General features: G+C 34.3%; 1 protein-coding gene across 1 annotated transcript; it reads right to left on the bottom strand.

The window, feature by feature from the left end:
• Nucleotides 1-54,147: 54,147 nt before the first annotated feature.
• On the bottom strand, nt 54,148-71,000 carry LOC149425328 (choline/ethanolamine transporter flvcr2a-like). Its single transcript, XM_089650767.1, has 7 exons — nt 70,704-71,000; nt 61,332-61,556; nt 60,720-60,861; nt 58,126-58,328; nt 57,346-57,560; nt 54,914-55,019; nt 54,148-54,342 (listed from the first exon to the last, which is right to left on the bottom strand). The coding sequence occupies exons 1-7, from the start codon at nt 70,998-71,000 to the stop codon at nt 54,166-54,168; spliced, it is 1,365 nt and encodes a 454-aa protein (XP_089506893.1). The 3' UTR covers nt 54,148-54,165.
• Nucleotides 71,001-72,089: the final 1,089 nt, after the last annotated feature.

The following is a 72,089-nucleotide window of genomic DNA, read 5'->3' as shown; positions in this document are numbered from 1 at the left end:
GAGGGCCCTTATTACCGGGCATACCTGTTGTAATTTGATCAATTTACGTATCTAGTTAGTCTAGGATTAATGTTTGTGTGTCAATTTACTCAGACATTAAACATGTACCAATTTCATGTCCCATGTTCTAACGTACTAAGCCTTGTTTATTTTCATCGTATAATTATTTTCTAACATAGGTCACCTGCCCCGCGCACGTACATGGCTTACCCAGGATATATTAAGAAACCGGTCGATGTATATTTATTACTAGCTATCCAAATTAACCCATGGTCAAACACCCCCAAGATTCACACAGAGGAAATACTACAGCCTTACTAAGAAATGTGGTGTAAATATTACGCGGCGCGTCTGACAGTAATTAATATATGACAGTGAAAAACTTGACTTACCACCATGGTGTTTATTTGGTTAAAACGGTCTCAAACCAGGCTCGAGGCCTGCTTTACCCCAACAAAGTTGAACGAGCGTGTAAGAATCTATTTAGTAACAGCGGAATTACATTCACCAAGCATATTATGCATTATATTTCTAAACAGTTTATTGTGTATTAAATGGGTGATGCTAGACGAGAAAAATACAACAAACAATCGGTTACGAGTCGAATGACATTTTGCTAAATCAGAAAGATCGATCGTCGATCAAATATGAAGCAAGATAAAATGGTTGTGGCTAAGCGACCCATCGAAAAAATGAACAAACCGCCATTTAGTTTCGTGTGATGCCGTGGAATATGCCACAGAGTGTAAACCATAGAATAACACAAGAAGTGCCTTTTGGGCCAATATTCCATACAAAACTGAGTTTATGAAATTCAAATGGGATGGAGATCTACAATTTCAGGCGAGTGTAAGTGAGACGAATTGCTGGGCTAAATTAACACTTATCTGTTTTCATTCTTATTTGTATGGAAGGCACTTCTAGTGTAATATTCTTTATTCTTGGATATAAACGAATCTGTTTAAAAATCCACCGTCTGCAAACGGATGGACTGAACTGATATTTTCTGATGACGACTCAGAATATTTTTCAGATTATTTTATATCTGTCTTCTATGTTTTTCACTTTTCTATCTTTTTGGTTTTATAATATTACTTACCGCACACGGCGTGAAAGAAAATATTTATTTAGAACAGCATTGGGCATGCGGGATAGTAAACTTTTTTAAACATACAATTTTTTTCAATATATGGGCGCATCCCTCTATAAAAATATCTACCCAAAAAAAGCGTATCCCGAAACGATAAAAAGAGGCTTGAACGGAAGTATTTCCAGAATTTCAATAATCTCAAATATACGCACTGGAAATATCGTAAAAATTGAAGGTTCCGCGCGAAGAGGGAACACAGAATTTACACCCGGACACTTCATAAAAAAGTTTACTTTCCCCTACAATATGCTCTTATTAGACGAAATATAACATACCTACCACGATCAAATGCCAAAAGTAATTTCTGTCAAAAACGACAAAACCGGTTGTGATATATGCTTCAGTTCCTAGTTCAGATGTTTGTAATATATTCACCATAAAAGATGTCACTTTCAAAGATTAAAGAACAAAAACATGATATATGAATTAGAAATCAAATCGAAATGCGCCAGCACATAAGATTTTATCCAATCCGAGATCTTTTGAATTGGTTTTTTTTACATTTGCTCCACACAGGAAGACCCTCAGGAAAATAATTTACATATTTGATGCCTATTCCATATTTGAGGATGCTGTGTGGAGGGTCTTTTTAAGGAAATAAAGAAGAGGCAGATCTGGGAAGGAAACAGGTATGATGTGTGGGTTCGAATCTGGACGTCAGTGTGTCCAGGAGTGACGGACGTATAAATCCATTTCTCCCACTGCTGTGCAGGGCGATGGGTTGATAGAGTCCTGTTGGAGAGCTCAAAGGGTCTCCCCGATCCGACCTGCCACGCAATAGGTAGGCAGACGCACCCGCCGTCCAGACTTAGACAAACCTCACACCACGAATCTGGGCACCCTCCGCTAAGTCTTCAAACGTAACGAACCACAAGCGGTGACATATGGCAGAGGTGTAGGTTATCCAATAAACGGTTCTCGGGCGGTTGTACCCAAATTTTTAATCTGTACTTACTAATTCATTATAATTTATTTTAAATGTATTACGTTCGAATAAAAATGTCTATTCAATAAGCAAAGCTTAGTCTTTGTGTTTGGGCTTTTAAACGGCTCCCACTCCCTTTATAAAGTACCCGCACAAGGACAGGACAGAAACACTCAGAACCAATCAGCTACAAATGTTTCAAAGCAAGTTTACCATGGGAGATTGACAGCATCTCTCGGTTTTAAAGGTTCCTTGCGAAATTGAATTTTTGATAATGCCAATTCCACTTTGGGAGCTTGTGAGTCTGTCGGAGTGCTGAGACATCGATTCTTAAGTATGCAGGAATATTTCAATGGGTATGTTCACCGAGTGAGAAAACGTTTGCGTCTGGTTTTAATTACAAAACCCATTTTTTCCACATGAAGAAACAATGAATCAGAGTGTGATTGTACCATGATCGAATGAAATCTCCAGATGCTTACGAATAAACACTGAATCAGAGTGTAATTGTACCACGATCTGAATGAAATTTTACAAGCTTAGGAATAAACAATGAACCAGAGTGTGATTGTACCATTATCGAATGAAATCTCCAGATGCTTAGGAATAAACACTGAATCAGAGTGTGATTGTACCATGATCGAATGAAATCTCCAGATGCTTACGAATAAACACTGAATCAGAGTGTAATTGTACCATGATCTGAATGAAATTTCACAAACTTAGGAATAAACAATGAACCAGAGTGTGATTGTACCATTATCGAATGAAATCTCCAGATGCTTAGGAATAAACACTGAATCAGAGTGTGATTGTACCATGATCTGAATGAAATCTCCAGATGTTTAGGAATAAACACTGAATCAGAGTGTGATTGTACCATGATCTGAATGAAATCTCCAGATGCTTAGGAATAAACACTGAATCAGAGTGTGATTGTACCGTGATCTGAATGAATTTTTCACATGCTTAGGAATAAACAATGAACCAGAGTGTGATGTACCACGATCTGAATGAAAAGACAATTGAAATCAAAATATAACTCCTTTACACCATTTCTCCACAAGACTTGGCAGAGAGAAAAAAGGCACAACAAAACTTTTATCTGTTATACCGGCTCTTGTAATTGATTTACTTGATCTTATTGTTTCTGTAGGGGATTTCGACTTTTTTGTAATATGCAGGCATACATTCTTATTATTTATAAATTTGTCAGTTTAATGCCTTATTTAAAAGTGAAAAATCTAATAAGCAACAATTATTGAATGAAAAATACCAGGCGGGTTTTGAATGAGCCGAGGTAGAGCAATTGGTATTGCACCTGACCGCCAATCAAAAGGCTGCATGTTCAATTCTCGTTGGCGGCATGTATTTTTTCTTGGAAGATTGTTTCAATTTATATAAATGTTTAAAGCTAATAATTATTTCTTAAAAATAATACGTTTTCCTGTGATATGCATAAAAAAACCCTGCCTCTTAAAACATTAATTTATCATTAAAAATAAAAAATACCTTAATTTTAACGCCAGGACAGAATTAGAAATAAAACTTTTTTTCTAATATCTCACACTTAATTATTGAAGACCATATTAGCGATTCTTAATGGAAAATCTGAAACAGAAAATTCATAAAAAGATACGGTCACATCTAGGACTCGAACCCAGGACCCTCGCCTTGCCGGGGCACCGCTCTAACAACTGAACTAATGAGAACTCCTGAACTCCTTCGGTCACATAGACATATGAATATTAGTAGACCTGCCCTAAGTGATTAAAAGCGTATTATCCCCACTCCCCATACCGGTTCCATTGAGCCGGCTGGGCTCGCGTACGGCCTCAAGTGAAATTTGAAAACGTGACGTCATCATTCTTGTGCGAACTATGGTCGAGGCATCATCGGTTCATTTTACGAAATAACACGGCAAAATGTTTACTTGTACTATGAAAACTGGTAAAAATAGATGCGAAAAAGGAGAATAAACCCAATTGTCGTACTTTATTCCATATATAAGCATTATTTTATTTTATTTTAAGCATATAATATATCGTATAATATGAATCAGTTGTTACTATCACATCGAGAAACGTCTGGACGCGAAACACAAAGCTGGTTGGTTGCTGGGAAGTAAATTATGAACATTTATAAAAGTGTCTTAACTAAATACTCTGATACTAACTACGACTATGAATATAGAAGCTGCCTTACTTTGCCGAATTTGGACTTCGCAAATTTGTTCATAACGTGGCGAGTAATTTGCGCTCCCATGTAAAAATGTCTATTCATTCAAAGCAGATTTTACTTTTAAGAAGTAAATGGTGATATTATAATGCGAGATGCCTATTTACTGTCAGATTGATTTATTGACGAATCACAGTCAGCTTCACTCCCTTCGGTCTTCAACAGTTGATTTTACCCCTCGCCTTTATCTTCTCGTCTATTAATTCCTATGTCTGTGTTCGGTCATATTTAACTGTATTATACTTGGAATAAGAACTATCGACATTGCCTTCATTTTTCTCACCGCACATTTTTATTGGCAACTATCTTAATGTATGATGCTAATATTGTCTTCAATAATTAAATATTACAATTTTAGGTTTTACTTACTAAGTTATTCCAAAAAATAAATCTCACATTATTTCGAAAAAACATGTACGCTGTTTAATGCTTAGTACATTAAAATTGTGACTTCAAATGTGTATTTTAAGCACAAATTGGCAGTTCTGTGGTTGAAGCTATCTGAAAATTCAACATACTGTGAAGTCGCTTTCAGAAAATCCTCTTTATTAATGGGAAAACTTTCCTAATAGCTAGTTTAATCAATATTGAATTGTGTAGGTAGTGAAACGTGTATAGCGTATCGCATTAACGTGTGTTCGAATTGATATATATTCATAAATAGTTGAAGGCTTTGTCATCATATATTAATGTTTTTCTCAAATTTCTGTTTCAAAGACATTAAAAAAAACGTTACTTCTCTGATTGCATTGTGTTGTGTTCCCACAAACAGTTCTCCAACTCGTCGTGGAAGGAGAATATAAATAAATGGTTCTTTGTGATAAATCGGGTATTTATTAATACTTCTCGTATTATAATGGTGACTCGATAGTCGACCTAACTAGGAGCTGTCTAATTGAGATCTGAAAACAGTAAGTTTGTCTGGGAGCATTCCCACTGGCCCTGGCGACTACTGTCCACTGGCTTCCATCTTGCGGACTTCCACGCAAGTTCTATGCACTGCATTTTGCAGAATACAAAGCAAGGAGAATAGGTATGAGATATAGGAGGGAAATCAGCGCTACGTTTTCTCAGGGATGACGTAATGTGAAATAAACTTAACACTACCTACAGAATTCAAACTAGTGTTGAGTACCTCATACAAGATGCACTACAAATGTCCCGTACAAAAACGTTGAATGTCCCGCCACCTCACAAAATTCAAACACCTGATACAAAATATATTACTGTTGTAGTACTGTATTAGTCCTAAAACTATACAAATCCACAGTGTCGTAGCTACACCAATCATTTAACCCTTTCATCCCCAATGTTGATTCAAATTAACATGAACTTTGTGAATTTTTTTACCGTAACGGTAGCAATTTAGAAAAACCATGTTCTTGTTTTCTTATACCTAGCTTGTAATCTTTTTGGTGGCGTCTATTTTTTCCGCTCTGTTGAAATCCTTATTCCCGCCACAACAACGATAAATATTTTGACATCTGCTGATTGTGAGTTTCATCGAATTTTTGCCGTCATTGATTACTTCATTTAAGGTAAGATATCAATATTTTCTACTTGAATTACAAATATTTTAACGCATTAAGATGTGTTCTATAATCATAACATTAGTTCAATTCACTGTTCACAGTAATTTTCCAGGATATTGTAAATGAATTTCATTGTTCATTCAAATTAACACTGGTAGTGACGGACATGTTTTCGACTTAATTCTGAATTTTCAAATAATTATCGAGCATTACATATTTCATATATGTGGAAACAATAATTCGGGTGTGAAAGGGTTAAGGGAGAAGTTGACGGGGTGAGGGGGTTGGTGGCAAAGGGGGACGGGGTAGGGGCTGTGTATAAACACATTTGTATGAGGTGTTCAACGCTTAGCTTTTAGGTAAGTTTACGAAAATATTCGGACACCTCAATTCCTCATTTAAGTATTTGAGTACCTCATACAAACTCATTCTGAAATCGTGTCCTCCCCAGCACTACTACAGTATATGTAGTACTGACCAGGGAAGTAATGCCTAGTTTTTTCCTCTGTCACCGTCTCACGTTTCATTTGCAAAAAACCACGGCGTTTATTACCGTCTAAAGAAGTTTGGTGGTATTATTGTAATTTCGAGACTCAAATATTAAAACTATTTTTTTCCGTCAACTCTAATATTCTGAAATTTTTTCAGCTTAACTATTAATGAAAGTCAACAAAGCTATATCATGTATAACTTAAAATTTAAACTTGTACTTTTTAAAACACATTTATTCCAGCCGTTTTGTTAAACTTCAACCCTCTTTTAAATTATACACGGTGTCCGGAAACTCGTAGTACAAGCGGGAAACTGGAGAATCTACACCACATGGGGAACCCAAAAAAACATAAAGTTTTTTGATTTGAGCATTTTCAAAAAAAAAAAAAAAAAACCAAAAAAATATATTTTTCGGCTATTTTAGGGTTAAAGTTTTTTTCTGGTGTTTAGGGTTGAATAACAGATGTTTTAACCCTGCAGAGCAGAAATATTTTATGATTACATCGGGTTAAATGAAGGGTGATTTCAAAATAATGCTTCAAATCCGAGTTTCTTCATTTGTTTTACTTTCAAATAATTTTAATTAGTTGGGTACTTTGATCTTCAGTAATAATTTATAAGAATTTGATTAAAAAATAAAAAAAATAAAATTAAAAAATCAACTCCAAACTCGATTTACTCGATAACGAAAGCTCAAATAAAAAAAAAAATATACTACAAAATCGACTCCAAATGTGATGTAGATTCACCAGTTTCCCGCTTGTACTACGAGTTTCCGGACACCCTGTATAAATACTAGCTGACGTTACCTGCCGTCGCTCTACTTTTCTCTACTTTCTATAATTATAATATGCAGGTATATGCATTTTATATGCGCATCTTATTGCAAAGCGGAACAAAAACCAAATTGTTTTCAAAGTGACAAATTCCTACGGCACACAAAACTACGGAAACAGCAAAAGGTTAAGGTGGTTAAGTTGTTTGTTAGTTACAATGTCATAGCCATGTGATGTGTTAATTTGTTAAAGATTTGTATTTAAATTTAGTTATCTAAATTTTAAAACCCCTGTGTCTCTGTATTATGCAGAATATTATGTTAACACATTTATAATATACCAACAAGACGTTTATAATAAATTAATAAAATTAAATATAAACCTTCCGGAATAAATTCTCTAAATGATACTAGAATATCCCTATCAAAATGACCGGTCGGTGGCCGAGTTGACATCGCATTTGGGTCCCACTCAGGCGTAGTGTGTTCAATTCCTCGGCTGGCTAAGTCCTCCATCACAACACAAGCAACATTTTCAGCATACTGTGATAGTAGTAGGAGATTTTCAAATATTGTCAGGTTAATCGTAACCCGGGAATGTTTGTCTTTCTTTAAAAAAAAAATAATAATTAAAAAAAAATCGTAGTTATATGTACGTATAGTTAATGCGTAGTTTAGAAGAACTAAGAATGACGTGGATAGCGATTTTATTTTATACTATTTAGAGATGGTTGAACTGTGGGAAAGAAATATATTTTCAATGATAGGTTTTATAAAATTCTAAATGATGCTTTTGATAGTCCAGAATTGCTTACATTGATAAACTTTCGGATTCCAATTCGTAATACCTACTAGAAGTCGGAATTTATTTCACTACAGAAATTCTGGGAATAACTACCATAGTATTGTGTATTCCTTACTCATTGCCCAGAATACTGATGAAGAAAAGTAATTATGCCGAGTTAGTTTATAATTTTTACTATTTCTATATCTAAAAGCCCCTAAAAGGGCGTTAGTAAATTGTTAAATAAATACGGCAATTTAATTTGAATTGTCCACTTAATTTTATAGATTACTTACAAAACGTTTTATGGTTTGTGATTTAATATCTATAGTATTAATACGATAACGTCTGTTGTACATTCAGCTTCAAGTGACAGCTACAGGTAGAAGTGCTGCCATCTATGCTAGTAATATATTAATTAAATCTAAATTTTAACAAACAAATAATTACAAGCAATAATTAGTCGCCCAAAATATTAATACAAATTGAAAAAATCTCCCGAGTAAAAATAAATGCCGCCAACGGGAATTGAACCTGTGCCTTCTGATGTCCGGTAAGGTGCTCTGTAACCACTGAGCTATGTTGACATATTTCCAACCCGCCAAATGATTCAATATGTACTAGTACCTCAATCAACAATTACTGCTTATTATATTTTTTCCATCTGTAAACAACCAACTTTATTTTTGCAAGAAAAGCTTTGTAAGTGCTAAATTTCTCACTAGATGGCGTCGAGACATGTGATATCTTCATTTATTGGTGAAATATTTTTGACTTGTGAAATATTATATGGCGACTAATTATTGCTCTTAATTATTTGTTTTCCTTTATGCTATGCATAAAACCTTGTCTTATAAACATTATTTTATAGTTAAAAAATAATACATTTTAACTGCTGTGCAATTGTGAAATATCTCATTCAAAATTAAAAAATGGTCGACTGCAACATCGGCTAAAGCAAAAGTGTCATTGTACATGGACACTGTACAGAAATTAATATATTTTTGAAAACATTTCTAGGGTCATGGGTTACCTTAAAATGCCCGTTCAGTGGGTGGGTTAAATAAATCATTTATTTAATCAAATAAAGAATGGTTTTTTTTGAAGATTAAGAAAATATTTTAAATTGAAGAATAAAAAAATATTTTTAATTATAACTTGTCTCAGAAGAGTTACATTTTTTTAATAAACTTATGTTGGTATGTCACGTGCAAATCGCTCCATAGTATAACATACCATCGGTGTTACAATGACCAAGTATCACCATTTATAATCGCTTGAAAAAAGTAATAGTATAGTACTTTTTTATAGACCGGTCGGTGGCCGAGTTGACATCGCGCTTGGGTCCTACTAGGGCGTAGTGTGTTCAATTCCTCGGCTGGCTAAGTTCTCCATCACAACACAAGCAACATTTTCAGCTGACTGTGGTGGTAGTAGGGCACAGATCTCCAGCGATAACCTCCAAATGCCAACATGCACGCTATGCAATAGAGCACTGGAAATGATGGGGAAAGCAATGATAAATAGGGTTTAACCATAATCAGTAGTCCTGTAAATTGGCTTTTTAATGTTAAAAAACTCAAGGAGTACTTGAAGGTGGCGCGCTGTCGGGTGGATTTGGGCGACGTCGACAGCCGCCACATCCCCTTCCAAGTTCCCGCACGGGAAAAAAAAATTACACTAATTTTTCAATGAATACATCTCAATGCTAAAGCGCCCTTGAGGTGATTATTCATTAAAACTGCTATATACGAGTACATAATTAAATAATTATCATTATCGAATAGAAGAAAATAGGGATCCACTGTCCCACTGGCCCTGGGCACTTTTTTTTTATTTTAGCTCCACACAAAAGGTCCTGAGGAAAAAAATGCCTTAGGACCCTAAGTCATCTTCGGGGATGCTGTGTGGAGAGTCTTTTTAGAGAAAGGAAGGGAGAAACTCTCCAGTGCGGTGCAAGGGTGGGAGAGAGTCCGGCTGGAGAGATCAAAAGGTCTCCCTCAACCAGTCTCTCCCGATTCGGCCCTCTACGCAGTGGGTGGGCAAAAGACAAACCACACCCCTCAAGAACCCGGGCACCCCTGCTACGACACCAAACTTAGCGAACCACTTGAGGTGACCTATAGCAGGGGTGTTGGTTATCCAATAAATCGTACCCGGGCGACGGTAGCTATACCCGCCTCCCAAATTGAATTGCCACTTAAACAGATCACTCGTTGCAAACCATCACTGTTAAAATGTCATTTGCGAATACACACAACGCTCACATTATCTGCTAGAATTAAAAAATAAAAATTCAACAATAAATATTGGGCATGTTAAACGGTTGCAATAAACACAAGTAAGGCCCGGTATGAAGATAGCAATGTAGCAATGGTACGCCAAATTAATAAAAAGGAAAACTTATAAATTTATATTTGATTTGTGAATCATGTTATAATTTGGGATATGCAAAAGATCACGTCCTACGAGTCCAATACTTCAGACATCTTTGTGTTGGCTTAATTGAACTCTCAGACCGTAATTATTGCTTTTCCAATTTACAATGAAACGTCACTAGACCCTCGACGGCCTTTGTAAAAGCCTGTTCCAACGGAGCAGTTTTATGTCGCGCAGGAAATTAAATAATAATAATCTAACCATAATCCCCAGCGGTGGGAAAAAAACAGGCTGCCATTCCTTGTGCAGCATAAATAAACCACTCACGTGTGAAGAGTCACATAAGAATATCTGTGACAATATTTATATTGTTTCCACAACAGCGAAGTAATGTCTAGAGAAATTTCGTTAGATCTGAGGAAAATTTTAGGGAAAAGCACAAAAATATAGGGGAAATGAGGGCGAATTCTGCAAAAATTTGAAATATTATCTTATGGAATTTTGATATATTCCGTGAAAATATTAAACTTTTGATGCGATGCTAATCTCTAACCGTATAGAAGATCTACAGTCTCTCGTATATAGGATGAACAAAGTATGTAAGAAGAATGAGTTAATGATGAATGTAGGTAAGTCAAAGTGTTGGTATTTGATAGAGAGAGTACGAAAACAGTGTGCAATATCGTTGTGAATGAGGAATGCTTGGAGCAGGTGGATGAGTTCGTATATTTAAGAAATATGTTTACAAGAGATGGAAAGGCAGACAGAGATATTGAAAGAAGGGTAAATGCAGTTAATTCCAATAATGGAGGACTGAACGCAGTTGGCGCTAACAATAAATTGTCCAAAGAAGCGAAGCTAACAGTTCACAATGGAGTGCTGGTACCTACCCTGGTGTTTGGCAGTGAGGCATGGAACTGGCAGAGATAGAATGAAAGAAGACTGAATGCAGTAGAAATGAGATCCCTGAGGCATATGTGTGGTAAAGCATGCATGTAATTGCGTTTCGAGAATGCGTTTTCCAAGCGATTTCTGTACCTGTTACATTTATTTGTGGTGTGGTGATGTAAGACACACTAATAATGTACATTTTTATTTATTTATTTATTTGTTAAGACATACACAGTGCAATTAGATACAATTAGATATTTTTAGTTATTACATAGTTGTAGTACCTATTACGTATGTCCATTAAATATCATTACGTAATTTCGCCTGAGATTGTTATAAAAGGAAGGAAGTGTGTGGATAATAATAAAAATAATAAATAATAAATGAATTGAAAACAAGAATTATAATAAGCTCACGAATTGTAATTGACTGTTAATAAATAGTAGTTTTGAAAAATGATGTGAAAATATTTTTGAAATATGTCATGCTAAGAAATTTAATAAGTTAGTTTTGTATGTTAGAAAGGAATCATGAAAGATGTCTAAATGTAGTAATTTTTCGTAATGGGTGTATGTTGTGATTGCGCGAGTAATAACTGAATTGTTTGCTGCATTGGTATTGTTGGCTTCAATATGAAATAGTGTAGTGTGCCTGGTACGCCTCGTTGGAACATTTAAACCAATGACAGATAGCAATTCGGGACTATCTATTTTATTATTTAGCAGATTATGTAGAAACAACAGGTCTGACAATGTGCGTCTTTTTTGTAATGTTAACATATTATTTGTAGTATTGTTGTATTTCTTGAGTAAATGTTTCGAAAATTTATTCTGTATACTTTCTACTAAATCTATGTATACCTTATATTGAGGATTCCATATTGTGGAAGCATATGTTGGGCTTATGTTGGTATTCCTCTCAACAAATTTAGTAACGCCATAAGCTGCTGATATTATTTTCTCTCGTGCACATCTACACTCTGCACAAGTTACTAGTGATATACGTAGCGAAGTTTCTGCAAGGATTCGCCATGGAAAGGAAATCAATAAAAATATGATTATATCTACCTCAAAGAAATGTTGTCGGCACCGGTCAGCCCGTACAAAGTACAAAGTGCTCGTGAAAATTAAATAATACATTACTTGTGAAGAAAACATTACAAATGAAAAAATGTATCTTTGTATTTATCACTTATTTTTTAGCAAACGTTTTAGTCGACGGTTGAAAATAAAATGGAAAACTCCATACTCGGTAGAAAAAAAATATATATAGCAAACCAAATTATTTATATATTTATATGTATATGTAAAGCAGTACTACATTTTCCGTTTAGAATTTGTTTATCGGCGCACATTTCTTTTTTACGCAACGCATCACTATTTTTTAACATTTTGTATTCTTTAGCTTGGAGATTTAAAAACATTCTTAGAAAAGGGGTTATCGTAACTCGAGTGAAACCGGGAACTTACCAATGGAAACATACATTTTTTATGATGTATTCTCTGGGGCGTTTTCGATGGGGAAGTTTTTATTAGAATGTAAAAATACTCGATCTTCCAAAATGACCTGTTGCGTGAGAATCATCAATCTAACTTATTCCCGGGTGTGGCGGCTCGGATAGGGAATTTATCGATGGTTTCTTTATTTTTTGTAATCCAGGTCGTTTCAAGACCATCAATTAATTATACAATACATTCATACTACCAGTTCTGTGAACATTAGACTTGACAGCTCGCTCAGGCGCTCTGGCGGTACAAAAAGGTACTATCAAACTCTGCTACCATTTTGACAGGATTGATCGGACGCGGACCACGGGCGGACGAAATTCAAAACTGGAGTTCGCTGCACACAGTCAACAATTAATTCCCGAAGGTCGTCGATCCTGAATCTTGACAGACCCTTAATAAAGACCCCTAAAATCGCAGTTTTATTTAAAATTTACTTAATTAAAAAATTGTTACATAAAACGTCTTCAGACTGCACTTTTCGTTTCTTAGAACTAACTTTTATAGGGGTTCCGTAAATACACCACCACGGAACAAAGTCCGCAGCATTGTGGTCATTTTTTTTTGTTTCCAGTTCGATTTCAACACAGCAAAAAATTACATTGACGTCGAGTTCTTTTTAAAATATGGGCGTTTCCAAGTCTGCGTGTTGTCGTGTTACTACACGTTTGATGGCCTTGTTGTTAGCTATATGTAATGGTGAAAAATAACTCTTTATCTGATTATTTAACTGTAATGTTCTTTTAATCAACTTCAATCAAAATTATTGGACATATAAAACTATACTATTAAGAATAAATAATTGATAGTGCGTGACACCAGCATTAACATACATTGAAATTTGCGTAGGTACCTGCCTAATCCAAATTATTATTTTTTTTTTTTTTTATAGTGTATACCTCACAAGAGTCCCAACTGCTCCCGTCTGGAGCCAGTGAGACTATGGCATCCCCGATTGGGGGATGTTGTGAGGCTGAAGGTAAGTGGGGAAGGGAAAGAGGAAGGTGGGGAAGTACCTGGCTATTCAGATCTAGTCACTAAACACGGCTAAAGCCATTTGGAGCAACGTTTCAATTCTGAATGGTGGTCTTACACCAGGGCGATACTGGTAGTATCTTCCACTCTGGAACGTGCCGCAAATATACTATATATTATTTTAATTAATTAATTGTGAAATAACACAACTTAATCAAATAAAATTTATTTGCGCACGCCGGGTTCGAACCCGCGACCTTCGGAATGGCAGTCCAATGCTTTACCACTGGACTATGCCGGCCGTCATCTATTAATCAATGTTATCTCTTGCACCACGCAATATAATATATTTTAAACGTGTGTTGCGAAGAGAAGAGCTGATGATGAACAATACTTTAAAACAGTTCTGGAAATGCGTCGAAAGTTCTCGAATGGTCGCTGCAAGTCAATTCAATTCAGTTTCTTACCGAGATTAAATAACTTAATTAAACACAGAATAAATTAATTTAAAATAAGAATTAAACATTGATAAATTCCTATTAGTATTGACATAAACAGGCTCCCCAGTCTCAATCCCATCCCTTCTAGCCGCCCACGTCCGAGGCTCGATTCTCCACGAGCGATCAAGAGTTAGGTATTCGTTAACGAAAATTACCCGTCTCGGTGAACTTTGTCGATTATTTCGTTTATACGTATTCTAGAAAATCACTAGATGATTATATTGGCATCCCTTTGAATATTGTGTTTCTGATATTTTGACATTTGTATGGTGATAGTTATCTTAGTTTCGACATTTAGAGCTGAAGAAAAAGACAGGGATGTCGTAATGGAGACACTTTGACAACCAGCGGATGTATTAAGGCTTTTTTAAGGTTAAAATTCGATATCTTCATGTGTCAAATTAGTGAAAGAATCGAGCCTCTGGTGGAATACTTTTGTCGGCCTCAAAGCATCCGTTACATTTTACATGTATTGCAACTAACTTTACCGGTGAACCAGCCATTAAATGGGACCTTAAAACAACTTTGTAAAAATCCAAAGAGTGCGCTACAAACGATCTTAGAATACGATACAATAGACTAGATTTTGACAGACGTCGAAGACGAAGTCGGTGTCGACTGATTCGACCCACTTGTTGTTTGAGTAGAATAACTTTTGACGTTTGGCGTCTAAGTACGTACCTATGACAAGACTCAAGAATAAGAACTTCGACCAATATACGTACATTCGACGGTGATTACAAGCGGTCTGGATCGGAGAATCGACCTTCAAGACGTTTCTCGTTCTCCGCCGAGCGAATATGACCTGTTACAAAGTATCACTTCGCTGACCGCCAGCCACCTTCACCTGCCGAACGCTGTTTTGGCTGTTATTTTTGAGTGATAAAATCCACTTGTGGGATCTTTAAATGAAATACTGATTCTTTTAACATTATCTCCACACAGGAGTACCTTTAAAAAAAATACCCTAAGGGCCTATTTCATCTTTGGTGATAGTGTATTGAGGGTATTTTTGAGGAGAGGAAGAGACACATGTTCATGAGTGAGGAAACACAGATAAAATTAGAATTTCGTCCGACTTAGTGCCGATTAGTAAGTGCTGTACGCTGATATAGAACAGATGTCATTAAAAGCGAAGCCAATAATGTCCATTTTCTGATCCTTAAACGGTAGAGGTCTAAAGGACTGATACATTTTGTTGAAGGCACCCTATACCAACGCTTTACGCAGTACATTATATAATATACCATCAACACCGACACCCACTCTCACAGACCTTACGCCTCCTTCCTCCACATCCTTCAACAGCCTACATCCTAGTAGAAGTAGACACTAGTTTTTAGTTGCAAGGGCCAATAGATTAGCCCCTAAATAGATTATTTACTCGTTACGTCCTCACACGCATTAGGAGGTGACATTACTCGAATAGTGTAAAGGTTTAATCTTATAAACTTGTTAATGTGGGTAACTACCCCAAAATACAATTCCAACTGCCGAGAATTCAAGTTTAAGACTTTAAGTTCTGGCAAAACACATTGAAAAAGAATATAGGGTCCGGGGGTAAAGTGCGCTAACTTCGGGGTGTGATTCTACGTAACAGTAAAAAAGATTAATATTTTTAAAAATATTATTGAATGTGAAAATAAACATTGTATTTTCCAAAAAAAATCAAAAAAAATTTTTACTGCTGTCATTATCGTACTCGTAATACATAACAATATTATTCATAATATACTATTTTATTCGTCAGTTCTTTAAGCGATTTCATAAAATTGAACACTGTCTATTATAGTTTGAGCTCAAATTTTATTTGTATATAACCGGAAAAAATGCAAGTTACGTGTTCCAACATTTGTAACATTTTTATTAGTGCAACTTTTGCATTTTCCGCTAAAAATGGCAGTTTCTCATTTTAAATTACCCTTTTAACTATATAAAAATGTATTTCTTAAAGCAGACAATTAAAAAAAAAAAAAATCTTAATCTTCAGTTAGCTCCATAACTTTTTGGGGCACATGGCTTGCCGCAGATATTTTTAATTATTTTTTTCTACATTAACTACACACGCTGGGGATGCGTGTAGCAGTCTTTTCGAGGAGAAAAAGAAGAAGACGTGGGTTTTCAAAAGGTCCATGTTTTAAGAGGGAGGAAACACAGAGGCAAACACAACAAGCTGTTGAACTCAAGAACGAGTCGTAGAAGTGACCCGTTTTCATGTGACAAATGTCAAATGTGTATATATGTGCACGCTTTTGGCGTGTTTCCCCACTGTGCACCGTTGCCGAAGGTATCAATGATGATAGTTCATGGGCGCATCATCCATTGTAATACCGGTAGAACAAGGACATCATGCCTACCTGACGCCTGTGTTCTGAAGATTGCAATCCGTTTGTTAAGACAGGGGAATCTATCAAACAGACCGCCAGTTTTTTTCAAGAATTTCGGGGTTCCAGACCAGAGGTGGCTGCTGAATTTAACAGTGGGCGCACTTGCACTTTTTGTACCTGTTCCCGTCAAAAATTTTCATCTTAAAATAAAACAACTAATCACTTGGGTCGGGTAAGGCAAGTCATTGTCAAAAAACTTTCTTTAATATACGCTGTAACACCTTAGAATCTTCATTAGAATGTTTTGAGTCGTATAATATACAACGAAATTGGTACGTGTTTCATAGTACATAAAACTAACTAGAATTACCTGTGAAGATTATCTAGTCTTTATATTATTGCTTTTCCTTTGAATTTCACCCTTTTGAACAACGTACATATAAAATACAGTTATTTGAGAATGATAACCCTTGTATAAAATTACCACATGAGTACATGATAAACAATCCCTAATAGACAATTACCGAAACCGTAATGTGAAGGGGTTCGCTGAGCACATTTCCCAAACGTTCAATGAATACCCAACCAGACATATTGGAGAAAACACGATATTCGATTTCCTGACATCACTATTCACGATGGCCCGTTAGTAGCATCGAGAAAAAACGTTGCCTGTTACAATATTTCTGATTTAAAAAAAACTTTGAAGTAACTTTGGCAGAACGTTAGACCCCAATGGCGCCGTCTTGAATAATTGATACATCAAACTTTAAAAAGACGCCTCAAAAACGGTAAAATATTATTATTTAAATTGTTATTAATCTTTCGATACATTATGCACAATTATTTGTGAAAAATTACTACGTACATTTTTTAAAAACTAATTTTTTAATGAAATTATGCATCGATTATATAAAGTTGAGTGTCAAAGGCGGATTTGTATATAAATCTACAGTTTTATTCCGAGGTTTGCACACTTTACCTTCAAAACAACGCTTACTGGATAGTAGTAGAAGAATTTCAAATAATATTTTGATGATTTGTATAGCGCCGTTTTTGTTCAAAATCACCTCAAGGGCGCAAGTATCATCGCAAGGTCGTAATATTGTCAGGGTATTCGTAACCCAGGAATGTTTCTATCTTTTTAATATATTTTTTTTAATTGAAAAATAATTATCTTATTTCAATGTAAAATATAAAAAATATTATTTTTTATAAAAATTATATGAAAAGGTATTACTTATGTATTTTTTTGTGAGAAAGTATCGACTCTAGGTGGTAGGTAGGTTAATGTAGGTACTGATATTTCGTTTTGTGAGAACTTTTTTTCCACAAACGTAGATTTTTTTCTTTAAACTTATTTTTAAATATATATGGCTTTTCACAAATGAATTGTCATTTTTTATCATTCATCAACAGTTACGTTGATTTGCATTTAAAGATTATCATAAAATATTAACCCGATTCATTAAAAATTCTCCGACGAAGAAAATAGTTTTTGCAGGTATTTTTCCTAGCGAAAAAAAAGCTAAATTTTAATTTAATTCGTTTCCGTTTTTAATGCAATCATTCAGTACCTATTATTTTGTCATTTTTATTTTTATTATTTTTCTTAAAGATTTATTGTGCATTATTTTTCGCGTGTAATAAGACTGGATTAAAACGTCAGTTTAGCTGATAAAGATAATAAATTATGAAGTGGAAGTTCTTAAAAGGAAAAAGCTTTGGACGCCCGGGGAAGATATGGCACGATCAAGTGAATCAAATAATTATATGTCGTAAAATGAGGCGTATATGATAAACAAATGTATGTAAGCAGAATGTATGTTGTGGAAGTGAACGGCAGAAAAATTCGAGGTCACCTGTCACCTGACGAAGACATGAAACAAATGGGTGCTTATCTCTGGTAAATCGAGGTGTAGGTATGCAAAAGGCTGATGTAAGCAAAATGTATAAGATTAAGAAAGGGATGCTTAGATTGTTTGGGTAAGAAAGGAGTGTTGTGATATTACATCACGTGGAAGTTAATGGTAAAAGAAGTCGGGCACGCCCGAGGAAGACATGGCACGAAGAAGTGAATCAAATATATGAAGTCGGTTATTGAGTGATGGACAAAGGCTAATTTCAGATAGGAACAATCAGGTCGGTGGTTGAGTGCTGGACTCAAAGCTAAGTTCAGATGGGAACAATGAGGTCGGTGGTTGAGTGCTGGACTCAAAGCTAAGTTCAGATGGGAACAATGAGGTCGGTGGTTGAGTGCTGGACTCAAAGCTAAGTTCAGATGGGAACAATGAGGTCGGTGGTTGAGTGCTGGACTCAAAGCTAAGTTCAGATGGGAACAATGAGGTCGGCGGTTGAGTGCTGGACTCAAAGCTAAGTTCAGATGGGAACAATGAGGTCGGTGGTTGAGTGCTGGACTCAAAGCTAAGTTCAGATGGGAACAATGAGGTCGGTGGTTGAGTGCTGGACTCAAAGCTAAGTTCAGATGGGAACAATGAGGTCGGTGGTTGAGTGCTGGACTCAAAGCTAAGTTCAGATGGGAACAATGAGGTCGGTGGTTGAGTGCTGGACTCAAAGCTAAGTTCAGATGGGAACAATGAGGTCGGTGGTTGAGTGCTGGACTCAAAGCTAAGTTCAGATGGGAACAATGAGGTCGGTGGTTGAGTTCTGTAGTCCTAGTAAGCGATCAAAAGAAGAAGAAGATGGTTTGAAATGGACAAATGATATACAAATGTTAGAGGGTGCGTACTTATATTAAAAATGTGATTATAATTAATAGGCGTTGGCAAAAATATTTTATGTAGCATGACTTATTTAAATAAATATCAAAAATATCTCTTCAAATGTCTTAAATAGCATTTAAAAGAACATTGTGGTTTTTTCTCGTACCTATAATATTATGTTATAATAGATCCAAATGTATGTTTGTACATCAATAGTTTTTAATAATTTTTGGTGAATACTTTGCGATTTTTTTTCTATAGAGAGAATTTCATATAATTACTTTTTCAGCTCGGCAAATGTAGAGAGATTATCTTAAAAAAATACTTTTATAAGCATGAAGTGTTCAATGTTATTAAGTTATTATTTCGTAGAAATTTGTAAACCGGGTCTTGAGTTCTAATGAGAATTACATGGAACAAGTAATAACAAAAATTATTTTAATTTTTTACCTAAATCTTGGATGGTTTTTCGTAAGAATATGTAGTTAAATTATTTTCTTCAATTTTTTTTTATTTTAATAATAATTCTTAAAACTAATAATCATTAAATCAGTATAACAAACATAATTACCCCATAATTTGATTAAATATCGTTCAGTTTTAAATGTAAATGGTCTTTAAATTACATTTTATGAGTGAAATTAAAAAGTCCATCACAAATATAAAAGCTTTGACCTTTGCAAATAAAATCTTATTTGTTTTTAATTTAAATAAAAGTTCAGTACTCAGTCTTTTTATTATTTTCTTCGGGTTCAACAAAAAGTCAGAACCATTAAAATAAAAGATAAAATACAGTTAAACGAAAATTATTATTTATGAAATTATTATTACTGAAATGGTGACGATGGTGAGAAGTCTTTTTTAAGAAATTATCACTCAATCATAATTCAATGTTGAAATGCCCTTTCGAGAAATTACTACTATATCATGACATGAATGGTGAAATTTCTTTTACAAGAAATTATCACTAAATCATAATTCAATGTTGAAATGCCCTTTCGAGAAATTACCACTAAATAATGATTTGAATGGTTAAATTTCTTTTTCAAGACATTATCACTAAATCACGATTTGAAAGTCGAAAAGCCCTTTTCGAGAAATTACCACTAAATCATGATTTGAATGGTGAAATGTATTTTTCAAGAAATTATCACGCCCGATTTAAATTATTTCGCCCGAGATTCATTTTTTTAAACAACAATTTAGCAATATGGTGTCTCTTTTTATTTGTTGACAGATTTTTTTTGTTTTGTTTTTAAAACAAATTCCCGGGTTACGAATCACCTGACAATTGAATGTATTTGGTAAAAAAAACGTTGAATGTGTTGTGATGGAGGACTTACACACCACGCCTGATCAAAACGCAATGCCAACTCAGCCACTGACCGGTGCCTGGGTATATGCATAATAAAATTTGCGTTCATCAAGAAATACTATACAAATTTCACAACAAAATACAAGTATGCACAAGGCTGTCTAGGTTTTGGTTAATGGTTAAGCCACCCTTTGGGCAGAAGCAGGGGTTGGGGGGGGGGGTAAGGAGCAGGCTTCTTAGGGCGGGGTGGTACAGTACAATACAGTTCGAGTCTCTAATAAAGTTTACATATATACAATTTGACATTTTGACAAGACACTCGAAGATGGGCAACGAATCAAAGTTTCAATGAACGATGAAAATAATTATAAAAACGCATTGTACTTACGAGTACATAAAAATTATGTGCAATTATGTAATTGTAAATTTTACACGGGTAAAAAATTCACGTATCTTTGTCTTTCAGTTATTTTACCTCAGTATCACATCGCCTTCGGAATGGAAATAGCTGTCATACAAATTGTAATGTCATGTAACAATAAACCAAACATAGATATTCAGGTGATCAAAAGTTTTTTGGTTTCCTAAAATAAATGTATTCGTGGATTTGAACACACATTTTACACTTCAGTATTTCAATTTTCTTTCCTTCGTACTACAGAGTGAAAAAGTCCCTTTGTGAATGAAAATAATTATCACCTTCGGTTTTGAAAATTTAATTTGTTTTTGTTTGTTTGTGTTTCTTTTCAGATAATAAACATGGTGCTAACACTATGGAATAATACACCTTTGCAGAGTGAACGAAAATGGTCACATTATTTTATTTACTTTTAGTTATTATTTATTTACTTGTTTAAATAAAATTTAACACTTATTTCAGTTGGGTTATAATGAAGGAAAATGTCTATATAAATAGATCACAGACTTTACAGGAGTTGATAGACAACACACTGCACAAGTTACACCGGTTAAACTGCAAATGGTAACGGGTCGAAACGTGTATGAAAAAAAAATTAAGAGATGTCAATTTCCACACCTACACCAACACTTACATAAATGAAATATATTTTTTAATGTGAAACCGCACAAGAGACCCAACTTCTCCCAACCGTCTGGAGCCAGTGTGACTATGACATTTCCAATTGGGGTATATTGTGAGGTTGTGAGGTTGGCGGTAGTGGGGAGGGGAAGGAAATGAGATAGAGGAAGATGGGAGAAATACCTAGTTATTTAGACCTGGTCACCAAACACGACAAAAACTAAGCATATTTTCAATTATGAATGGTTTTTTTAAACCAGGGGAATATTTAGTGTATCTTCAACTTTGATTACACTTGTAGGGTAAATTATAGGGAGTTTACATCTCCCGAAAATAATGACAACATTACTTCTACCCACATTCTCGTGAGGCTGGTATCACTGTATACCTGCGCGCGAAACCTCGCGCGGCAAATAATTCATTCTACCTCCAGTGGTCTAGCCGCCGGTTTGGCCCTAAAATCTCCTCTAACGTACGCGATCTGTTTTGTTCATAAAATTATTGTAACGTGAGTTTTGTTAAAATAAAAACTAAATTGAAGATATCCGAATTCTCATTGTTTCACACCGAGAGTAATCACGCAACTTTGGATTCTGCGGATTGGAGCACCACAGAATCATTCAGCCAACAACCCATTTCAATTGGCCATAATCACAATCCTCCAAACACTGTTTTTTTTTCATCACTTCGTTTAAAATTACTAAAATTTGAAATGTGAAAACGGTGCAACTGTGCAAACAGTGCATTCGTCGTTTGTCCAAAAATGAATCACCGCTACAACAACTGTCGATTTAGTAAAAAGAACTCGGTTCTGTTCAAAATGAGAACATGAAAAATGAAAAAAAAGGTTCATCAGAATATTTCCGCATTATCTGCGCATATTTCAAGAAACATGTTTTAGATAAGATTTTCAATTTACATGTTTTAGATAGATTTTCTTTTCATATTTTTGTTTAAAGAATAACATTAGATTGAGTGTGAAATCAATTTTTTTTATAAATATTATTATGGGAAGATTATGCTTGATATAATAATAAGATCAATGGGAGAATTTCATTCAGCAAAAAGACGTGCAAGTTTTGGTTTTAATATTTAATTTTCTTTAAGAAATCCTTCCCAGCTACTAAATTATTGTCAAGCATTGTGACGTCTAAATTGACGACGAAACAAAGAAAATTCCCTGAAATAATTAACGCTAAGATGGCACTCGCACGTTGCCCGCACTGTTTGCTAAATAGCAGAATATCTAATAAATTATGATTGTAAATACCTCAGTTGAACCCGTAACCGAATTCCACAAATTAATAATACCACCATTCACCATGCGCCGCAATACAAGGCGAGGCGAGGCGAGGCGAGGCGAGGCGAGGCGAGGCGACAGGGGAGACAGATGGAATAGGTACATATTATTACCCAACTCTTCAGAAGCTGAAAATTATTCACAAACAAATATTTAATTTAATCTCAGAGCAGCTGGCACTGGTACCATATACTTTGGGGCTGTCAAATGCTAACGATGGCTTTATTCAAAATAATGATATTATATAAATATAATAGAATAATAACAAACGTGTTCCTATTTGATCCACATGCGAGATTTTAAAAGAAAGTTTGTGCTTCCCCAAAAATAACGTATATATAGACACATAAAGCAAATAGGAAAGAGGGAACATAAACGTATATTTTCTTCAATAATTTCAAAATATCTTTCTAGTGTCATTTTAATTTAAATACAATAAATAACTTTGCAAACACCACAATTCAAACATAAAGGATCGAAATGTTTCTAAACGGAATTTTTTTTATGATAAACTAATGTTTATAAGACAAGGTTTTATACATAGAATAAGGGTAACAAATAATTATAAGCAATAATTAGTTTTGATGAGGTGAACCTTGTTCATGAAACATGTAGAGGTTATATATATTAAAGTGATGTAAACAAAGTTATTTGTGTTTTATTATAATAAATAATGACATCACAAAGTGATTAGCTTTCTTTCAGAAGCAATAATTAGTCGCCTGAAATATCAGTTGGAAAAAAATAATAATAATTTATAATAAGCAGTAATTGTTGATTGAGGTACTAGTACATATTGAATTATTTGGCGGTTTGGAAATAAGCCGACATAGCTCAATAGTTCAGAGCACCTGACCGTACATCAAAAGGTACGAGTTCAATTCCCGTTGGCGGCATTTATTCGGGAGATATTTTCAATTTGTATTGATATTTCAGGCGACTAATTATTGCTTATAATTATTCGAATTTATTTATTTTATTTAAATTGAATATTTACATTTTTTAGTTTTCAGATCTGACCAATAAATATAGTTACGAGTATTATAATCGTTTTTAGCATAGTTTCAGAATAATGATGATGATTTCCTCAGGTATTTCACTGACAATTTATTCCTACCATACTGAAGTAAAGTTCTTCGTCATTTCATTCTTTGTCGGGTATCGAACTACCGAAATTTGTGTTTAATGACGTTCCATCACACATAAATTACAAAATATGAGTAACCCAATTGCCATTTGCATAGCTAAGTAAATTCTTATTATTGTTTTTCAGAACTACACTATATTACATTACATCGATAAAAGTAGTTACATGTAGAGCCATATTATGAGTATTCAAAGGCATAGATTATACATAATCTTTTTTAATAAATTCATTTAATGATAAACTTCAAATTATTCTCTATAGTTAAAAATAAAACAATAACTTAGTAAACACTACTTTTATTTTTGATACTTAATGCCGACCGGGTTTCGTTACAAACGTAGCTTCATCGGGGCTGTATAGGTACTATACAGCCCTGATGAAACTACGGTTATGTACTGTACCGTATCAAACCGCTTACCATACCGTTTACGATACCGTACCGTACCATACCGTACCGTAGCGTACCGTACCGTACCGTACCGTACCGTACCGTACCGTACCGTACCGTACCGTACCGTACCGTACCGTACCGTACCGTACCGTACCGTACCGTACCGTACCGTACCGTACCTTACCGTACCGTACCGTACCGTACCGTACCGTACCGTACCGTACCGTACCGTACCGTACCGTACCGTACCGTACCGTACCGTACTGTCCGTACCGTACCGTACCGTAGCTTCATCAGGGTGTTATACAACCCTGATAAAACTACGGTTATGGCGAAACCCGGTCTGCATTAAATTTAAAATACAGAAGCGGTATTTACTAAGTTATTGTTTCATTTAAAAGTATAATGTCACATCACAAAGTATTTGCTTCACATGAACAAAAAATGTAATTATTCATAAAATATTCGTTCATATATGGAAATAATTTAATTATTTTAATTTATTTGATATAAACACTTTTGGAAGTTATGTTACTGTTTGTTTGCTCCTGTACATAGGGAATATGAAAATTAATAAATAGTTTTTTCCACATAAAAACTCATTTCTTTCAAAACGACATACAAATGCAAAATGTTTGTTTTTTTCATTTTTGCAATAACTTATTGAGTAAGATCTCAAATTTTCATATTTAATTATTGACGATAATACTAGCGACTTTTCAACGAAAATTTGAAACAGAAAAATTATAAAAAGAAAAACAAAAAAATATTCATCCTAGACTTGCAGAAAATTCAATAGATGTCGCAAATTAAAATAAAAATATGATATATTTATCCAAAAACACTATCTAGATTACATTTAGTTCGGGTTGAATCTTGTGATTATACATAAAAAATGGCAGTCAATAAATATGTGCAGTGGGAAAAACGGAGATAATATTTGTAGTTCTTATTCGAAGGTATGATACAGTTAAATATGACCGAAGTAAATAAGTTGCCGTTAGCACAGTTGGTAGAGCGGTGCTCCGGCAAGGCGAAGGTCCCGGGCTCAATTCCCAGATGCGACGGTTATTAATTATTATTATTTTTTTTTTTTAAAGAAAGACAAACATTCCCGGGTTACGAATAACCTGACAATATTTGAAAATCTCCTACTACCACCACAGTAAGCTGAAAATGTTGCTTGTGTTGTGATGGAGGACTTAGCCAGCCGAGGAATTGAACACACTACGCCTGAGTGGGACCCAAGCGCGATGTCAACTCGGCCACCGACCGGTGGCTTAGATTAATTAATTTGATTGAGATCACTTTATTTCTCTCGCACTATCGATCGTCATAACATGTTTCTCTGAATTTTATCTTGGAAATCATATTTTAAAACGGTTATTTAATTAGGTTTGAAATATGTATATATATTAATATATAATTAAATTACTTAAAATGTGAGCACATATATGTGAAAAGTTTTGCAGCGTATAGATAAAAATATTATAAAAAAATGTATCTATACGTAATTATTTTTGCAAGCTGGAAAGCTTTGAAGGTGGGACAGAAGCGAAGCAATGAGTTTCTGGGTGCGGAAAGAGTTAATTTCTTCTCGAAGTTAACATTGTGATAAGTGTAGGGGTGGCTCCAAATACAAATAGCTTCCTCTTCCTCCTCATTTTCGAAGCGAGAGACCAGTTTTTTTAGTCAGTTGTTGTTTAAAAAAAATAAGCTTTCAGATAAACAAGTGTTGATAATCCCATGTGTATTAGAATAGAAGCAATAAAAAATTTGTGGGTTTCGTCATATTCGTTGAGAGAACAATAATATATATATATATATAGTTTCTGAGATTTCATCGAATAAATGAATCGAAATTGAACAGGTCATAAAACGGTACCTACTATTTACCTACGCTTTTCTTGCAGTCGCCCTTCTATAGATGGAAGTTTCAGTTCCGCACAGGTACAGTGTCGATAAATCAGCATTAATTGAAATATTAATTTACAGTTAGTAAACTTTTTATATGTAAATAACTGATCATAGTGATTTTAACAAAAGAAATCTTTGAAGAGCAAATATTTTCTTTTTGTTAAGACTGGTATTCACTTTCCAGGAGATAAAATAAATTTCATCAACATTTGAAATACCTACATTCACCAAACAATAGTAAATTGGTAAGTTTAAGGCCGAGTTCTTTTTTGTAAAACATTTTTAGCTCTTGCTGGTTTTCGATTAGCAAAAAACTTATATTACCCAGGTTAGCTGTGTATGTCCCTACAAAAGAGAAACACGGTCATTATTTCATATTAAAAACCCAATCAAACTTCTTGTTTTCAAGATTAAAAACTGCGGTTTTCATTTAAACGGACGGCGAAATCTCAAATGCAGACAAAAAAACTAGTATAAAGTTTTATTGTTTTATTCAACATAAGCTACAGGTTGTTAAAATAACCACATTTGTTAGATGGTTCTAAAGAAACAAACAAAAAAATCTCACCTGGCAAGTTAATCCATATCCGCACAGGTATTCAACATAAGAATCCTTCAAAAGCCGCAAACATAAACACGGAACAAACGTCAAAAGATCCCATTGAAACGTGCCACGAGAACAACGTTGGCGATGATTTAATGAAAATAAAGTAATAAAATAAACGAATGGTTTATTTTTACGTTTACTTTGTTATGGCGTAAGGTGTTTCCGGGCGTCGGGGATTTGCGTCGCGACGCGTCGGCGGCCGGTCTCTAACTGTTGCTCGGCTGACGGCTCTGCTCGAGGCTCGAGGCTCGAGGGTAGGTACCCCTACTTCCTCCACACCCCCTACCCTACACCCACTTACTTCTCCCAGTCCTGATGAACCATCGACCGGTCTTATGCTCTGATCCTGCCGACTTCCGGCGATTATTTGGCGCGCGAACAAAACGGTGAATCCACAAACGTGTTTCTTTAACTGGCTGTAGCGTATGTTCGAGTATACATTTATAAAAAACATGACAAGTACATGAACACTACATAAGACAAAATAATAAAATATACATTATACACACATTCAGCAAAGACTGAAAGCGCTAAAAGAAACATAGGCCACGAGGGTGTACACATATACAATCTCCTTCCCAGTAGCTTGACATCAGTAAACAAAATGAATATATTTAATATAAAATAAAAATGTACTTATGTGAGATAATAAAAAGGTTGTAAGCAATAATATTTTATTTTAAATGTGTACTTTTAAGTTAAGAAAGTGAAATGTGTACATTTCTTTTAATTTAAAATAATAAAAAATAAGTTAAAATTAAATATATGTAACATTAGCGCTTCATTCAAACATTTTATTGCGGTTAAACTGTTAAAAAGATTACCAAATTTTATTTCCTGTTATCGAGAACGGGTTGAGTTAACCACTGGTTTCTATATTTTTTCTTTCTGTTTACTCTTTTGTTCATAATTTATATATTCTACCTATACACTTAAATGCACCTTTATTCTTACCATGCGTTATGTTCTTTTTTAAATTTAATTTTTGCAAACCAAATATTTAAAACAGGTTTTGTCTCTGTATAATGCATTAAATCATATAAAAGCCCACTATTATAAATAAATAAAAAAGTAACTCATTGCTTATTACTAATTGTAAGTTGACTGAAGAACTGAATAGATAATATTGATTATGATTTCAAAATTCTCAAAGCTTCTCCTTACTTACAAATGATATAATTTTTAAATCTGGAGGTGTTCGTACAAGAGGTACATTCCAAATAGTTATTTTCATATGAGCAGTGTCATCAATCAGCTATCGATGATTTAATTGTTCAGTTACACTAACATCAATACGAATGCAACACATCAAAAATGAGGCGGAACTGCTGAAAATTTTCCATTTTTAAATTAGTACAGTAAGTATAAATAAATATTAAAACTATAAATAAGCACTGTTTAAGCAATTTACACACCACACCTATCATTTACACATACATGCAAAACCGCGGTACTTGGAGATAATATTGTTGTAAGTTATTTAATTCAAAATTCCTGTTCACCTATCGCCTCTGGCGCGCGCTGCAGTTTTGTAGGTCGTTTTTTCGCAGAATTAAAAGTTCCGCCGGACCACGCAGTTCTTCTGCAAGCTTCAGAAGAATAAAACTATCCCTGACTGCGCGAACTGCCAAGACGCGATAAACATGTAAAATTGTTTATGTCATTAAATAAAATGAACCATAATCTGCTTTTCCGCTTAGCTATCCTAGCTTAGTTCTTAAAATAAATCCTGTGAAAATCGAAGTGCGGAGAAGAGAACTGTGCTTCAAAATACCCGGTAAATTCCTTCCACTTTACTTTGCTACATATTTTCTCCTTGGTGCAGCGGTTTTATTCACACACAAGCTTTGATCATCAAATGGTCCTTCGAATTACACATAATTACATCAAATTATACATCAAGTATTTTCAATAAGTACAATAATACATGGGTAACTCTAATTAAGCCTTTTTTATGATAAACTAATGTTTATGACAAGGTTTTTATACAAAAATAAAGTAGGAAAAAATATAATAAGCAGTAATTTTTTTTATTGAAGTACGAGTACTTGTACATATTGAATTACGTGGCTCAATGGTTCAGAGTGTCTGACTGGACATCAGAAGGCGCGGGTTTAATTCCCGTTGGCGGGATTTACTTTTACTCGGAGATATTTTCAATTTGTATTGATATTACAGGCGACTAATTATTGCTTATAATAATTTACTAAATAAGCCTCTTTGACCTATGCATCCAAGAATTATACCATATAAAATCTTCGATTATTGCGATGATCGTCGAGATACCGAAATGAAACAACTTAAATAAATCGGATCACTTTATTCGCTTGGGGCGGTGAATCAGGCCGAATTGATTCACTAATATAAATAAATTTACCCGTGCGTCGCCCGTAGCCATCGATAGGTAAATACGTAGAGAGCCCCCATGATAAGAATTTATTTGAATAACATTCATCATCTAAGGTTGGTACACATGGGAGGGAAGTAATCTAGCGAATAACAAGGTTATTCAAGGATTTATTTGCCTTGGTCTAAACGTAAGCCCTTAAATTTGTATTAGGCTTACTCAATTAATACCCTAGAGAACTTTTTTTAGAATTTTTTTTTTTTTATTTTCCAAATTTATTGGAAGAATGGAAAGTTTCTTAGAAATGAAATCTCAAAATGAGAGAGATAATAATGCTAATGACGATTCTTATGATTTGTCCATTCAATCTGAGTTGTTTATTTGCTTAGGTAGGTACTTATTTACGTACCATTTTTATAAATATTAAAAAATGAAAAGAACCATGAAAAGAATTTAAGAAAAGTAGAAAAGAAGTACAAACATGAATATTTAGATCGTTGACGTCACGTTTTTCCTTCACCGTATCTGCTAGATTTATCTTTGGATTTTCAAACAGTTTAAAGAAAGGATATATTTGAACCGTTGAAAATCTTTCATCCCATTTGTTGACAAGCAATATAAATAATCGGATCTCGCGTTTCAAAATCAATCGTACTAAATAAGGAAAATGAGATGGCGATACATGCAACATTTGCATGCGTCGTGACATTTTTATATAGTTTAACCGAACAAACAAAATAAATATGATAGATTCCTCATTTTAATACCAATAGTAATAAAATGGGAAAATGCATAGAGATTTAAATTGATAGACTAGTCCATCAGGGAAAAATGAACAAACCAGATTAAACGGGGATTACCGTCTCCCTTTCTGTAATTTAATTTGTTGAATAAATTAATCTGTCACCTCGCATTGTATTATCACTATTTAATCCGCGAAAATAAAATCTGATTACGAATTACTAGTTCTTTTTACAAGGCGAGCAAATTGCTGCCTGCGTAAAAAACTTACTACAAATCTCGAATCGTGCAAACAAAAGCTCGGACTCGTTTTCAGAACTGAATATTTTGTTCGATACCTTTTCAAATGCGCTATAATTTACCCATCTCACACATTTATAGCATCGCTACAGACTGAGATAGGAAATTTTAGTGCATATCTAGAATATAAAAGGAAAACTAGAAGTACCTACGTTCCATATAAATTTGAATGGAACCAAATGTGCCACTGACTTATCTTAAATATAGTACCTTTTTGTTGCAGACCATTTAGCATGTTGTCTGTCTCTCTTATACTTTCCTGAAATATTAAATATATTGGCCCCGTTTAGGCCTATAATTGGATCACGAAACTAGTCCACAATGTACTAATATCATTAGGCATTTATTATAGCTATCATAATGTAAACTTTAAACACCACTTTAACCGAAAATAAAATAAATATTTAATTAGAAAAAATAATTATTAAAGTTATTTTCACTTCAGTTTTAATTCGTTTCATGTAATAATATTTACACACCTTGACAAACATTGTTGAAATTTTAAATGTTGTTTCATAGAATTATTTCAAAAAATTCGGAAAACTTTTATGAGACCTTGTCAGGCTGGGAAAACATTATCTCTCGAAAAGACTTTGCGGGTGTTTGTTATCTGTGACGAATATCTCCCAAAATTACCCGAGGGGTTAAATTTTTAAGCGCATCTGCCAACTGAAGACTGTAAAATGAAATTGTTTAAATTAGCATTGTTATAATGAAACCAACAACTGACATCATAATGACATTTGATTTTTTTTTAATTACGGAGTCCTACAAATTGAATGCTCCTACAGAAAAATTAATAATTAATAAGCATATAATTTTATGAAACTTTGTGACTGCTAAATGGTTAAAATAACTTTTATTTCCATCACATCTAGTGTAGAACTTTTTATCTTGCCTTTCCTATTACGCCTAAAATGATTTTTATGCGTTATTTGAGTAGGGTACCAAAATGTTTCCTTTGAAAAAAATAATTATTCATATGGCATTAATTATGGTATTTTACATTAAGCATTAAAACGAATTATAATGCTTAATGTAAAATACCAACACTTTTTGTTTCATAGGGTTGATCTCATTATGCCGCATGTCTATTACTGAATGACTCCCTTTGAACCCATTATCTTGGCCTTAATGTTTCATAAGGTTCATGGCATTACCCCACATGTCTTTTACCGAATGATTCCCTTTAAACCTATTATCTTAGCCTTAATGGAAAAAGTCATTTGACCAAAGCTTCATCATTTAAATAATTTATTTTGAACCTTTTTTTACAAAGTCGCATATTTTCAAGTAATTTTTATATTGTAATGCTATTATCGGTTATGTTAAATTTATCATAAATACAAAACCTGATGTGGCTTGGGTTAAAGGGGAAACGGCAAGCGGTTGGCGGCAAATATTTATATCATAATTAATTTTTTTACATTACCACCACACATGAGACCTTTTCAGGGCCTGTCATCTTAGGGGATGCTGTGTGGAGGGTATTGTTAGGAAAGGAATGATTGGAGGTTCTGGGAAGGCAAAAGGTATGAGGAGTAGGTAGGAATAAGGGGATCAGTGTATCCAGGAGTGACGGATGTATGAACCGATCCCTCCCACTGCGTTGCAAGGTGATGTTGCGAGAGAGTCCTGATGGATAATTCAAAAAGACTCCCTTGACCAGTCTTTTCCGATCCGGCCTGCCACGCAGTTGGGGTGCAGACGCATCCGCCGCCAAGACCCGGATAAATTTCACCCCTTGAATCCGGGCACCCCTGCTAAGTCACCAAACGTTTTGAACCACTTGGATGTGACCTGTTTGAGATGTTTGTTTATTCAATAAATGGTTCCAGGGGTGGCGGTACCCATACCCACCTCCCAAATTGAATTAAAGTAATTTATTTCTACGACGGCATTAAAAAAAAAAGATTATTACTGCCTGTGGTAATGTATAATATTATTTTATAACCAATATGTCTATGTTTCCAATTTGTCAGAGATTAGATTAGCAAACTTGTTTTTTTAATTGACTAAAATACATTTATTTTTCATGGAAACTCCCACAGGAAAATCGCTAAGGGTGGTTGTGAGTCGTGAATATCTATAACCACCCTTGGCCATTTTTACGATCAGCAATTGGTTTTATAGCAAAAGCAAATTCTCAACGAGTGTTAAGTTACTCTCTCTTAAGTAGAATCTTATCACATCATAAAATATTCACGCTGTTGGTGTAGAATAACAAGAGATCGCATTTTCAATATACTATAAGCACGCACAGCGCGTACACCTTGGTCCAATATTATAAAGGATTATAACTGATTAGAGAGGATTGTAGGTGGTGTAAGGACTTTAAAGTCCGATTGAACCGACTAAAGTGCGTCGATTAAACCGATATCTCTACGGGGAGGAAAGCTGTGGGCTAATTGAACCATCCGGGGGTTCATTATGAACAAGGGATGAAAAGGAACGTTCAGTCACACTATTATTAAGGCGAAGCTTAGTGCCAAATCACTATTTTGATTCATCTTTATAACAAATTGATGTACATTATGAATAACAAAAAATATGTTTTAGATAAATTGAAGGTTTTCCTATCGTTTCGTTTGAGTAGAATACAAATACATAAAAAAATTACTCAATAAAAATATACTTAAATGTAAACTACTAAAAATAATATTTTTTCAATAAAAATTTATGAACGCGTAAAGGAAACAACTTTTAAAAAATACAATATTATAGCTACGATAATCTGTGATAGTTTCACTTGATCAACTTTTTTGCTTTCTTATAAAATTATTTTCAAAATAAATAAAAACCAGTTTTGTGCTTGAAATCGATCGTTTCTAGACTCCATTTTTCAAGAGATTTTAATGCCTATTACCTACGATATAAGGTATACCAAGAATATACACATTTTTGGCTTGTAGCTTCCTCTTAAATCTGCATTGTTTTTATGTGAATAAACTTACGTATTAGGAATGTTGTATTACCTAACAAGGGAAATCGATGATATAGAGGACGATTATAAAACAAAGTTAAGGAAATTTCAAGAATCAAAGAAAGAAATGTGAATTATTTATTTCTCTTGACTAAAATACTGAACAGTGTTTTTAAAATACATTACTATACAGTATAATATTATGAAAGCTGCCTTTATCTAACTGCTTACCTAAACTAACTTTATTTCTAAATGGGTACTACTAAAATATCTTTTTAAACAATCTCACCGAACTAAATTTTGTTTTTCTAAAATGCAAAGTCTTTGTGCAATTTATTTATCCAATGCGCATAAATACATAAATAAATCAAAAAGTTTCGAAGTGGAAGATATCCACTCCGAAGTGAAATATGTAAATATTTTTTCTCTGAACCAGACAGACAAACAATTAATGAAAATAAATTTAAAATGCAGACAAGGAGTATAATGAAATCAATAATTTAAAACGCTCATCTACTTGTTTATTTATCAGACCTAACAGGTTTCAAACAATTACGTTCGTTCCCTGACTTATTTAATTTTGCCTTCCAATACTAGTTAATAATAATCAATGAAAGCCTCATGTTAATCATTAATGACAGGTGAAAGTCTTTCCATGATGAAAACAAAATAATTTAAACATATTACATAAATGTTATAAAAACTAAATAAATTAGTAAATGCACTAATGCCAACTAAAACACTATCGATAATTTGCGGTGGAACTGAAAATCTTGATAAATAATTTATTTAAATAATATAAAATATACAAATGTAGGTACAATATTATTTGGAAATTAAAATGAAGAGAATATATGAGCATTTCTCATCGAACTGTAAAGCGTTGTATAATATACTATATACCTGCTACGGGTGTGAACAGAGAGTTGATGGAACGTACATCAGAAATGCAAACTGTGTGTGTGTAGTCACAAAGCTGTTTATTATTCCAGCCATTTCGAAACCACTCTATTTCTCATTTGATTGGGGAATTGCCATTGCATACGTAATATTTTATAGCGTAAGTGCCAACGATCAAAACACTATCAGCCTTACTAATAAAAAAAACACTTCCCTAACCTGACCCAACCGTTAAACGGTGATTTGTTACACATTGAATGAAGACTATACAAACTCTGTTTCGAATTCTTACCAATAAAAATGTCTTTAACTGGGCTGACACACGAAATTCCCATCATTAAAAGTAAGGTTATTTCTGAAATACAGTTTTTTTAATTGACTGTTACTTGTTTAATGATGTTTTTTAATTACATAAATGCCTTATGCAAATGTAGGTAAATATAAATACAAGAAATCAACGTTTATATTACTATTTACTGATACTATTTGACATTTGATTTCGAAGCAATTTGAAAAGCACTTTTTTGTATAATATGCTTAAAAATATATGTATACATTTATATAATTGACGACCTCCGTGGCAGAGCGGCAAGTGCATTGGATCTGGACACAGGAGTCTCAGGTTGAAAAAATGTGTGATTCATTTAGGTTGTTTCACACACAAAAATGAAACGATGGTAATTTTTTCCCCAGGTGCCTTGCTTTGTTCTAGTGAGATTAGGTATACCACTAAAAATCACAGCATTAATTAAAATTGGTGTCTTCAACCCGGCTAGTAAAAAAAGTTGTACTTGCACATAATAGGCTGCAGTAATCGCGGACGCTATAGCATTAGTGTTTGTAAAAGCGAGATAAAATTCTAAACAAGATTAATGTACGCATTGACAAACATAAAATAAAACATGTTTTCACAATAAAAACAAAGATTTCTGATAACTTTACCTAAAAAGAAAGAGTTAAGTGTTCTTATGAGTAAGTCAAGTTAGTGAATAAATTTTTAACCATCTAAGATTTCGATCAGTTTAGTTACTCCTAAGCAGTTTGTCAGTTCATTACATTTTATGTAATCCAGATTAAGCGAATGTTGTTCCGATCAAATTAACAAAAAAATAAACATGAAATAAAAAACATCGCCATCTAAACTAGTAGTTAATAATTTTACTGATCTATTTTCGTTTCTGAAGTATTTTAAATGAATTACTTAGGTTGCTTGGAGCACCTCAGAATCGTCGGAAAGTTCAGACGTACAGCGGCGTCAACAGGTTATGAAGGTGTCGGGAAGTAGCGTGGTAAGAAGGGGAGGGGGATGGAGGTGAAACGAAAGGTGAGATGGTTGAGGGGGAGGGGGTGGGGTGGGTAGGGTTGCTAGCTGCGCGCGTCGCTATCGACTGGGGTGAGATATGTACATAGGTGCAGATAAGTAGTGTGCTAAGGGTTGGAGCCATATCTGGACCGAAATAGGAAACCTTTTAAAATGGTGCATAATAACATAAAACATATTAAAAAGCTTTCGACAGGATCTCCCGTCATGTTTGGCATTCAAAACTTAAGTGTTGTGGGTATTAATTCAAAGCGTCAATGTGTCTAAAAAGTTATCTACACAAAAGAACACAAGTTGTAAAAATAAATCAAACTTCAAGTCTACCTATTCTAACATATTTGAAACTCGAAACAGTTTCTTCTCATTTTTGTTTTCACTTCTTTTGCCTAACACCATTATACACAACAAGGAAAATGTTTTTTTAATAAAATTCAAATATAGAACTCTATCAAAAAACATTTTACACAAATCATTACCAAAAAAACTGCTTCGTCTATTCCAACCTGAAAATTGTACAAACAATCTTGTAATAATTTATATTTCCTGCATATATTTTTTTCTTTCTAAATACGTAAACAAGTTTTTCTTTTATTTCTTATGATTACTTTGTAAACATTACTGTATATACTTTTTAAAAATCTTTAATTCGAACAGAAATTTTAACGATTTAATAATTTTATGCTTGCACCATAATATATTATTAAACTGATATTTTTTACAAATGCACACTCCTCTTCATACACACGCAAATGCTTTTAACGGAAGAGCAGTTTAAATCTTAACATACAAAATAATCATTGTAAAACCTAATTATTATGGTAGGTACAAAAGATTTATTGATAAAAAATATTACTTACAGACAACTTAGTTCAGTAGTTGGTATTCGCATGTCATAACTCAAAATAATATGTATATAATGCTATACTTGCTCCTGGTAGTAGGTATTCGCATATAATAACTGAGAACAAAATGCATATGAAGCTATAATTGCTCCTGGGAGTTTGTATTTGATTGTCATGACTAACAAAATTACGCCGAGGATGCTATACTTTCTCTTGGTAGTAGGTATTCGCATGTCATGACTAACAATAATATGTTGAGGATGCTATACTTTCTCCTGGTAGTAGGTATTCGAACGTCATGACTAAAAATAATATGTTGAGGATGCTATACTTGCTCCTGGTAGTCGATATTCGCATGTCATGACTAACAATAATATGTTGAGGATGGTAAACTTGCTCCGGGCAGTTGGTATTCGCATGTCATGACTAACAATAATATGTTGAGGATAGTATACTTTCTCCTCTTAGTAGGTATTCGCATGTTATGACTAACATAAAAAGTTGAGGATGCTATACTTGCTCCTGGTAGTAGATATTCGCATGGCATGACTAACAATAATATGTTGAGAATGCTATACTAACTGCAGGAAGTTAGTATTTGCCATGACTAACAATAAAATATTGAGGATGCTATACTTGCTCCTGGTGGTCGATATTCGCATGTCATGACTAACAATAATATGTTGAGGATATACTTTCTCCTATTAGTAGGTATTCGCATGTTATGACTAACATAATATATGTTGAGGATTCTATACTTGCTCCTGGTAGTTGGTATTCGTATCTCATGACTAACAATAATATGTTGAGGATGCTATACTTGCTCTATTACTTTTTCCTAATATTTGGTATTTGCATAGCAAAAGAAAATTACCCCCAGGTTTTCTAAAAACCTGATAATTGTGGTTGTTTATAGGTACATATATTTATATTACTATGTCACCACACTAAAATTACAGTATACGTTAAAGTATACCTACCAGTTGACAACGAACACTGAGTATTATTCCAAATAATGATAAATTCGAATTTCATGTTAAAGACTGCATTGATATAAATTATTTCTATTACCCTCTTGGGTCGTATACATCGCTAAGCGCTTCCTCGGTGAATATTTTTAAAAGCTTTATTATTATGAAGATTTTTTAATCACTTTCAATGTGGTACGAACGTAATAAAAAGCAAGGAGAATGGTTAGAATAATATAAGTACTTACAATTAAATTTATGTAAATGCGGCCAATTTATCAAGCTAAGCGACATTGGTTCCCGTGGTATAAGTCATATATTTTAATAAGAACGTTTATTTACGGTTTGCAAAGCAAATGGGTTTGTTTCACCCGAGATTGTTTTATCGATGATGCAATAACTGTAGGGAATTCTTTGTGAACTTCAGTTTCCAAGATCAGCTCTGTTTTAAAAGTTAAAGTCGTGTCATGTAATTTGTATGTAATTGATATAATATTATTATCATTTATACGAGTAGGTTTACATAGTGTCTTTAGGCAAACTTCTCAGCAATCCTTCCAACGACACATAAAATACTCGCCGTCACCGTGGTTTGCTTTGACAGTTTTTAAAGTTAAAGTCTTGTCATTGAATTTGTCTGTTATTAGTATATTATGTAATTAGTATGTTACCACTTATCACTAATACCTGTAGATAGAAGTAGGTAAATAGCTTATTTAGGCAAAACTCTTAACAATCGATAAGGTACTCCCCGTCACCGTGGTTTGCTCAGGTACGGGTGTCCTTTCAAACCATAGAATAATTAATAAAACTATTGCCTTCCATACAAATTTGAATAGAAACAGGTATTCCATTTAGCCCACTAGCCCAGTCCTCTTTCTTAGTTACAGCAAAACCTAATAGATCACAAGGCCGGGACACTGAATAAAATCTGTCTCCTAACTTGTATGGGAATCTCCAAAGAATGATTTTTTTTAACTAAAAAAATTTAATAAATGAGAATAAATCGAAAAAAAAATTATTGAATTATTTTTGTAAAATCCCAAAGAAGTTAGCAGCTTCTGCATTGAATGAGTATCCCAGTCTTGAGATGTAGGAGGTTTTTGCTTACAGTCGCAAATGACATCGTATACATCTCCATTCCATTTGAAATACGTGAACACGGTTTTGTATTGGAAATTTAAAGTCCGATTGGACAAATATTTGGATCACAAAACCGTCCACAAGCCATTACATCTGTTTTTCCTTGTTCTAAGCTTTAAACCTCCTAAACATAATTATTTTTAAATTCATAATTGTATAAATAATTTAAATTCTTTTAAACCTGATTTATGGTTTTCAATATCGTTCATATGTTAAATATTTGACCTAGTTTGAATTTTATATCTGTATTTTTCTTAGTTTCTTTGAAAAATTGTGTTTGTGAGTTGAACTTTGAGCGGTTTACACAATACAACATATGAATAATAATATAGAGCACGACATACGAGTTGACATTCAATTAAAATCGTGGTCATCATTATTTATTCAGCGTAATTTTCATTTCCTTTTCTCGAACCCTCCACATTAGGGGCATTTCCTCCCATCGCTCCCGTGCTCCAGCGGTCACCCTGCTCTGTCAACTCCAAAGCCAATTCCATCATAAAAGCTTGATGGTTTACGATTTTGAGAAAAGCTCACATGGTCTCAAAGAAATCGTTGTGTCTCTCTTACTGTCATGGTTAGAAATGTAATCCATACGGTGTTAGAAAGAGAAAACACCACGCTTTATATTCAAATCTAGATGTTTACCACAGAAAAATTAAAATAACACCTCTATGAAACCAAAATTTACGAACACAATTTCAGAAATCTTTATTAAATTTGTATTTTTTAATATGAAACAACAACAAAAACTTGTATCCAAAAACGTTTATAATACATTAATTTGTACAATAAAATGTTTTTTTCGTTATAAGTAATTTTAGTTCAATTATTTTACGAAAAAACGTAAGATTAGCCATTTTTTAAAACTTTTATTGTTGCATCAAGAATTTTGATACTTAAAAAAGAATACGTTTTATACCAATAATACAATTTATACATTTATTGGCGTATTTCCTCGCCTTTTAAAAACAGTTTTTAGTTTCCAGATACGTTCAGAATTAATCTGTTTATTTGAATTTTATTGCAAAGCGAAAATACTACGACCTTCTGAAAGAATATGTCAGAGGCTTGATGGGTTAAAAGTTAATTAAACGAGTGGACTCCATAGAGTTTTCTTTTGTCCAAAACTTAATAGTGAGTTGTGGTTCAAGGAAGTTATCAGGTGTTCGATACAAACCGAAGTAAACTTACAATATTATTTAATAGCAGGAGTATTTATTATATTCACTATTTTCTCAAAAAAGCGTTTTTAAAAAATGGAAGACGTTATTATATAAAAAAAGTCCAGTTGTTGAGCACCAAACTGAGTCCGTCAGTTGACGTATGGGGAAATGAAATAATATTTAATATTAGGGGTTGTATAGTTGACATTTATGACCACAATAATTCAAGTAAAGAAGCGTGAGACCATGTGAGATTTTAAACTTGTTTGTAAGACCCATGCTCCTGTACACGAGCTGCTACTGAGCGCTGAGCTTACTTATATTATCTCCTCGAGCCCCGAACTTGCATACAGAATATTTAACGTTACATAATCCAGCACATTAATTCTATTTAAGCCCATTTAAGAGCTACAATTAGAGGCGCTACCGCGTACTAAAAAGTAGTCGAAACGTCTTCCACTATTAGAACGCGATAAGCAGTGCGCATGGACCGAATTCGGTAGTTTTATTTGGAGCGTTGAGAGAGTTGGAGGTCACTTGGAGGTAAAAAAATTGGAACCTATTTTTTCGCTTTATGTCTCATCTAAATATAATACATCAATTTAAATGCAAAATACAACACGCTTCTAAGATCAAGAAGGTGAGGACTTCATTTCGTTTTTTTCAAGGTTCGCGCGGAGTGACAACGGAACTTTTAAACCCCCCCCCCCACCTTATTTTTATCCAATTCATGGGATAAAAATTCATTCAAAATCCAAAAAAATCAACAGTAAAATGCACCCTTTTTTGAACTTACTTTAACAAACATTTTAAAATAATTATCTATCTAAAGCAATTTTATTTTCAAAGACTTCCATTGAAAAAATCAGTTTCCATTGTAAAAATACAACGCAAATTTTAAATTTAATTATCAATTATTACTCCCATTAAAATATTAATTACAGCTGTCTCTCGAAAAATATAATAAATAGATTCCAACGGTCGAGTGGTTTAAGACGCCTATCCTAGTAAAACAAAAGATCCGGGGTTCGATACCTAGTTGCGACCGTTATCTTTTGTAGTTTTCTGTGTCTGGTTCTGTTTCATGTTTCGTTTAGAGTTATTAGCAATATCTTCTTCTCCAATAAAATAACTAATTCTTCTAAAAGCAAATAAGTCACCGTTACCAAATAATTTAAATTTGTCGAAACGCTGCAGAAATTAGTAGTTACTGGAACAATGCAAAATAGGGTAAATGAATGGGAACGAAATTACTTTTCGGGGGAAAGTATTTAATCCCAGTAATAAAATACAGTTTATAAAATGGTAGATCATAATATTATTAAGAGGCGTCGTCATCTTTCAAGCTTAGAGGGGGGGGCAGCTTAAAAATATTATAGAGCTTACAGGGAAGGAACAGGGAATTAGTCAGAATAAAGTAGAAATATTAACATGCAACTAAATGTACTCGGCGTTGGTCGGGGTTATGAACAGGGCCGTCTTTGAGCCGTGAAGGGGGCCATGAGTTTGGGGACCCCCCTACAGGAAAAAAAAATCACTTTTTTTCTATAATTTTACTGACGGGGTTCGTGAAAGATAGTACTCTACCACCTCATCATAATTTGCAGATATAAGAACATTTAAAAGTTAAAATGAAAAAAAATTAAATACCAATATTAAAAATAATTTTAAAAAAAAATTAATACCGCCATCATCATTTTAAATATATGCATAAAATATTGTTTTGAATTTGTAAATCATATAATTTTTTTAACTTTATAGATCAACTTTAAAAATATATTTTTTTTAAATATTACGAATAACGCACATCGGTCCCAAATTCTCTATAACCTCGGAACCTGTGGAACTATGGCAACTCCTGTGATGAGAGCGATGGGAGAGGAAAATCAGAGGTAACGCCAAAAGTGTGCAGGCGAAATTTTTTCGGTTACAGGTCGAAAGGCAAACCAGTAAGTATTTCCGATTTTTATTTTGCGGAGACTCCCAACAATATGTTAACGAAAATCCGTTTTTCTCAAACGGAAATATTTTTGTATTATACGAAATGAAAACCTTTTAAACAGGTCTACTTAACCAGCTAGTAGCCGAGTTGACAAATGCGTCAGATGCCCACCAACCATCATGGCAGAAATTTCTATTTGGGAGACAGGTTTTGGGTATCACCGCCCCGGGAAATCATTTATTGGATAACCAACAACTCTCTCATAGGTCACCTCAAGTGGTTCGCTACGTTTGATGACTGAGCAGGGATGCCCGGGTTCATCGGGTGAAGTGTGTTCGCCCACCAGCTGCGTGGCGTTCCAGATCGGAAGAGGCTGGTTTGGGGCGACCCCTTGACCCCTCCAACTGGTCTCTCGACACATCGCTTTGCGCCGCACCTTTTTCCTTCCCAAAACTTCCTTCCTTTCCTTAAAAAAAAACCCCTACACAGCATCTCCAAAGATGACATAGGACCTGAAAGAGGTTAGTGTTAAAAAAGATTAACGGCTGAAATGCTGACGCGTTCTATAAAAAAATACGTGTAAGCATGTTAAATATTTTTTTTCCGAGTCCTCAATTTTATCATTTACCTAGCTGTAACCCTCTAACCCTCCGCTGTTTTGCTGTCTTAGGACGGGTTTTTTCGGAGAATTAGAACAATTCATCAAATTTCAACGTTCATTTGCAAGTTCTGTGAAAGATTTTTAAAGTTCTGTTTTAATTTCAGTTTTGTCAAGCACCTAGCCTATAATGATATAATAACAGAACTTGAATAGGACTTTCACAGAACCCGGAAATGAACGTTGAAATTTGATGAATTGTTCAAATTCTCCGAAACAACCCGTCCAGTCAGATTTTCCACTAACTTAAATATTTAAAAATAGAAAGAGCGTGACTGTTACGACTAAAAATACGAATCTGGAGTGTGAAGAATATGTTCGAAATAATCCAATAAAAATGAGATAATAAGTCTTCGAGATAATGAATTGGGTTGGGTTTGTTTGTTCGTTTTTCGGTGAAAACGAATATTATTATTAATTCACCATAAACCAGGGATAAAATTTGGTCGGCATTTACGTTGAGATTAAAATGTCCACTAACTTTTTCCGGGGTTTCCGGACTATGCCAACAATTTGGCTTTATTCGCTCAGAGAAATCCCCTCATAAACGCACCGTGTCCGTTTTGTTCAGCAGACCAAGAATTTATCGAGCAGCGGTAAACAAAGAGTTTGACGTATAAATTGATGGCAGCTTTGTGGGGAAAATTACGCCTCATTTCAATTATTCCCCCTTTTCTGGGTCTTCCCAATTATTGTCTCTCAAGGGGATAAAACGAGAAAGGGGCAGTTTGTTTTGCAAATCTTTATTTATTTTTTTAGTATTTTTTATTTAGTTAGAAAATCTAGTACAAACCTACGAGTATTATAAATCTACTGTAATAATATTCTATTACCTGCATACTAATATTTGGCCCTTACAATATTGAGACACGAAGAGCTGCAAAATTTTTTTAAAAACCTTTATAATAAATATCGTTTTGTGTTGTCTTAGGAAGCCTAAAATTTTTGCAACTTCTCATAGGATAGCCATGGACTGTACTATTAATATCAACACATTTAAACATGTAATCTGGAAACATTTTATTTTTCTACTTATAAAAATAATGCTACAATAGTGCTGAAGACAAATTTCTATATTATGATATCTAATTTTCCATTTATGAGTTAAAAAGTTAACTTTTTTTGCAATTTTTTTTATTAAATTTTTCAGGTAAGTATTTTAATTTGCTATTTGTTATAATGCCCAAGTATTTACTTTCTTCAATAGCCATTTTTTCTGACTCTTTGGCCACGAATGGATTGTAATTTTGTAATAGCATTTATAATTGTTTTCCATAAAATCAATAACAAAATCTGCACAAGAAACATTTTTAGAAAAATCATCATTCTTACAAAAACAAATGCAATACATGGCGTCGAACTTTGAAATCCATTTTCTCTGACTCTATGGCGACGAACGGGCTGAAATTATGGAACTGTACTAAGAATTATGGTCTGATACAACAAAAACTGCAAAAAGAAGCATTTTTAGAAAAATCATCATTCTTACGGGCACAAATGCAAGAATTTGGTTCGTAGTTTAAGCAGTTTTTTTACTCTATGGTGACGAAAGGACTTAAATTTTTGAATTATACTTATAATTTTGGTCAATAATGAAATCAATAACAAAATCTGCAAAAGAAACATTTTTAGGAAAATCATCACTCTTACCAGCACAAATGAAAGACATGGTTTCGAACTTTGAAAGCCATTTTCTCTGACTCTATGGCGACGAATGGTTGAAATTATGGCGTTTTACTAAAAATTGTGGTCCGAAGTAAATTCAATAAAAAAATCTGCAAAAAGAAGCATTTTTAATGACGAATGGACTGTTTTCTCCTTGTAACTTTACCAAATCACAAGGAGGAAATCCATAATTGGTTTATTTTGGCTATATAATACTTATGTACAAACGGAAATAAATGTAAACTATCGATTTCCCGAAAAGAAAATTGAATTTATACTAAGAATTGTGGTCAGAAGTGAAATCAATAACAAAATCTTCAAAAAGAAGCATTTTTAGGAAAATCATTATTCTTACGGATTTGACTACGTTTGGGGCAATAACTTCGTTTTGTTTTTTTATCTAACACCATGAATTAACTTTTCATTTACGAAAATGACCCAAACTTGGTGTTTTAGATCATCTATTTTTATCTCCATATGGGAATGGGTTTTTTTTATTATTTTATATCTCTTTGACCCCTAATGAGGGGTGAATGAACAATTAATGAACAAAAGAAAAATTAACAAAATGAAAAATTAACAAAACAAATTAATAAACAAAACAATTAATTAAAAATTAATGAACAACATAACATTTCGATACCCTAGTTCCATAGGAAAATAACTTAAAATGTCTGGGTTTTGAGAATAATGATAAAGAATATTCTTTTTCTTTATGCCTTATTAAAAAAATAATTTTAATTTATCTTAATTATATAGTAAAATCAGATATATCCTTATGGTATCGTAATAAAAACAGTACACCCTTAGTTCAATGGAGAAATATGTCAGATGTTAAACCAAGTTTGACACGTCACAACTGCAGCCATTTACAGTTGTAGTTGTTACAAATGTTTCTCTACTTGCCACTACCAATACAACCATAATATGTATTCTGGCCAACGAAAAGTACATATTATGCTAGTTAGTTCCAGAATCTCTGCACTGAAAAAAACCCGACTTCTAGTAACCTGGTATAAGTGGAAATTTAAAAATAAAACGAGAATGTAACGCAATGGAAATCATATAAAGGGAAGTGTAATTATTATAGAGCGGACGTGTTTTAACCGCTCCGGTTTGTTTAATCCTTTCAGAAGGTTTCCCTTGCTAAGCGATCGCTGAAAAATGTTCAGCATCCGTGTTTTATATAGTGCTTACCTTCTTATTTCACGAAATGCGCGTAACTTCTACCGTTTAGCCGGAATTTGCAATTATTATAGCATTTTAAACCGATTAAATGTTGAAAGTGAAGCTAGAACAAAGATTCTCAATGCAGTCGAAGATTTTATACCTGACTCAAGTTTCAAGTGGTGTCGGGATTTACGGGACCTTTTCAACCGAGGATGTCTGCCTGGAGGACAGATAAGCCATATTTTGTTTAAAGTTTTTGTTTTTGTTTTTATTTTCTGTTTTTGTTTATGTATTTTGTTACAGATGACACACATAAACTTCACTTTGACTGAGTTCAAGATTTTGCTTATGATAGCCTGCGATAAGCGAGCCCTAAGGGTCTGAGACAGAGGTGTGAAATCGTCGGATCACGACAATAGAAAGAATTTTATTTTTTTTGCTGGATTTTATTTAGGTATTGGAGCCAGGAAGGAGTCTGAAAGGGTCGAGAGGATGCACTAGGTAGCATGAAAGGCTGGGAGGTGACTGAAGAGACTAAGGTAGACTAGGATGAGGTGATTTTGCACAACGGTGCTGCCAAGGTCTGTTATCTATGTGAGGATGTTGTGTCGGCGCTCTTTATTGGCAGCAGACACATGTCAGCGCTATATTAGCGGCGGACACATGCCTGAACGGATGACGAGCCTCGTGCTGGCACAGTTGGTGGACGGGGTAGTCTCTCTCCCTGCAGCAGCTGGTACAGTTCCTTCGCTACCTAGGACTCTTGCAGCAGAGTCTCCATCTTCTGTCTTCGTCGAGCGTCACAGCGGTGCTGCCAAGGTTTGTTGTCTATGTGAGGATGTTGTGTCAGCGCTCTTTATTGGCAGCAGACACATGTCAGCGCTATATTGGCGGCAGACACATGCCTGAACGGATGACGAACCTCGTGCTGGCACAGTTGGTCTAAATAACAAATGTAGATCCTAGGAAATAAATTGTACAGCGCCCTTGAGGTGATTTTTCACAAAAACGGCGCTCTACAAATTATCCAATTATTATTATTATTAGTAGTAAAAACGTGTACAAACTTTGGCGAAAATACCCATTAATCAATATTTTTCTAAATATTCACTACGTCGGTAAGGAATTGGGAATCTGCTTTTGTATAAAAGCGATTAATTTGATTTTTTTTTTATTTTTTGTGTTTCGTAAAACTCGACTTAATTTTTTTAAATTTAAATAAAATTTATATAAAATAATTGTGACAATTGTTACAACAAAATAATTGTGACAATATTGTCACAATTATTTTATCTTCGGTTTAACCGGTAATAAATCATTTTAAATTGGGACGGGGTAAAATAGAATCATATAAATAAGTCGTCTAAACGTGGTTAAAACCACAGTTTAAAAATGGTCTTGAAAGCCGAAACAGCTGTAACAATAAGAAAAACCAAAAAATACTTGCAGAATATATTATTAAATTTGATTTTAATTTAATTTAAAAAAACGATTTATTTGATTTGAAAATTTCCATTTACGTAGTACATAGGGTACCTACTTTTTCTTCGATGAAGTGACTCATAAGAAGTAACTGCAATAGCGATAACTTTCAAATGTTTTTAAATAAATCGGTAATATTGTCATGATATTATTCCTAATAGATATTCTTGATAAAGGTAGGTAATTTACAGAACTATTAACTATAATTTGAAAAATAAATTTGACTGAAAAAATAAATAAAATATATGTGTATATATATTCCCATGTAGTATAATAATAATAAGTGGATGATTTGTTTAGGGCCGTTTTTGTGCAAAATCACCTCAAGAGCGCTAGTATATGTTTGTGCAGGGCTGGTACTGTCCAGGCACAATTGGAGCAATCCGCTCCTGACGCCAACTTGCCAAGGCGCAAGGAGCCAAGATAATAATAATGATAATCAGAGATGTGCTTTATTTCAAATAAATCCATTTCAAATGGAAATGCAAAATGCAAAATGGGTATTTTCCATTTTGCATTTTAAATGCTTTTCTCAATGCATTTTCCATTTTAAATGCTTTTTTGCAACATTCTTCCTACTATCTCTACTCATCTTTTTTTCATAAGCCCCAAATATCAGTCGGTCCTCAACCTCGCTATGAGAAATAATTTACATTTGTCAAGTTGCTCCCTGGTAGAAGCCCTGACAATTGAGTGATACCATTACAAAAAATACTGAAAATGGGGCCATGACGCTGTAATATTAAATGTTAGATAGCAGTTTCTATGTTTTTACGTTGGCAACATTTGTCCCGCGCAAATTTTTTGTGGTTCATAATCCGTAGTCGTGGCATTTTTTGATTTACCATCATGTAATATGTTTGTTCTACATTGATTTCCATTATTAAATGACAAAAATGTTAAAAAATTCTATAATTATTTTAATTGTTTGACCTCAGAAACCATTTTGCATTTTCAATGCATTTTGAAAATAGGTATTTTGCATTTTGCATTTGAAATGCTTTTCTAAAAACCATTTTGCATTTTCAAATGGAAAAGTTTTGACCCATTTCCATTTTGCATTTCAAATGGTTTTGGGTATCCATTTTGCACATCTCTGCTGATAATACGTGACACCTAATACAGCACCATCGAGGTTTTTACTAGTGCCAGGCGCCGTTTGGCTTAGAGCCGGCCCTGAGTTATCAACATTGTCCTGATAAACTATTCGTTCAATTTGGGAGGCGGGTTTGGGTACCGCTGCCCGGGGAACCATTTATTGGATAACCAACACCTCTGCCATAGGTCACCTCAAGTGACAAGTGATTCAATAGCATGTCATATCGGGAGAGGCTGGTTTGGGGAGACTTTTTGACCCCTCCCCGTCTTTCAACCCATCGCCGTGCGCCGCAGCAGGAGGGATTTATTTATACGTCACTCCTGGACACAGTGATCCCTAGATTCCTACCCACCCTTCATAGTTCCGCTCCTTTAAAAGACCCTCGACACAGCTTCCCCAAAAATAAGATAAGCCCTGAGAGAAATTATTTTTCTATTTGGTTTTTGACAGTAACAATGTGATACATGCGGAGGTGAATGGTAAAGAAAGTGGGGGGGCGGAAGGAAGACATTGCACGATCAAGTAAATACACACTTATGTATTGTAAAATTAAGCGTATGTAATGAACTAAGAAAGGTGTCTAAGGAGAGTTTAAAACGTGGAAGTGCATGATTGCAGAAGTTCAAGTTCACGTTCAAGGAAGACATGGCGCGATCAAGTGAAACAAGAAGTCTTAACAAATATATTATTTCCACCTAACCTAACCTATCCTAACCTAATCTAACCTAACCTAACCTAACCTAATTTTAAGGTATACTAGAATTCACAACCTCAAAACATACTCCTTTGGGGATTTGGTAAGGAGTCAATGTAAACAGGTAGGTTGTGAGGTCACAGCGTTTATTTGAGTCAGTAGCGCAGTTGTGAAATGACTCCGGACCGATGCTCACGTAGTTGGTGGTACGTTACTCCAGGCCGAAGATCGACATCGCGTCGGTGGATATTGTCAGCAGCGAATCCTCCATATCGAAGATCACACCAGGTCTAAGCGGCGATGACGTTGGTGGAGTGGTCGAGGCCATAAAGTAGGTGGCTCGACACTGTGTTGGTGGAGACCGGACTTGAGGAAGTGTTCAGCACTGGCGAAGACGTGGAGTCTTCCAGGTACTCCAGTGTGAAGCAGGATAGCCGAAGGTATGATTGACCTGGTTGGCAGATGCGCGGGAGATGTACGCCAGCTAAGATGTCACAGGGCCGAGGCGCAGACCGGCGAAGGTGTTGCAGTGTCTAGGCGCGTGGGGAGAGCAGGCCATGAATGATATCCAAGGCCAGGGAACTAATTATAATCCCGCGGAGTTGATCATTATCCGTAGCCTCTCCTTTAAGGTCCGAACAACGTCTTGTAGCGCTGCGGTAAAGTAGGAAGCAGGACGTGGCGCGAGGGCCAGCCATAGCGGCCGATCAGTCGGCAGCGAGCGCTAGCAGGGCTCGCAGGTTGCTCACTTGTAACTGCTGATTATTGACTGACTAAGTACCTCTCGATGCGCCGTTATATAGGTGCGGGTGCATAGAGAATCTTCCGGCAAGTAGGTAGATGCGCCGTACCTACGATGCTTTGCTAGAGGGTTCTAATACGATGCGTTTTGCATGGGCGAACCTTCCCGAATATTCTAGTACGCATCGCTACACTCCGAACCATTTATAACCCCGAGCAACGCCGGTTACCCGTTAGCTATTAAATATTATTTTTGGTATATCTTTCCACACACCTGTGTAGGTTTGTACATACCACTATATACTTTTGACCACTGTTAAATTTGGCAGCCACCTCTGTTCTGGAACCCTAAAATACTTGTAATACGTGTTTCGTCCATTCTACAACATAGGTCTCTTCAAGACCCATGTTTACAAAATCATCTTCTCAAAAAGAACCTCAACACAGCATTCCCAAAAATGTGGTAGTCCCTGAGGGAAATTATTTTCCTCAAGGCCTCCTAAGGAGGCGTTAATTATCGTTATCCTGGAGTTAATGTTAAAAAATACTTGTTTCGGTATAATTATGTTACATTAAAAATAAATTGTATTATTTAATACATCTCTGATCAAAGGAGTTTGGCCCATTTTGGGTATGGGGAGTGGAAGAGGAAGGTGGAGAAGTACCTGTCTATTCACATACGGTCACCAAATACGGTTAAAGTCATTTCAAGCAACGTTTTGATTCCGAATCGTGGTTTTATACGAATTTCACCAAGGCAAAACTGAGAGTATCTACCATCCTGTGAGACGTTCTGTATGAAAAAAAATATTCTCAACACTTTCCCTGTCATATTCTTGCTATCATACATAGTTTGCTAACTTTCGATCTGAAAATGTGAATGTCTACAAAGTCAATATAAGTTCAGGTATAATGCGCTAATAACCTAGATTATGTTTCATCAATACAGAAGTAGTACTGCAAATATTCCTGGGATTTTCCCCTTTTTTCCAAACATTAGTTTAATACAATAATTAGAATAATATTACCAACGCATTATAAATAAATAATTTGCAAATGCATTCAGAGTCGTTTGACGTCACTTGGATTACAGAAAATTCAACTCTCCCGGTGGAAAATGACTTGACGACTTTCTAATCAATCACCGCTCTACCCCCTCGATAAACCAATATTTTCTACGAACTTTGGTTCATGGATTCAAACCTACACGGCCCACGCCTAACTTCACCTCAATGACCTGTGAGCAGTGTTGCCAGATGTGTGGTTTTTACCATGTTTGCATTTTTTATTGTTCCATGGTGTAAAAAAAAAGACTTACGAGACATGGCTTTTTATGGGTCATGAAAAATGGCGTGGGGGAAATTCTGAATTTAAGAACATATTTCTTGACCTTCAATACGGGTTCAAAATGTCTCTATATCAATGAACAATATAAAAACATTAAAATGAAATTAACATATAACGTAAAATGTAAACCGCTGTCTGTGAGGTTTATTGTGGGAAGTTCCCATATATATTATTGAAGTATTAATTTTTCCGAATTTGTTGTGTACACAGAACAACGCTGCTGGACAGCCTTTATCATAAATAAAACATTCACGCAAGGGCATTGTCAGCCTCCAAGCTAGGGGAGCAGTTTAATTTCTTTTATAGAGCTTACAGGGAAGGAACAAAAAAGTAGTCAGAACAAAATTGAAATATTTAAATATAAGCTTACGTGTACCCGGCGTTGGACGGGTTTATGAACAGGGCCGTTTTAAGCCGTGAAGCCGGATAACATTCACAAAGACACGGAAGAAGCGCCGCAGATTTTTTATATTGTATTCTCAATAGGGGTAGGTATGTGAAGGTGAAGGAAGTGGAATATGAATTATAACATTCACAAATGCATTATGCCCTAAGGAACTTATTCCCATCGGGGCCTCCTGAGTAGAATTAATGTTAAAAATAAATAATATGGAAATCAGTTCCAGGCAGGGGCCCCCCACCTTGAAGTTGGGTACCCAGGCTGGGACCTCTAGGGGCCTAAGCGGGAGTCCGTCTGTACCTGACACTAAACTTATCACATTTATTATTAAAAAAAACAACAGATTCAAGTCTGGTGCTAGTTACAAACGTCTTTATTCCTTTATTTTTTTTGTTCACTAATTTTCCTTTATTAAAATGCGATGTTTGTAGTGTGCACGATTGACAATTTGCGGGGAATTTAAACGTTATTGGGTATTTTGTGCAGAGGACCTTGATGACACAACTAACACCGATTAACAGAGAATTTCTGGAATTTCCAACTATGTTGACAAATTATATTTCCAACTAGCTATACCCCGCCACGCGTTGCTGTAGCTCAATCTGTCTGTGCAGATAGCCTCGTACATTCACATTTAAACTACTTGATTGAAATCTGGGAAACGCATATGAAATATATATAAATGAACTACAAGTAACACAAAACAAAGTAATCAAAAAGCTATTTCACTTCAAACCTAGAATATCCACAAAAAAATTTAATATGGAAACAAAACTGTTAACATAAGGACGGGTTGTTTAGGAGAATTTGAACAATTCTTCAAATTTCACAGTTAATTTTCAAGTTCTGTGAAAGATATTTTCAAGTTCTGTTATTATTTCAGTTCTGTCAAGCAACTAGCCTAGAATGATATAATAACAGAACTTGAATAGGACTTTCACAGAATCTGAAAATGAATGTTGAAATTTGATGAATTGTTCAAATTCTCCGAAACAACATGTCCTAAGAAAATTATATGAATATAATACAGGTATTCTTATATTCAAAATAAATAATAAACTAATTTATAAAAATACAGAACTCATTAAAACGTCCCAAGTACACACACACTTTACACGGCAACACAATAACATATATTTAAACACCACACATACTCACTACAGCAAGCAATCTATTGGTTACGAGGGAGGCAACATATATAATTGCCTTCCAGACAAAATTAAAAATGAAAAAGTACAGGTAAATTTACAAAAAAAAAATTGTTCACTTTCATGCTCAATCAACAAAACACTGAAAGTGAATAATATTGTTATGTAATGTATTAGTTATTTCTAGTTAAATAAGTGAAAATGAAATTTTCTTTGACCTAGAATAAAAACTGTAAAAAAAAATAAAATTAAAAAAAATATGTGTCCAGGAGTGACAGACGTATGAATATATCCCTCGGCCCAAGGTGATGGACCTCTCCCGATCTGGCACGCCACGCAGCTGGTGGGCAGGCACATCCTGAACACACCTCACCCGATGAACCCGGGCACCCCTACTAAGTCACCAATCGTAGCGAACCACTCGGGATGACCTATAGCAGAGATTTTGGTTATCCAATAAATGGTAGCCAAACGGCCCCCCAAATTGAAATTGGGGTAGTGTACAATGCTAAAAAATCATCACTGCTGATATTTAAAGTAAATACTTGTCCGATTATCATTCCACCCATATGTCTCGGCGGAGCAAATCTAAAAATCTGCAGCGAAACAAAATATTTAATATTACATCACTGATGACAATGATAAGTGATAAAAATAACATACAGCATCAAAGAAGAGTATTGAGACGGCAAGCTAACATACTCACCCTGGAGATTCAACCAGTCCTCTGGTAAAAAAGCAACTATTCCAGACATACTGCATCAGCTTTTACACTAGCAAACTATGGAAAAGGTACACACAAGGCGTCATGAACACACTTTGAGTACAGTATCATCACGCATACAGGGCGCTGTTCGGCCTTTCTTGGCGATGCAGCGCCTCACAGATGTTCGCAGAGGAAAGTGTGCATGGGTTTGCTACCTTGATGCGCCACACAGTAACCGGGACCAGTAAGCGCTACCGAAGATCGGAAAACACTCTTGTCCAGGCCGTCGCCCAGCCCATTTTATTTTTATTAGTTTCAATGGCAAAGTTTGCACATGATGTAGGTATAAAGTATAGTATAAGTATAGATTCAAAAATTTTCACAGTCCTCCTCACTAGGGTTTCCTGTTCTAAGGCAGCTGGTAGTTTTTTAATCTTTTGTATTTAGTTTCAAGTTGTCTTTACATCGTCTTTTGTTGGTCATCACTTTGTTTTCTCAAACATGTTTTTACTTTTTTATTTTTTTCCATTATTTTTTTGTTTGTCAATAATTGTTCTTACATTTCCTACAATTTGAGCGATATCACTTAGCAGCATTAACAACAACTTGAAGTAAGTGATAAGAGATTTACTGTTGTGGGGGTTTGAAAAAAATGTCCTAATATGTACATAGGAGTAAATAGAGCAATGAATTTCAATAGTTGGTCTTGAGATAGTTTCCTCAAGCAAGAATTCTGTAAGGCAAGGAAATTAATAATATTGTAAAATTGAACACAAATAATTTTATTGTAGAAAATAAAATAATGAACAGAGTAATTTTAGATATTATTTGAGATTTTCACCAAAAATATTATCTTGATTAATTTTTTGGGTTGCTATGCCGTATTGGGCTTCCTCCTTCTTTCGCCATTATTTCGGGCAACTTTACGGCGTCCGTCATCAGGGCAGACGTGTAGATTGTGGTGAAGTGAAAAGTTAATCCTCTTAGAGTCGGTATTTCAATAATCTAACTAATTATTATAATGAAATACCGGCCCTAAGAGGATTACCGCGCTCAACATGGTATCATACACAAACAGATACTGTATCACAATTTACACACCTGCCCAACCCACCCATGAGAGGTAAAAATTGTGAGGTACCTAATATGACGCTGTTCTATTTAAATAAAGAACATTAATTTTAAATTCAGTAATTTAAATGATTCACTACTTCATGGAAAATAAGATTATATAAAATGAAAAAAAATATCTGCCTATGCAAAACACTCGCTAAAGAAGTAGGAAGTGCATCACGGCATATTAATCCATGAAATAATTACAATAGAATATGTTTTAATTTAAAAAACAGTGCGATTTGCTACAGATTTTCACCGGATGACATGTCGCTCATTATGAAAATATTGGCCATGAATTTATAAATTTTCGAAAGGACAAAGAGATTACTTTATACAAAAAAAAAATTAAGAACCCGTAATTACTTTTGGTAATATACTATGTATTAGGTAAATTAGTGGTAAAGTGGAAATCCACAGAGTATTTATTTATCACTTTACTTCTCAACATCAATTTTTTTTTGATTAGCCTCTTGCCTTCGTAAGGGTGCGTTGATGCAAACCGTGAGTACAGTTCCAATAGCAAGAGACACGCACATTGTTACATTTGATGCAACATCTCCCCACAAGTCCAGGAAGTATGCGTATATTACGGTAAATATTATCCCAAATATCTGGAACAAATACAGAATGAAATATATTTATTAAATTCCAATTCGTAAGGCGGGTAGGGGACCGCCACCTGGAAAACCGTTGATTGGATAACCAACATGTCTGCAATAGGTCACCCCAAGTAATTCATTATATTTGGTGTCTTAACAGTTTTGGGGTGGGGTTTGTTAGGGTCTTGACGGCTGATAAGTTTGCCCAACAACTGCCTGGAGGGACGGATCTGGAGAGGCCGGTTAAAGGGAGATTCTTTGACCTTTCCAGTCTGACTCTCAACACATCTTCTAGCACAGCAGTGAGAGGGACAAATTCAAAATATGTCCGTCACTTCTGGACACACTGACCCACAGATTCCTACCCACCCTTTATCCCCTGTTCCTTCCTCTCTTTCCTTTTCTTAAAAAAACACTCCACAAAGCATCCCCAAAGATGATAAAGGCCCTGAGGTAAATTATTTTCCTCAGGTCCTCCTGTGTGAAGCTAATTTTAAAAAAAAAGGTAAATGAGATGACTTTTATTTTAGGGGTATTTATTTATTTTCAAACCTCAACCAATCATTTTTGTTTGATTTATTACCTGCATAGAAACATTCATAACGTTAGAAACCGTTCCCTCTGGTTCAGGATAAGTGATTTCTGCTGCATACTCGAAACCAACAGATAAATATCCTGTCACAAAGAATCTGAAATGCAATAATTTCAATTGAATTAAATACCTATTTAATATTCCTTTTTTTTTTTTGTCCAATTTTTGTGAAATATCTTATACCTTAACATATGTTATAATCAGAGATGTGCAAAATGGGTATCCAAAAGCATTTGAAATGCAAAATGGAAATGGTTCAAAACTTTATCATTTGAAAATGCAAAATGGTTTTTAGAAAAGCATTTCAAATGCAAAATGGAAATTTTCAAAATGCATTGAAAATGCAAAATGGTTTCTAAGGTCAAACAATTAAAATAATTAGAGAAGTTTTAAACAATTTTGTCATTTAATAATGGACATCAATGTAGAACAAACATATTACATGATAGTAAATCCAAAAACACTACGATTACAGATTATGAAACCACAAATAAATTTGCGCGGGACTAATGTTGCCAACGTAAAAACATAGAAACTGCTATCTAACATTTTATATTGCAGCGTCATGGCCCCATGTTCAGTATTTGAATCAGTATTTTTTGTAATGGTATCACTCAATTGCCAGGGCTCCTACCAGGGAGCAACTTGACAAATGTAAATTATCTCTCATAGCGAGGTTGAGGACCGACTGATATTTGGGGCTTATGAAAAAAAGATGAGTGGAGATAGTAGGAAGAATGTTGCAAAAAAGCATTTAAAATGGAAAATGCATTGAGAAAAGTATTTAGAATGCAAAATGCAAAATGGTTTTTAGAAAAGCATTTAAAAAGCAAAATGAAAAATACCCATTTTGCATTTTGCATTTCCATTTGAAATGGATTTATTTGAAATAAAGCACATCTCTGATTATAATGTACACATTCATGGATGGCATTTATTTAATGATATTATGAAAATACACTGTTAATACAAAGTTATGCTTTAAAATATTAAGACTAATTATTGGTTTGCGCCTGTACGTATGCAATATGAATATGAATAAATAGTTTTGCCGGTATAAATTCTTCCAGGAGAGGTTTACAAATAAAACATTGGATTTAATCACTGATGCAATATTGTATTTGTATGCCTTTCTTGAAAGAATTGAGTTTTTATACGGCAAAACTATTTATTCATATTTGTATGTACTGGCACAAACAAATTATTTGTCTTAATGTTTTAAAACATAACCTACAAAAAGTGTATTTTCATAAAATAATTGAATTGACACCATCTATGAATGCATAGATTATAACGTTTGTTACGTTTAACTTTAAGGGCTCTGTAAAAAACTAGAATTATCCTAAACATATAGTTTAGCAACATATTTTTAAATATCAATCTGTTCTGACGCTCTGAGCTTGCTCAACCTCTTTCTCTATTGCATGTGTCGTTTACGAGAAAGAGGGAGAGAATACGTTTTTTTTAAATAATTAATTTTATTTTATTTGGAATACAAACAGTTTATACCCATATTTTATATAGTATCTCTTTACTTATGGAGTTGCATAAATCAGTGAAGCTTTCGCATAAAATTACATTTGTACAACAACAACAAAAATATATGAATGATAAAGAAAAACATAAATTGGGCATTGGTATATCCATATATAATTGAATATACCTTCTTAGTAGATATGTTAAAATTAAATTAAATGTCATAAAATAATTTACACAATATTGAGATGTTAGATAAACAAAACTATTAACAGTGTGGGTGGGTACTAAGAACTAATACTGCAGTGATGGTTCCAACCTTAAAATATATTTATAATTTATTTAGCATTAAAAACTCCTTTAACCTGTTAGGTCTGTTGCATATTCTGTCAGAAGATCGGAGTATTTTTTATTTGCAATAAAATCCAAAAAGTAAAAACTGTTGTTGAAAGGTGATCAAATACGCCTTCAAACTCAAAAATTAGAAATAAACGTTTCATAATCTTTTTTCTCAAATTGCAGTCGGAATCTTTGGTTTCATAGAGGTGTTCATTTTAATTATTAAAAATGGCAGAACCTGCAGATACCCCGCCTGGTGGCAGCTTTGTGTGATTACTTTTTGTTGTTGTTATTATTAAAATTCTGGTGTCATCAATGTTTTATAATAAAAATAATAAATAAATAAAATAAAAAATCTTCAGTGGTTAACTTGTAGATTTGAATACAAAGGGTGGTGTTTTCTCTTTCTGACACCGTTAAGATCATATTTCTAACCATGACAGTAAGGGAGACACAATGATTTCTATCAGACAATACAAGCTGTTCCCAAAAGTGTACAGGTGTTTTTAGGTTTCAAAATGGCTGACATTGTCTTCCATAAATAACTATTACAATTTGAGATTTTACTCATTAAGTTATTCTAAAAAATAAGTTTTAAAAACATTTACCCCATTATGAAGCAGCTGATGTAGACAACGTAAATATGGCCGACATCTAATGTGAAGGTATAGATCAGTAATCCAATCACAGAGGCTACGTAGAATATGATGGACGTCAGTTTGAAGCGGTGAGTCTTGTCCAGCATTATACCGCTCAGTAGAGCTCCAATAACCCCTGCAAAGACTAACATCAAACCAATTCGGCCGACGTCTTCGTTTGCATTCTGAAATGATTTTACTATTATAATCTATAACTAAATGCACCAGGTGTTGGGCCCTATAGACCATGCAATGTGGTTGAGCGGTTGTATCAATCTGGGTGAGTTGAATGTAGGGTTAAACCATGTGGAGATACATTGCATGAGATAAGCAGGCGTGGCTATCGAGGTTAATTGGTACTACCAGAGCATCCAACCATCCAACCACCCAACCGTCCAAAAAAGTTGGACCGTCTGATGCGTGGATAAGCAGTTGAACCAACTTTTCTCAGTTTGCTTAGGGAGGCGTCGTGGATATAAAAATAATGGAGTATAAAAATAATATTAAAAACATCTAACATAAATAAAATGTTACTAAGATTGCCTAGGTCTATGGTTAAATTTAACATGCAGATTTCAATAATTAAAAAAAATATAGTGTGATACCTATAAAATAGTTTTAGGTGGCAGATTGTGAGGGAAAAAATATATAGTATATTTTTAGTACGAAACATGAAACATAACAAGAACAAAAATAAATACAAAAAAAAATTATTCCAGTAAAATTGAAAAAAATATAGTTTTTAATTACCGGATAGTAGGATAGAACAACTTGGTTCAGCAGGGTGGATAAGGCAATAAAAACTCCCATATTTATTCCATAGGAAACCAGAAGCAACAAAAAGTTCCTGTCCATCAACAGTCTCTTGACGAACTTGAAGTAGGTGTCTCCATCTTGGGTCTCTAATTTATCCTGAGCCGCTGACGGTGAGGTGGGAGGGGCCTTCTGGAAAACTAACAGCATGGATTCATATGGACGTATTAACAGTAGTTTGCATGTTGTTGGACATTTTAGTATATACTAGTCAGTTCAGTTCTTATGGATGTATTAACAGTAGTTTGCATGCGGTTCGACATTTTAATTATTGATATACTACTCAATTCTTATGGATGTGTGGCGTTGAGAGAATAATCTAGACTAACTTATTAATAGTAAACAGCTCGACCTACTTAGGTACTTGCAAATTACCACCAAGAACTAATCGTAAACAACGCGACCTACCTACGACAATACGTTGCAGGTCGGTCTGGCACATTACCCCAACTCGCTAGAAGGTTCTAGCCTATCGCCTACGCGTAATAGCAGAGCCAACGAAAGTTCCAGTACGACCCGGACTGAGCGAAGTTTCTTCGTTTTATTTGCGATTTCACCTACCTACTGTTGCCGTCGGCTGTACAGTATAAATAAGCCCGACGCAGCGAGCAGTCAGTCAGTCATCAATCAGCCGTCAGTTAACAAGGCTCAACGAGTGATAACCCGCAGATCCCCAAAGATGTATTAACAGTAGTTTGCATGTGGTTCGACATTTTAGTTATTGATATACTAGTCAATTCTTATGGATGTATGAACAGTAGTTTCAGAGTGGAAGATACTCTCAGTATCGCCCTGGTGTAAGACCACCATTCAGAATTGAAACGTTGCTTGAAATGGCTTTAGCCGTGTTTGGTGACCAGATCTGAATAGCCAGGTACTTCCCCACCTTCCTCTTCCCCATCTCCCTCCCCTCCCCAATACCCTCAGCCTCACAACATACCCCAATTGGGGATGCCATAGTCTCACTGGCTCCAGACGGGAGCAGTTGGGACTCTTGTGCGGTAATACTGTAAAAAAAAAAAAAAAAAAAAAAGTTTGCATACGGTCGGACATTTTAGTTATTGATATACTATCAAGATAAGATGAACTTTTCCGATCAAAAGTATAAGTAGATTTAAAAAAAAAAATTAAAAAAATATGTACAATATAATATTTCTGAGGAAATTGTATTTGCCAGTAGCAAAATTTAATGAGAACAAGCTGATGTGTACCCAGTGTTGCTCGGGTTTGTGAATGGTTTGGAGTAGAGATTTAGGATTGTGAATTATATGTAGTGTACCTGAAAAAATTATTATAAAGAAGTGAAAAAGTTTACTTTTAACTGTTTGTATAATCTCAACTAGTCACTTCCACGTCATACCTTCTCTTTACATGCCTCTCTTCGTTTTTGCCAAAAATATGTATTTTTGGTTCAGTAGATTGCGCCATGTCTTCCTCGGGTGTCCCCGACTTCACCTACCATTTACTTACACGTCATATGTTTTCCTTACACCCTTTTCTTCATTCATCACGCATACCTCATTTTACCTTGATAATTATTTGATTCATGTCTTCCTTGGGTGTTTTTTTTGCTTGAGTGTTACTTTTTCTACTATTCACTTCATGTAGTATCGTGAAATCATTGTTACTGTTAAAAACTATATTATAAGGACTTTAATTCGACTCTGTGTCTCATTCCAGTGCAGTGATAATTACTTTAAGTCTTCCTCGGGCGTCAGCAACTTCTTCTATCATTCAAACCTCCCTCTAAACACACCTGGCACTAATAAGAAAAAACTTTGAAATTTTCAGCGAAAGCGGTCGAGTAGTTTTTGAGTATGTAGGAGACACACATACGAGCATTGCCTTTTACTAACTAACTAACTAACTAAATAACTAACCATCACGCCGTTTCCCCGCAGTGGTAGTAGGTATTGCCTTTTATTTATTTAGATATGAGTCGTGTAATTTCTATACCCGCTATATCAACTTTCATTGATTTGGAGAAAACCGCAAAAAACTGTCACATCTCTAGCGTACATAAGTAATTGCATTACAATTTTTTATATAATGAATTGGAGTAATAAAATTTCGAAAAGCATTTATTTTTCTATATATGTCTAGCGATAATTAAGTAATTTCGATAAATAAAATGGATAAAGCGGATTTTGATACTCATTTCGTGATATAGAGGCTTTTGAAAGTCAACTGAGCCGACATGGCGGGTTTAGAAACACACGCGTAGATCATTTTGACAAACGCGCGTGGCGTCAGAGCTGCGGCCATATTGTATTTTGGCAAAATAACTGCTTGTGATTGGATGAATCCGATATAGCGGGTTTTGATAGTAACTTTCTGTATGATATAGCGGATTTGGTTTCTCACTCGCAGTTTTAACATGGTTTTTGGTCGTGATAAGGAGGGTTTTGAAACTCAATTTTAGGCTCCTCTTGTTGTTCGCAAAAATGTGAACAAGATGTCATACTCAGATCATTTTGTCAAAAAATCGGATATAGCGGGTATAGAAATTATAGGATTCATGTCTTACTTACAGATAATAACCAAAAGTGACAGAACAGTGTTTATCCCAGCCATGGTATAGAACATGACCTGCAGATCATCTCCAATCAGGTCCTTGTCAACATTGTTCTTAACCATCATTGGTGGAATCAAAAATCCAAGTGCATTTCCTATCTGAAAAACAACACCATTTTGATTATATTATCACCATCTTCCACTCTGAAGAGTGCTTTTCACCGTGAGCGGAGCGGAGTCAGCTCGACTCGCAAAAGTAAGCTGCACACAATTTTTCCATTATTTATTTACTAAAGCGGAGGCCCATTATGCTATCTCCCTCGTTTTACCTCATTCGTTTGTTAATTTGTTTCCCGGTTTCATGAGGGCCCCTGTTAACCAGCATTGGATCGCCTGGAGAATACTTTAGCGATAAGGGTTTTCCCATGAGAAGTCCCTCATTTTTTGGTTTCTATGAAGGCCCCAAGATAGAAGAGTCCACCATGATGCCCTCAGCTCTCCTCTCCACTTCCAAAAGTGCCTTTTTGCCAATAGCCCCTCATCGATATTAGTTTTTGAATGGTACAAAATTTTTTTGGTCTCACAATTATCTAGCTGTGATATTAAATGTTCAGAATTGTGCTTCTAACCTGATTTCCAGCCACACCTAAGCTGCAAGCAGTGGACACCTGGCCAGAACCAAACCACACAGCGGCCATGCTGGGGGGTGTGCCCAGAAGAAAAGGCTGGGCGATTCCTCCAATAGTCTGGCCCAGGAATGTAAGCCAGAACAAATCTCTGCTTACAGAGAACACCTTCAGCCAGCTGCCAAGACAAGTACCCACTGTACCCAGCAACATTACGGTTCGTAAACCCTAGAAAATATAATTCATGTAAATATATTAAATTGAAATTGTATTTAATTATTCTTGTATTAAATTGGAGCTGTACTAAAATTGTGGCTGTATTATATCTCAACTCTATTAATTTTTTGCTGAATTCATTTGTAGCAGTGTAAATTAATTATTGGCTTGTGGCTGTGGTAATAATTTACCATAGTGACAATAATTTTACATTATAGCTGTTTTAAATCTGTATCTAACGTAATTTTTTTTTATTTTTTATTATAGGAAAAAGTATAAATAAGTAATAGGGTTTACAATTACAATGACAATATTTAATACTACTCTTCCAGAGAAGCAATACATGTAGATCATTCGTAATACCACATTAGATTTTAAATAATTTCTAATTAACTCCCAATGTGCGGCTTACTACATTTGCAGCCTGGAGAATTCCTGCCTAGCGGACGGCTGACTACATCCGCAATACCGGAGCATGGGTGAGTATTTGCTGATTAAAGACCAAAATAAAAAGTTTTTAACTAGCCTGATGCTTCGCCTATCATTTAAAAATAATTTATCATCACTTTCACTCTGGGATTTTTAATTTATGAGCAGATTCTGTAACACGTCTCTCAGAAATCTCTTATGGGAAGATACGCCACACAAACAGCTGCGTTAAAGCTTGCCTGTGTATTGACCACTCAGTACACATAATATTTATTATTTATTTATTATCACCACTGTCAGTACACATAATATTTATTGTGTGTTTTTTTATACTTTCGGGTATTTTCCCATTATTTTATTATTGTTTCGGGGGGCAAGTTACTGGAGATTGTTTACAACTTGTTCGTAGTTTATGTTCATAAGCAGAAATTAGAATTTATAAATTTCTTTGTTTTTCGTTTTATAAACTTTATTATCATTTATATCAGTGCTCCGCAACCGGTGTGCCGTGGCACACTGGTGTGCCGTGAGCCGTATACAGGTGTGCCGCGGTCAAATTCAATGTATTTGACATTTAACAATATTTCATTATGTATTTAGTACACAATGACAATATTTTTTTCATAATATTGTCTGCAGATACTGTTAAAAGACGTATTCAAAATATATTAGAAACACTGATTAGAAAACTGTTATTGGCTGAAAAAATTGTACTTCAGATCAACGAAACAACCGATTTTAAAAATAAATCACAGTTGATAGCTATTGTACTTTTCGTTGACGAGGACTTTATTAAAGAAAATTATTTATTTTGTAAAAAGGTTCCAGGGCGAACTATCGGTGAAGAATTTTTTCAAGTAAGCGATGATTTCTTCAAAATATATAATATTAAATGGAGCAATTGCATTGTTGTTTGCACGTATGGCGCTGCAGCAATGACGGGTAGTAAAAAGGTTTTGTTTCTTCTGTAAAACAAAAAAGACAACGTTACAATTTACACACTGCTGCATACATCTAGAAGCATTGATGGTCAAAAATTTACCGGAGGAACTTTTGAACACGATGAATGAATTTATTAAAATCGTAAACATAATTAAATCAAGAGCCCTAAACTCGCGAATCTTTGGAATACTGTGTGCAGAAATGGGAGCCGAATATGAATCCTTATTGTTTTATACTGAAATTCATTGGCCACCCCGAGGCAAAGTTTTGGCTAGGCTGTTTGAGCTTCGTCACGAGGTGTGTGAGTTTCTTTTAAATCAAAATATGCCCAAACTATATCAGCACCACGATGATAATTACTGGATAGCCAAACTTGCATACATGGTTGATATATTCGAGCATTTGAATGAATTTAATAACGAACTTTGGCAGAAAGAGTTGCAAAAAGGATGTTTGGAAATGTACCAAAGGATCAACCATAGTACAATTGAAAACAAACAATTAACTGTGGATCTGGCCCAACAACATTTAAGTATGCTTCAGCAGAAATTTGGTCAGTATTTTTATTCCATTAATACGGAACAATACGATTGGATTCGAAATCCTTTTGCAACCAATGCAATAAATTCTACGGAAGCACTGCCTCTGCAAATTCGAGTGGACAGATTTAGATAATGACATGACCTTAAAACTTCACTTCTACGAAGATCAATTCGATGTTTTCTGGATTAACGTTAAAAAAGAATATCCTCACATTTCCGTCAAAGCATTCTTAACACTACTTTCATTTTCAATGACATATTTATGTGAGCAAAGTTTTTCAACGCTTGTATTAATTAAAAATGTGTTATTGTCAGCGGAGTTGTGGATTAAAACAATATGATTGATACGAGATTATTGTTTTATTTTCAATTGATATAACACGCCAGGCCTCACCAAACTAATGTGTGGTCACCATGTTCAATGTCGACACAGCATAATGTGAATAAGTGTGCAAGAGGGATGACTTATTTCATTGTCTAAGAAAAATATTTGTCCATGAAAATCCGTGACAAAAAAACTGTTTAAAGTAAATCTAAAATTATTCACAAACTGCTCGTTCATAGATGGCGCTAATTTAATTATTTTTGGAAAAAACACTTTTTGCAACTTATGCTTAAATATATTAACATGAATTGTTTGTACAATTGTAGAAATCGGTGGATTTTCAACATTCTGAGATTATTTGTAACTTGGGAATACTGTATTTCTAAATTTTAATAAAAACACTTTGGACTAAAAAAAAAATATATTAATCATTAATTAAACGATTCATCTGCAAGATCCTTGCAATAATGTTACTACGTAATACAAGTGTTTTATGTTATAATTTACATACATGCTTTTTATATTCTACAGGGTGTCCAAGGAGTGCACGAACTTCGGGAGGTGATTCTGCATGATTGTACAAGTAAAAAATTTATTTCTTAAAACTGTTTTCAAAATTCCATCGTTTTAAAGTAGTTTTTAGGTTAAAAAGTTGAATTGTTTGTTTGGTAAAATAAATATTCTTCTTTGGAAAAATATTTTTTATTGGAAAATAAATATTGGAATTTCGAAAAAAATCAATAATCTTTTTTACTTCTACCATCATATAGAATTATTTATTTATTTATTTATTCATTTTTGGGAAAATCAACAGTTTACATTTTTACAGATTGTACATAAGTAAAATAGCCAAAATAAAACCAATTACGGATTTCCTCCTTGTGATTTTACGTAAGACAGCATTAGAAGAAATAAATAAATTTATGAGAAATGTGAAGTTATAATTATATAAAATAAAAGAATTGTATAAAATAATAGAACAAAATAATACAACAAAAATAAAAATAAGGGGAAAAAAAAACTAAAATTTATATAAGGGTCATTCCGCCGTTTCGTTCAAATCGCATGTTCTTGCAAAAAAGTCATATGAAAAATAATGTTTTTCAAGAAAGTTTTATTGGAAAATGTAGTTATTTAAAAAAGGAAAAAGTAGTATTTACCGGATTAGGCATTTGTTACTTAATAACTTTATGGTATACAAAAAACATGCTAAAATCTCATTACCTTCCCCGTGTAAATGAGGGACCGGTAAATTGATCAATAAATAAGAACATTTTACACTAGTAAAATCACTACATTCATTAATCGACCTGAATGTACAACTAATTTTGCATATTTATTGGTGTTTAATTTATTTTTAAAGTTACTGTATCATAGAAAGAATTGAGATTTTGTTTTTGTCCAGAAAAAATCGCTGTCGTCTTCCGCCAAAGCGGTAATTAAAATTGTGACCGTGTTTGTCACTGTTCGTCAGCTGTACCCCACCCCGCGCCTCCGTTACTAATCAGTGTACCGCTATATCTGGACGGGGGAGGACGTGCGTCGCTGAATAAAGAAATATCTGCGATCTCCGTGCTCGAAAACGACTTTGTCACCGACCAGGCATCATTACCTTCCAGCATTTTTTAAAGTAAGTACATGTTTTAAAAATTCGAATCATGAACCTATAAACTATAATTAGTCGGACTATTTTTTATTGAAACATAAAGATTTGTAATGTCATTATTAAGCGAGTTATTAAGGAAAGATTGTCAAAACCTCATTACCCTCTGTCTCATTACCTTCCGTATCGTAAAATTTTTTGCCGGATGGTAATTTAGAGGTGTGGAGGGTAATGATAAATTTGTAAGGGTTATTTTTACGTGCATCTGGGACCATGTTTGGGGGTTCATAAAAGTTAATATTATCAATAAAAGCAGTTTCTTGCGTTCTAGCGTCGGACAATTTCAGTTTTGGTGAAATACATATTTTCGTATTATCTATTTACTGATATGGAAAAACAATCTGTTAAAATTTATCCTGCGAATTTTTATTTGAAAATCGATTTTTTTATTCAATGATATAATTACGGAGAATTTAATAACAGCACAAACATTAACTACTATGAGTGGACAATAGAAAAACAAACCTACAGGGGAAAGGATGGAATCCAGAAAATGAAAACCATAACAACTAAAAAGAAGCTCGAGGACAACCCTCGTAAAATAATGGAAAAGTTAGATGCCACCATGGATGTTTTCTTAAAACACACACGAAACATCGTAATGCAGTACTCCGCTATCAGAGAATTGAAAGATAATCTGACAGACACGGAGGTTCTCATACATGTTGATTTTAGCGAGAACTATTGGTTGAAATACCATGAAGAAATTCAGTCCTTTCATTTTGGTGGCAGCCGAGGACAAGTCTCTCTTCATACAGGAGTACTTTACTATGTAGACAGCCAGACGGGTAGATGTCACAGTTGACATGAATATTGAAAACTTAAGCCTACAAATTGACTCGCCTACTATTTTCAATAATATTGATGACAATATGCTATTGAGCGAATTCGACGGCTCCATGTTTTTGGACGATACTATTGCTTCAACGCCAGAGCCTGCTAAAACTATAGAAAAGAAATGTAAAGTGAAAATACTCTCAAACGTCCCGTTCGACTATCAGCATTATTCCCTTTATAAAAATAGTACGCATGAATTCAATCCTTTCAATCAATGTGAGTTCGAGAAGTTCATCCGATCCCTAAGAGTAGAATATCCTGATTTCGATGAATCAAAACAGCAGTCCCCCAAAACTGTGGAACTCCCACACATGGACATTGACGAGGAAACCAACAAAGAGGATAAGGAGGCGCCATTCAAATACTACTTAGATGACTGGATAATGGTTCAATATAAAATAACTAACACGACACATCATTTCATTGGGAAAATTATTGGAAAACATGAGTACACACTAGAGTACAAAGTAATTTTTTTGAAAAAAGCTCAAGGGAATTCCAAAAAATTTGTCTGGCCAACAATTAGTGACGACGATTTCATTTTGGAATCACAAATTCTTCAGCGCTTGCAAGATCCAGATGAGAATGAAAGAGGACAATTCACTTTCAAAAATTTGCCGAACTTTGATTTGAAATAGTTTTCCAGCAAAAACTTTCACAAGAATGATCTCAAGTTCCTTAAATATTATGTTCCTATTTAGATGTAAGACCTTTATCTTGTACTTATTAGTTACATATGTTGTGTTTGTTTTAAGTATCTCTGATTTTATTTTAAACTGCATTTCAATTGACTTCTGATTTTTTCTTATTTTTAATTATTATTTTTATTATTTCTATTTTTCAAATATTACAATGTTTGCTTAGGAATGTGAAAATTTTGTATTTCTTGTGTACAAACCTACTTATAAAACGTAATTATAAAGAATTTGACTATTCCTTATAATTTCTGGGTAAGTAGTATAATAGGAAAATTTTAGTTGTGTTGGGTTTGATGTTCCAGCTGCCTTTTCTTAATTTGTATTTTGATATTTTTTTCCATTATTTTTTAACAATTCATACAGATATTGCAAAAGCATAAGTAAGCAGAACTGATTACGTATGAAAAAATGTATTTCTTGTCTCCAATGTTCAAAAGTCTGAATAAAGCATTTAGTTTTTCACTATAATAGGTTTTTCTTCTTTTTCCTAATCCGCTCACCACGTCAAATGATACTTAGCATGATTTGAAATCTATTTTATTATTCAATTTCTATTCAAATTTCATTATTCACAGACATTTTAAGAACCTTAAACATGTTCACTACCATCTATTAATATTTCATTACCAAACTTCATTACCATCCAAATGTTTAAATGACCATCCAACAGTTTTTCATTACCATCCACACCTTCATTACCTTCCATCAATTTTCTTCGAATCCAAGTGTCGCACAAAGGTGCCCTTTTCACTTTTATACATCTGATAGGTACGGGAACCCATTTCTATAAAAATATATAGTAAAAAGGCAAAAAAAAAAAAATCCGCGGAAACAGGCAAATTTGAACGAAACGGCGGAATGACCCATAAAATAAAAGATTATCGATACATTGGTAACCATAAGAATACAAACAATATTGTGCATATAAATCATATCATAACCATAACCATTTTGATTGAGGTTATGATAATCTCTATCTCGTCTGTAAATATGGTACCGTGGATCGAAAAGTTCCTCATTAAAGATTGAATTGTTAAGCCATGTTTCACTGAGACATATAATGTCATAGTTGTTTAATAATACATTTTGAAGAAAAATATGTGTCTTGGTTCTGAGACCTCTTAAGTTTTGATAGTATAATTCTAAAGATTCCATTGTATTAAGTATATGGTGCAGTTAATATAAAGTTGCTGGAAAGTTAGTTGATGGAAATATTGTATGTTTTTAGTTTTTCTAGATCATTATAATTATTTATGCAATGGTGATTTGTGTTTTTATTAAGTCTTACATAAATTTAACAATTTTTGATCCAACGGAATTTGAATTTATTAATTTTGGTAAACTCTCTGACCTTTTTGTAGAGTACTTTGTTTTTATGAGTTAAATGTTCATTTATATAGATCCGTTGTTTTCCATTAAAGTTAATATCCTCTGCTGTTAGGCCCCTTCTTGTCCGGATTGCTGCTATGATTTCGTCTTTCTGTTTCCTGCCCTTTAGTTTTACTATAATATTCCGCGGTCTTCCTTCAATCTTCTCCTTGGGGGTGACTCGGGTGGCGTATTCAATGTCGTCGCTTACTATATTTAATTCTGAATAGATCCTTTTGATAATCTCCGTCAGGTTCTCTTGTTTTTTTTCTGGTATCCCAATGATCTCTATGTTATTAATGCGTGCGTGTTGTTCGTTAGCATCCAATTGTTTTTGTAATTCTTTAAATTCACTTTGTATTACGGCGTTTTGTTCCAGAGTTTTTTCAAGGTTGTTGTTTTTTTTTGTATCAATTTTTTTTTCTAGAGTTAATATTTTATTTTTTAATTCCTCGATTTCTTTATACTCGTTTCTGATGATTTCCAGAAATTGTACCTTAAATTCTTCAAACTTTTTGTCAAGAAGTTGGAGGAGTTGGGTGTCCGTAGTATTTAGTGTTTTTGCAGTTGCTCGTGTAGTCATTTTGGCACGAAATATTAATTAGTATAACTTCACTTCACTATTAAAGCTATTAAAATATAGATATTTAGATTTTAGCTAGAATTTTTTATTTTATTTTGAGATATTTCAAGAGTGAAATAAAAACACGACAGCTGTCATTGAATGTTATTGTTGTATATGTTATTATCTCCCGAAGTTAGCACACTTAACCCCCGGATACCCGTATATATCTTGGAATTCATGTATGTTCTTATATGGCGGATAGAGTAGTGCACTCACCGCTCTGTTCAGCTGAAATAAACAAACATTATTATTATTGTTTATTAGTTGATTTCATTAGGAATTTATTTTTTTAAATTCCTTCGACCCCATTTCAGCCCTTCACCGCTCCCCTTGGAGCCTTTCGCCGCCCACCATTTGCCCTCGAGGCCATCACTGCCCCTTAGAAATTACTTATTCTAGAGTATTAGATACCTCCCATTCACTTAGTTCAGGGCTCGAGTTGAGTCTCCCTTATAATAATAATAAAAACATGGCATTTACATAGCGTAGTTTAGTGTCATTTCATTTCAAGTGCGCTTAACTATAACAAACTTAAAAATGGTAATTTAGTATTAGTGGTCATGTTCTTAAAATTATTCCTATATTGTGCCTTACCCAATACAGATCTAATATTATAACACTAAATGTACTGTTTATACCAAAGATATTAGAAGAACGAGATGTGCTATGCGCAGTTCGTACTGAGTGGAATTGTTTTGCCGAGTGTCGCCGGTTTTGTTCACCAATACTACTGCACACCTTCGCTTGCGCTAAGGTATCCGCACTAATACATAAAACAGATTTCTGTGCGTACACGTCCCGATACCGTTCAAAGTACCCTAATTAGGTAGTACTCCGGCTACGGTCCGGCGGCCAACATAGCATATCTCGTTCTTCTAATATCTTTGGTTTATACAATGATGAATATGATGTTTATACTAAACTTAGAATAACAATAACAGCAGGACAGGACAAAACAAGAATATTAAAACTAAAAACAGGAGGCAGTTTGTGCTCAGAAATGAGAATCTTCTGAGCAGACATTTAAAAAGGTACAAGCAACCAAAACCAAACAATTACGGGAAGTTTTAGAATATGGCTAATTATAAAATATCGAAAAGAAGTTACCAGTCTCTCCCGAATTCCGAACCGGCCTGCCACACAGTCAACAGGCAGATGCATCCACCGCCAAGACCTAGACAAACCTTACCCTATCAACCCATGCACCCCTGAACCACTTGGGGTGACCTATGGTAGAGGTGTTAGTTATTCAATAAATGGTTCCCGGGGCTGCTGTCCCCATAACCCCATCCCAAATTGAAAATTGTTTGCGACTCTTCACACATCAATTCCAATCTCAGCTCCACTTAACCAGCCACTTGAGATGGAGCCGCCGAACGAATTTTAACTTGAACAGCATCAGTGTTGCTTGATCAGCCGTTTTAGAGCTAGATTTAGTTATGAATCTAGGTCACCAGCCCCAAAAAAATGGTTTAGCTTCTTAGCTCTTTTTTTATATTATTTTATTATTCTAATTTTAACAGGGAAATGATTCCCCCCACCAGGATACGATAAATTTGTTATCCTGTTTCCTTGACAACTTGGCTCTTCTCACTTGAAAGTCGCAGTCTGCCGACTCCTCACTTAATATATGCTCTCAACATTCCTCAAATGGGGATACCATAGAAACCACCCAAGAAACAAACTATTTCTCTGATATAGAAAAATTAAAAAATTATTTGACTACATACGTATTTGTCCAAGATCCAGCCACAAGGGAAGAAGAGAGGAATATAGACTATCATGAATATGACCGAGGTCATGTTGACCCACATGCTGCTGACGTCATAGTAGTCCATGATGACATCAGTGATGATGGAATACTGGAGCCACTGAATGGCATTGGCGGCGGTAGACAGCATGAAGAGAACCAGCATTAGCCATCGTCTCCGGTAAACTTTATACTCAATCGGCACATCAGGTACTATTGCTATATTTGAACTATTAATCTCGTTTTCAAGAGACTCCAGATCTGTGGCATTTTGCATTGTTAGAATAAGTTTGTTGACACACAATTAATATCACAAAAATAAACAGTAACAGTTGTACAGAGAAATCATTTTATCTAACTTAACTCTAATACTGTTATTTTATTTAATTAAGCACTGTTTTACATTATTATTGTTTAGAAAACTAAACTATTACACATTAATAGTATTATTTAATTTGTAGTCACTGTATTATGGAAGAATATTGTGCAAAACAATAAGAAATATGTTCATTCAATAACTCACAAATGAAGACTGAGTAAAATGAATGTATCATGTCATCCATACATCATAATCAGATTGCACTTGATTGATGTGATTAACTGTGACGTACAACTGATTTACCTCCAGAACCAGGGCCGCCCCAACAGCATTATGTATATATCTCTTTTTTGCATGCCCTAGTAGGATGAATAGCTAATATAAGCCACAATGAAATAAATAAGTCATATTCTAGAATCACAAATTGTTTTTGATTTTGAAACAACAACATTGATGGGTGATGCATGAATTTTGAAAAATAGTTCAGTATTTTTTTGTCTCGCCTGCTAATAAATGGACATGTTTTCGATACATTTCAAGCCTCATTAAAAAAAAATCATTAATTTTAAATATCGAAATGTTTTATTATTATTATTACATATTATTATTATTTAATATACGTTATGTATATTTATTTATTATAAATTATTTATTTTTTATATCATATTATTTTTTATATCATATTATTTTTTATCATTTCTTTTTCCGACTTTATGTACGGGTTAAATCTTCGCCACAGGAAAAACTAAACCCTTCCACACACTTTTCCACAAATGATCATCTAGTCAATTCACATTATGCAAGTGCATTATATAAGCATAATAAATACAAAATAATACAAAAACAACACGTCAAATAACCAGAGATCAAATGGGAAAATAATTCACCGACTCCAGATATTTTCATATCAGAGGATTCGGCTCGGTAGAACTTCTAATTGGACCTATAAATCCTACTGATCCCTAAATATAAATATTTAAAAAATCTTTCGTAATCCTACATGTATTTAAAATGACTTTTGCATTTTTATGTAAAAATTCTTTGACA

Source organism: Hesperophylax consimilis, chromosome 3, assembly GCF_061612785.1.
Source record: "Hesperophylax consimilis isolate HC1 chromosome 3, BYU_Hcon_1.0, whole genome shotgun sequence".
Classification (NCBI taxonomy): Eukaryota; Metazoa; Arthropoda; class Insecta; order Trichoptera; family Limnephilidae; genus Hesperophylax; species Hesperophylax consimilis.
The sequence above is the reverse complement of the archived record's forward strand: the minus strand, read 5'-3'. Positions and strand labels throughout refer to the sequence as shown.

Bases quoted from the DNA above. Each gene is read 5' to 3' on its own strand.
- LOC149425328 (XM_089650767.1), bottom strand. From the start codon at position 71,000: ATGCAAAATGCCACAGATCTGGAGTCTCTTGAAAACGAGATTAATAGT. The intron at 58,329-60,719 runs GTAAGTAAGACA...CCATGCTGTTAG, and splicing joins GTCACTTTTGGTTATTATCT to TTTTCCAGAAGGCCCCTCCC. The intron at 54,343-54,913 runs GTAATAAATCAA...TATTTGTTCCAG, and splicing joins TTATGAATGTTTCTATGCAG to ATATTTGGGATAATATTTAC.